This window comes from Limanda limanda, chromosome 8 (assembly GCF_963576545.1).
Source record: "Limanda limanda chromosome 8, fLimLim1.1, whole genome shotgun sequence".
Lineage (NCBI taxonomy): Eukaryota > Metazoa > Chordata > Actinopteri > Pleuronectiformes > Pleuronectidae > Limanda > Limanda limanda.
In genome coordinates this window covers 23,205,111-23,277,199 of record NC_083643.1, presented here as the reverse complement: position 1 = coordinate 23,277,199, position 72,089 = coordinate 23,205,111, and the positions used below count along the sequence as shown (strand labels likewise).

The 72,089-nt window shown below is 41.6% G+C and overlaps 1 protein-coding gene across 1 annotated transcript; it reads left to right on the top strand.

Annotated features, from left to right (window-relative positions):
• The first annotated feature begins 58,203 nt into the window (after positions 1 to 58,203).
• Positions 58,204 to 58,917, top strand: LOC133008619 (uncharacterized). The gene has a single exon (XM_061075856.1). The coding sequence runs from the start codon at positions 58,204 to 58,206 to the stop codon at positions 58,915 to 58,917; it is 714 nt and encodes a 237-aa protein (XP_060931839.1).
• The last annotated feature ends 13,172 nt before the right edge of the window (positions 58,918 to 72,089 follow it).

The window sequence follows — 72,089 nt, the reverse complement described above, 5'->3', positions numbered from 1 at the left end:
GTGGATTGGCATTGTCATCATGTGGGGATAAAGTTGGGGGATATTGAAACTAGGAGAACAGCAGGAAAATCAAAAGTATGGGATGCTGGTTTGATCATTTACATCATATAGAATATATATTGTTTGAAATCGATCTTCTGTGTGTTGTCTGGTCTGATCCGAATAGAACAAACGCACGTCACTTCAGCTTCTGGTGTGAACCCGGTGTAACATTTTAAAATGTTGACTAAATAATCTTTTAAAAGGAGGACCTGCCCTCTGCGGGAGCCAAAACCCGGCCCCCAAAATTTAACAGAACAACAATGATGAGAAACTGTCTAACTATATAATTTAGCATGACACTGGTTCAATCTTTTCACATTTTCAGAAGCATGCATAATGTGTTGAGACACAAATGTCTGGTTTCCCTGTACACAGACTTTAAACATCCCAGGCATTGCCTCTGTCTTGGCTTCAGTGTGACAGTGAACCCGCATGGCATTACAGAAGGCTGAAACTAAAAGTGACTCATTTATTATTTATACTTCTGTCTTTTCTGCTGCGACACATCATAATGTCTTGGGAAGAAGGCCTTTTGTAGTGGTTTGTACTTGTTTGTAAAGGAAAAATCAACCCGACAAATGTCAAAAAACTGAATTAAGCGGTACATTTTTGGGCGGCCTTTATGCATGTGTATAGCAGATGCTAACACTTTCCAGTCTGTACTAGATTCAGTTAGATTTTCTACATGCTATTATTATTATTAAGACTAACACAACTCTATTGTTATACAAATACATTAATTCATCTCTACATTCAACATAATTAAAGCTAGGTTTGCTCAGTCTGGAAAAGCTAGCAAGAGCAAGCTACACTTTGGAAATATGCAACCAATACATCCCATCCCTCTCATCAGCCCTATAATCAGAGTTATTGCCCCAAAACACATGAGGATTCAGTCTGAATGAAATGGTTGAGGTAGGAATGGTTGACTTCTATAATAAAATACAAGGACAGAATAGGACTTTAAAGAAGTCAAGGGGCAGGGTGGGACCGTGATGGGATGGGGGCACTATCAGAAGAAAGAGCAGAATAGCTATTGTGACCTCCTCTCCTAAAGGGTCAGAGAGCTTAGAGAAGACAGAAATGAGGTTGGTGGCCCTCGGTCTTTTCAGTTGAAATGAAGATTGTGGTGACTTTAAGGCTCAATCCCTTTTCACCACTTTTCCCTACCCCTTGTTTCTGCTGGTTGTCTTTCCCCTTGAAACAGAGTCACAAGGCGAAGTGGTTGAAATCTTCCCCTACGAATTAGGACAGCAATTCAAGCAGCCGCTACGCTTCAGCAGTCGTCACAAGAACGGAATGATTTGTCATCAGTAGTCGTTGATGTAAATAGAGGCAACAAATAATAAAATGTAATAACATTGTTGAGATGTTAAATAAACCAATGCTTTGGCTTGTAGTTACTAAACTGACAAACCTATAATATCCCTCCATACTATGGCAACAATTACATTGGCCATCCGCCCAATGGAAATTGAAAAGCTTGGATGCTCTGCATTATTTCACACATAAATCAACAGATCACTGCTTCCGGCTTCAAGCACTGGAGGGGTAGAGAGAAGGGGTGAAATGGGTTTGGACCTACCCCTTCTTTTTTTGCGTTCACGTGGAGGGGTAGGCTGTTCCAATACCTGTTGGGGCCGAGGGGTAGGGCTCTATACCCCTACAGAGGGAGATTTTGATTCAGACCATCACTTCAAAAGGAGGGGTACCCAAAATGCCTTGCGAATTCCTGGCAAGCTGGGAGAGAGACCCACAAATGTAGTATTTTATCCATTAATAAGGATTTGATTTAAAAATTATAATAATGATTGTAATATCTTTGTTTGATTTAATTTCTATGTAATATGGTCCCTTTTTTCAACAACTTTTAAAAAAAGAGACAGGGAGTGCGCTAGCGTTAGCATACTAGCGACCTTATTTGGCATGATAGTCTTGTATTTTTGACTACTGATGACGTAATGGCTTCCTGAAGGCCTGTCCCAATTCGTAGGGGAAGATTTCAACCACTGGCCCTTGTGACTCCATTTCAAGGGGCAAGAGAACCCTCAAAAACAAGGGGTAGGGGATAGGGGTTGGGCCTAAGGCCCATCTTTCCTCAAGTATAAACTGCAGCCAATAATGATTGATATGTTTAAAATCTATTCTTAACTAGACTGTGTGATCTTTTGTCATCCCGAAAACAAGAACACTGGCAGTTCTAAACCACTCTGTGTGAAATTGTCTGTCCTCTTTTCCTCTGTTAAAGCTTCTGAGCTACTTCAGAATCAATCCTTGTCATTAGTGAGTCCTCCTCAAACAGTTATATAATATACTGTCACTTTTTATTGTCTGTGTGCTAAACATTGTGAGCAGAACGTTTTATAAAAGTGTATGGTGCAGAAGTAAGAAACACTGTGTTCATCCTACCTGGTTGCAGTGAAGATTTTTAAGTCTATGTTTTTCGTAAAATGAAACTGAACTTTCTCTATTACTGTTCACGTGGGTGGCTTTTAGGCACAATTGAATGATTTACTGAACTGGTTTTATATTTCAAGCATTGCATGTCGGCAATATCAGAGGTCTGTGAAGCAACTGACACAATCTTTAAACCCCTGTTTACAACTTTTCAAAATAAATTACAACAACAAAACGAAACATGCTTTTAAGACAAATTGCTTATCAGGAAGGGATTCTATGCTTTCACAGAGATCAGCGCCCGCAACACCTGTGAATGTGTCGCTCTGATATGCTGAAATAAAAAGATATGGAGGCAATTTTTACCTGTGGTGTGAAGCTCAAAGACGCACAACATTTGAATAGCACTTTCCCGGGCCATGAAGTATAGACCTATCAAGTGCGATGCAAGGAAGACGAATGGTTTGCGAGAAATGTTGCACATACAGACAGACGTGTGCAGATTCAGTAGGAAGATGAGAAAAACATTTAAATATTGGGACATATAGAGGGCAGTGAACTGTTTGAATGTACTGAGGCAATTGTACAAATCAGTCTGACACCTTCATGATGAATGGACTGTAAAATTATTTATTTGACAACAGCTCACGATAAGCCAACAATAGCCCTTTCACCATCAGAACATGAAAGCTGAAGTAAATACAGGTCAAAAGGAGGCCTAATTAATGTATTGTACTGCTATCAAGCACCAGTGACAGCTCTTGAACCACAAAATGGGCTCTGGGAGCTGCAACAAATCCCTTGGCATGTTTTTATTCTAGCTGGTGTAGGCTGTGAGCAGAGCAGGGGACTTGAGATATGTGTTTTTCCTCAGTTAGTCACAGCCACCTACACAGCCTGGCTAATCAGAATAAAAGATCCGGTCTTAAACATTCAAACCAAAGTAGTTTTTAGTATAAAGTGTAGAATTTGTGTGTTCTAAGATTTATTTTCTTCTCTTAATCTGGTGCGCACAATACATTAACTTGTTCTCACAAGATAATTACCTTGTGGGAACAAGAAAATGTATGTGTAATGATTACTATTTATTACAATCACATGTCTCCATACAAGAGCAGCAAAGAATTTAATTATGACATTCAAAGGTTAAAATAAAACCTGATTAGCTGAGTTTTCTCCCTCACAGCATTATTATCTTGTGTGCACAAGAATAAAAACTGTGACCTGTGGTGACTTTAGGGGCTGTGTACATAGCACTGCAAATAATTGTGTTTATGAAATTATAGGCTTTTCTAGACTTAATTGTTGTAAATAGAATCCATTCAATCTAAAACAATGCCTTTCGCAACAGTGCAAAAAAATTACAAAAAGTACAAAACAGGTCAACAGGTCATGGAGAATCACAGGGGAAGGCTTATTCACAACCGCATTAGAGGCAACAACTCTTTCAGTTCTGTGCAGTACAGCATCACTAACACTTGGGTGCTTACTTTTACTTAAAACCAGGGTAGATCAGGTGTCTATAACAAACCGTGTATGATACCCTTTTTTTTTTAAAAATCAGATCCTCAATGATCCTGCTCATCATCTCCACCCCAAATTCAGAGAGGAGCGGGTCAACTGGCAGAACTCTGTAGCAAGATATTAGAACATCAAGATACAGCAAATCCTTTGTCCCTATATATCAGACGGCTAAATGAGAAATGGATGTGCGCTTATATTATTATGTCTGCTGGGTATTTAGATTGTGAGCTTACTGTAGGCTACTCTTATTGTGTACATGTAGTCTATTCTCTGTACATTGTAAATGAGGCTGTATGAGGTAGACGTTACATAACATTGGATGTGGTATGCTGAGATGAACATTTAGATTGTATAAGGTATATTCTGATTGCACTTTCAGATAGTATATCTTACTGTACGCACTCTTTTTGCACATTTTATATTGTTGGTATGTCTATTGCTTTAGATCTGTGTTTGTGGGTGTGTGCATGTATGGTGTGCCGCTGTGTTTTAACTGAGACGTGTACGACCACATGAATTTTAAGAAGTGCATCTTGACCTTGATTAAATCAATATAACCAACAGCAAATCATTACACGATGGATCAAATTTAAATAAACGTTAGCTTGTCAAGCGAAAAGCTCCAGAAAATAATTAAATATGTGTCGAAACATCTTGTTCCTTTCCCATCTAATTCTAAGGAGGTTTAGAGTACGTGGTGTGTTCACTCTGACAAATATAGAACATGTGTGCATTTAAAAAAACACAAGTGTGATGCTGAACATTAGTTTCTGAGAAGCTGCACACCAATACAGAATCATGCAGAATTAAATCTTTTAAAAAATGACTGTTGGCTGTTTATTGGTGAGGTTTGATTGGCACAATTTGATTGATTGTGATGCTCAAGTGTTGCATCATATAGTACAGAACTTTACTTTTTAAACGTTATACAAAATATATGATAGTATACTGCAACGATTGTATGACAAAATACCATGTGCATGGTGAATGCAGCTATGAAATGGGAACCAGACCACGTGTTTCCCTGTAATTTACCTTAGACACCACCAACTTTTACAAATCACATTGCAAAGTGGCTGAGCAATATTCAAATCTTGAGGGAAGCTATAGCACAACTTCCGAAACTTTCTCCAGCTGAATAAACAACATATCATGTTTCCTCTACCAGATTCTTCAGGGAGAGAGTAAAACTGAAGAGGCATGCGATAAACAAATAGTTATTAGTAAAATTTAATTAGGCCTATGACAAGATCAAGATTAGTTTTGGGCCTCTGATTCCATACCGTTTCCAGCTTGGTGACTTGTTTTCTCCACAGTGCACCGACCATAAATCTGAAACAAAATGGAAATATCAACACGGCTTCCTGAGGACACTTAAAGCTCCTGGCAATCGAGGAGCCGCAAAGCTCAGCGAGAAGCATTCACTGTTCAGACCGATTCTCATATTCTTCTGAGTGGCTCCGAGCAGATGAAAACTCAGAGGACGTGGGGAGAAGCCCCCCTGAGCGTAAACACATTGCATAATGGGCACTTTCTTCAAAATGCTAAAAGCCCCAGAAAAGGTCTTACCATTTAAGAGATTTGATGCATGTAAGAAAGGGTGAAAATCGGAAAAGGGAGCACAGCATTTAATCTACTCTACATATTGACAGAGCTGGCAAGACATGGACGGTAATATCTATATTTGTTTTTCGAGTCTGAAGGGATTTTTAGAAGGCTGCTGAAATTGGTCTGCATGTAGTTGGTACAAGCCGGTATTTTCAAAAATTATACTCTACTATACAAACAAATCATGTTTTTCAAGAAATAACTAATTCTTTGGAGCAGTGTTTTTTAAGTCAGAGTAGATTCCAACCATCTCCTAACTCTAAGAACGTTAATCAAGACGTGTGTTAAACAGTTATTCTTTGCACCTAATTAAAAGCAATTCAAGATACAGATAGTGTGCCTCAGTTGCTTCCTATAGGTTTATCTTCCCATAGACAGAGAATAGACGATCCACACCGTAATGAAATAAGGAGTCAATGCTGCCATGCAGAACCAGGGTGTGACTAACTCGGGTCAATAGTCAGTGTAGCAGTGTATGTGTTGTTTCGTGGTCGCAGAGGCAACTACTTTGTATTTCGAGAAACAAGTAATACTGCCCACGCAAATTATAATTGGACTAGAAATGTGACGTAAAACACATATTTAAGATCTGACATCAAACCAAACACTTTTCACTTCATAGTATGTATATTTGTTGTATCTTAATATATTTATTCATTAAAGTAGAGCCTAGACCCACGCCGTTATCGTCTTGTAGACAAGTACAAGACAGGAAGAAAAATACACTAAATATCACGGTTGTATAGTAATATAAGCTCTCGATACATGTTAGGCGCATCACTTACAATTATAGTGCCCACTCGTTTGTGTGTGCATATTGACGAGGAGATTACAGTGTGCCTACACTGCAACACTGATACTGTCGCACACACACATAGCTGTGCTCTGGGGTCTATGGACACAAATGTGTTTCATGTTTTAAGCAATATTTTCCTGTGTGATCTCAAATTCCATGACACTGATTGTCAGTTATTACAACTCTATTGCTTATTGCAACAAACACTTGGTGTCCACAGATGCTACGCCCACACCACGCTACACCTTGTTACAGGACTGTCAGTAGAGGGACAGAGGTAGAGTGCTACTTCCGGTGTCCCTGGGGGGTCGGCAGTGGTGGCCAAATCACTGCCCATTTTCTCCTCCCAGTTTAGCTCCTCTCTTCTGTTCCATCGCAGCAGGAACGAGATGCCGAGCGCAGCAGTTTCCATAGATCTGTCCATGTGATCTTTCTCTTGGGGAGGTCCCATTTAGTCTAGGCTCCCTGGGATGCTTGCTCCACCTCCAGGTGATGTACCTCCTTCTGGATCATGGCTCTCCTCTGCTTGGTGTCAGCCTTTCCGTACTGTTGGAAATGGAAAGTTCCGAGACCCTGTCTTCCAGTGCATTGCGTTCCAATGATGTCACTTAGAGGCCTACTGAAGTAAAGCTTGGAGGGATTCCCAAACACCTTCGCAGGCACTTGTTGCCATGCTTTGAATTTCCCTGGGAGTCCTGATTTTTGTATCCTCCCTAGTCATTCCTCTGTCTGATTGTGATTGTATTCTACTCTATCAATGGAGTAGCCTCTCCCTGGATTTGCAGCCTAACCCTGTTTGTCACTTTGTCTTTCCTGATCACCATGCTCCTTTATTTCTTTGGCTTGAACTTGATCCTAGCCAACGTGGCCATGTGGTCCAGCACTGTTAGCACCCACCTCGCCTCCACGTGGGTTGTTGTTGTCTCAGTGACATCGTCCATGAAACCTTTTATTGGAGGTTGTGGGATGCATGATTCCATTCTTGGTCCTCTGGCTTTTTTTCCAGCATCTGTTCTGAGGAGGTTCATACTACAACCGGAGGTCGTAAAATAATCTCCCCCTACTCCCGGTGTCAGTGATCTCTAGTCAACCATGACATAGAAACATAATTGGGAGCAGTTTGGGGCTTTTATTTTGCTTCATATGGGCACCCCCATTACATATGCAATCAAAATAATTTTGGTCAATGATCTCACATAAAAATAACAAAAAGCTTTTTCAGCAGCAGGGATCATATGGCAAGAAAGAAGAACATAATGGACATTGACAAACACGAGATTTCTGCGACAGGCACTAGATGGGTCTGTGATTTCTACGATGTGCTTGACCATGCCACTCGCTGATTGAGATCACTGTGAGGTTAAGGAACCAGCATGGGACCTGTGTAATCTCAGGGACACACATGAGTGATGGCATTTTAGGTTATTATGGTTTAATCAGTTTGATTGAGCTTCAGCCCAGCAGCTTGAACTAGCTCCTTGATTGAAGAGTGAGGTGGTGGGGGGGTAGTTGGCTCCCTGCCAGGTGAGGAGGGAATTATGACCTGAATGTTGTGCATTGTGCTTATCCACACATTCTGGCTGGGGTATAGCAACCTAAGGGCATGTCATAGGTGGTCACTGATTCATCTAGATGAATCAGGTATAAAACAATCTTTAGAATTCCATGATATTGAGATTGTCAATTATCTTCATTCCATGGGTGAGGCAAACCAATATCAGCCAAGGGGTCTGCAATTTTTTGTAAAAAAAGAGTTGAGTGCATATTGTGATTGACAGTCGCTCAGTTTCTCCAGCGGCAGGGAAAAGTCTTTTTTCACGACCTTAGAGACAGTTTTCCTGCGCAGAATGTCAAAAGACCCAGTGTGGATAGTAATCCTCATATTACTTGGATGTCTAGAGAGGATAACTGGCAACAGCTCTGTTAGCTCCGTGACTGGTGTGTAAGCCACAGTTAAATTTGCAGTCTTTGCAATTCTTACATGCTCAGTTATAGAATCCACAAGCGGAGTAATGTCTGACTTATTGGCTGTGGAGTGAGGAATGTTTCCACTGGCCGTCGCTATAGCACTCGGACTGCTACATAGGTCTGACTTATTGCTGCTGGTGTGATTGGCCTCCCTGGGTTCAACGTAGTTATTCCTAATATACATTTTATTTTCAAAGTCAGTGGATCGTACATGTTTTGCAACGAGAATTCTTGTAAAAATGTTGTCTTAAGAAAGTCAGAGAAGCTGTGTATTCAGTCTGTGAAGGTTCCATGTCATTAAACTAAACCTCTGTTCTGCAATTCCATGCAACTATTTCCCTAGCAGCAATGTAACCTTTATAAATTTGAAAAATTGTATAAGAGTACAATAAATATGAATTAAAAAACTTAAATTCAACTTTTCTGAATAAACTATGGCATTTCCCCCCCCCCTGTTTTTTTCAACAGCATCAGATATAAAAATATTTGCCACAATTTTATTTGAAGTAAAAAACAATGTATTAGTTGACTAAACTTAATTTGAAACGCTATAAATGATGAATAGATTTCAGAATGTAGGTACAACATCTTTGACTTCATCTTCTGTTGGATTAGCAAGAGGCTGTTGTATTAAATACTTAATTCGTGGTCCATTATAAAGAACCGCCCGTCCCTCTGATGTTCTCCTTCTGTCATCAGGAAACCCAGGGTTTTGGTTGAATGACAGAGACTCAGTATTATCTTCAACTACCAGACTTGTACTGTGTTCCCTGGCTCTTTGTCAAATCCACACAGAGAGCCACTCGTTTCGAGTAATGAGAGTGATGATTGAATATTTAAGCACCTAATTAAATTCTCTTTTCATACTGAAGGGGGGGTAAGCAGGGTTGGGGGTAGTTACGTAGCAACTTGGTGGCACTTGTGCATGAGTAGTGCCAAGTATTTGAGTGCTTATGGTTGGGAAAAGGGATGGTTCTGCTTTCCATAATGAACATGACTTTTAGGATTATGACTGGGTACAAAGAAGGGAAATGGAATTTACAGTTATCTGAAGAAACAAGATTTGATTATTAAAAGCCACAGCCTACATTCAGGATGTTAAGTTGTATATCACCTATAGAGAAAGAGAGAGAACAATTATTTGGTAAAATACACCAACAACAGAAGCATTTTTTAAAAAGTATGTATTCAATGCATATGTGTTTATAAGTCACTTGAAAACATCTATAACACTTATAGATGACATTGAATGTTTTACAGATGTTTTACTCTGCTTGCTATTGTCACGGGTATGGTGAGGACCAAAATGCAGCACAGGCAGACGAGATCTTAATTGGTAATGAACTTTATTTGTCACTGCAGTCTTAAACAGTTCTTAACAGTGGCAGGGTGAAAAGTCTTTGTTCCCAGTGATCTTCAGCGAGATCTGGCAAGGAGTGAGTCTGGTGTTGCTGAGTGGAGGCAAGGTCCACAGCAGGAGGATTACCTAGATGCAGACAGGATCAGTGGTGAGCTGTGTAGCAGGCCGGAGCAGGTAGCAAGCAGGTAGCAAGCAGGTAGCAGGCAGATAGCAGGCAGATAGCAGGTAGCAGGCCGGAGCAGGTAGCAGGCAGGTAGCAGGCAGATAACAGGTAGCAGGCCGGAGCAGGTAGCAGGCAGTAGCAGGCAGATAACAGGTAGCAGGCCGGAGAGAGAAATGCTGGAGGTCAGGCATTTACGCAAGACAATCTGGCACTGAAGCAGAGACAGGAGCAGGCTTATATGCAGCCAGGGCTGTCACAGGTGTGGAGAGTTGGCCTGATGAGGGGGCGTGGCTAACAGGTAGAGTGGAGCAGAGACAGAGTGGAAAAATACCAGCAGACAGGAGATGAGCAGACTGTGACAGAACCCCCCCCTCAAGGGACGGCTCTCGACGTCCCAAGACGAATGGACCAAACCGGGTGGGAGGCGGGGGCCTGGAGGAGGGCTAATACTCGTCCGAGAGCCCAGCGTCCATCTCCAAGACCCTGGTCCCGGGGAGACTGTCGTCGCTGTCGTTTGGGGACTCCGACGGAGGATGTGGTCTGGGAGGTGGCCTGGTTCTGGACGTCTGGGTGGGGTTGCGTCGATGGAAATCCCTGATGATGGTGCGGTCCAAGATGTTCCTCCCAGGAACCCAGAACCTTTCTTCAGGGCCGTAACCCTCCGAGTCCACCAAGTACTGGAATCCCCTCCCACGCCGGCGAGACTGCAGGATACGACGGACAGTGTAGGCGGGACCTCCATCGATGAGGCGAGGAGGCGGTGGAGGTGGTGTGGCAGGAACCAGGGCGCTCTCTTGGACCGGTTTAACCTTGGAGACATGAAACGTGGGATGAACCCGCATGGATCTAGGGAGTTTGAGCCTCACTGCCACTGGGTTGACGATCTCCTGGATCTCGAATGGGCCGATGAAGCGAGGAGCCAGTTTCTTGGATTCCACCCGGAGGGGAAGATCACGGGTGGAAAGCCAAACTTTCTGACCCGGCTGGTAGTCTGGGGCCTTGGAGCGGTGGCGATTGGCGGCCGCGGTGTAGCGGTCAGCGGCCCGGAGTAGAGCCGCCCTGGCTCGGGTCCAAGTCCTGCGACAACGGCGGATGAAGTCCTGGACAGAGGGACAGGATGTTTCTTTCTCAAGTGCCGGAAAAAGTGGTGGTTGGAACCCATAGGTGCACTCAAAGGGGGAGAGACCGGTGGCGGAGCTGGTCAAGGTGTTGTGGGCGTATTCTACCCATAGGAGCTGTTCGGACCAAGAAGTAGGGTCTTGAGACGTCATGCAACGTAGTGCCGTTTCCATCTCCTGATTCTTGCGTTCGGTCTGGCCGTTGGACTGGGGGTGGTACCCCGAGGACAGGCTGACGGTGGCTCCCAGGAGCGAGCAGAACTCCCTCCAGAATACTGAGGCGAACTGGGGACCCCGATCAGAGACCACGTCCACTGGGATGCCATGGAGACGGACGACGTGGAGGAGGAGTAGTTTAGCCGTCTCTTTGGCAGATGGGAGTTTGGGCAGGGGCACGAAATGTGCCATCTTGCTGAACCTATCTACCACCGTCAGGATAGTAGTGTTGCCGCTGGATGGTGGTAGACCGGTGACAAAGTCCAAAGAAATGTGCGACCAGGGACGATGAGGCACAGGCAGAGGATGTAGAAGACCGGCAGGGGCATGATGAGCCGGCTTGTGCTGGTTGCAGGTGGGACAGGCATTGACGAACCCCCGAATGTCCTCATCCAGTGACGTCCACCAGAACCGGCGCCGCACCACGTCCTTGGTCCGTTGGATCCCTGGATGACAGGTAAGTTGAGTGCTGTGGGCCCATTGTAGAACCTCAGACCGGAGGTCAGGCGGGACGAACAGACAGTTGGGAGGGCAAGCACTAGGTCCGGGCTGGTCTTGGGCGGCGACCCTGACCTTCTCCTCTATCTCCCAGGTGAGTGTGGCCACCAGACGGGAAGAAGGCAGGATAGTGTCTGGGTCGGTCCTGTCCCCCTCCTTTACCGAGAACTGACGGGACAGGGCATCGGGCTTGACGTTGCGGGACCCCGGTCGATAGGAGAGGGAAAAGTTGAAGCGGGTCAGGAAGAGTGCCCATCGAGCCTGGCGGGAGTTCAGTCTTTTGGCGGACTGGAGGTACTCAAGGTTTTTATGGTCAGTCCATACCAGAAACGGCAGTTTAGTCCCCTCGAGCCAGTGTCGCCACTCTTCTAAAGCCAACTTGACGGCGAGGAGCTCTCGGTTTCCAATGTCATAATTCCTCTCTGCCGGGGTCAAACGTCGGGAATAGAATGCGCAGGGGTGCAACCTCTGGTCGGAGGCTGCTCTCTGGGACAAGACAGCCCCCACTCCCGAGTCGGAAGCGTCCACCTCGACCACGAACTGCCGTTCAGGGTCCGGTATTTGGAGGATGGGGGCCGAGGTGAATCGTGTCTTCAGGGCCAGAAAAGAGTCATTGGCGGCCGTGGACCAGAGAAACGGAACCTTGGAGGAGGTAAGAGCTGTGAGGGGGGCCGCCACCGAACTGTAGCCCCTGATGAACTTCCGGTAGAAGTTGGCGAAGCCCAGGAAACGTTGCAGCTGCTTGCGGGAATCAGGGGCGGGCCAAGTGGTGACGGCAGAAACCTTGGCTGAGTCCATCTCCACGGTCCCTCTCCCTACGACGTACCCCAGGAAGGAGACAGACGAGACGTGAAACTCACACTTCTCGGCCTTGATGAACAGCGAGTTTTCCAGCAGACGTTGGAGGACCTTCTGGACGTGATGTACATGTTCCTCTCTGGAGCGGGAGAAGATCAGAATGTCATCAAGGTACACGAAGACGACCCTGTTGAGCATGTCTCTGAGCAGGTCGTTGACCAGAGCCTGGAAGACAGCAGGAGCGTTGGTGAGGCCGAAGGGCATCACCAGGTACTCGTAGTGACCAGTGGGGGTATTGAACGCCGTCTTCCACTCGTCCCCCTCGCGGATCCGGACCAGGTGGTAGGCGTTGCGCAGGTCAAGCTTGGTAAATATGGTGGCCCCCTCTAGGAGCTCGAAAGCTGAGGAGATGAGAGGCAGGGGGTACCGGTTCTTGATGGTAATGTCATTCAATCCACGATAATCAATGCAGGGGCGGAGTGTCTTGTCTTTCTTCTCCACGAAGAAGAAACCTGCTCCAGCCGGAGACGAGGAAGGGCGGATGATGCCTGCCGCTAGACCGTCATTGATATATGTCTCCATCGCCCCCCTCTCAGGAACGGACAGGGAATACAGGCGTCCTCTGGGGGGCGTGGCACCGGGCTGGAGGTTGATGGCGCAGTCATAGGGCCGATGTGGGGGCAGGGAGGTTGCCTTGGCCTTACTGAAGACCTCCCTGAAGTCCAGATACTCAGCCGGGACCCCCAGCACATCGGTAGAAGAACTGGTCGTGGCAGAAGGTCGTGGTGTGGCGGCTTGCTTGAGGCAGACCTGGTGACACGATGAACTCCACCCCAGGATCGCCCCTGTGGTCCAATCAAGGTGTGGATTGTGACGTCGGAGCCATGGGAACCCCAGAAGGAGAGGATGACGAGGAGAGTGCAGGATGTGAAACTGGAGTGTTTCATGGTGGTTCCCGGAAATTAACATCTGTATAGGCACTGTCAGGTGGGTCACAGTTCCCAGAAGTCGGCCATCCAGAGCGTTGGTGGAAACTGGAGCTGGCAGGGGAATCTGACCGACACCCAGCTGCAGAGCTAGGTTAGAGTCCATAATGTTGGCATCAGAGCCAGAGTCAATGAGGGTGGCGAGGGTCTGGGATCCCTCAGGCAGTAGCAGGCGGACCTGGCACAGGGATCGTGGGCTGGAGGAGGAGCTAGATGTATGACTCACCAGGAACTCCTTCCTTCCTGATGAGCCCGACCTTTTAGCGGGCACCTGGAAATAAAGTGTCCCGCTTGGCCACAATACAGGCAGAGGCTCCCCTCGCGGCGTCTCCTCCTCTCTTCTGGCGTTAGACTGGCCCCACCCACCTGCATGGGTTCAGGCTCCCCTGAATACCGGCAGCCAGAAAGCATCGATACGTCGGAAGCCGCTGGTGAAGGGGCGGGCTGGCGTCGTCCTGCGAGCCCCTGATGTTTCTCCCGCTGTCTCGCTTGAATGCGACGGTCAATGCGGGACGCCAGCTCGATGATGCCGTCGACAGTGGTGGGAAGGTCGTACGAAATCAGTTCGTCTTTAATGTAGTCAGCGAGCCCCATCAGGAATGCGTCGCACTGGGCAGCCTGGTTCCACTCACTGGAGCTAGCCTGGGTGCGGAAGTGGATGGAGTAATCGGCCACTGAACGAGACCCTTGCTTCAGACCTAGAAGCCCTCCAGAAGCGTCCGGACCTCGGGAAGCTTCTCCGAACACTTTGCGGAGCTCAGCGGCGAAGGCTTGGAAAGTGGAGCACGCTGGAGTGCGACGCTCCCACTCGGCTGTTCCCCACAGCCGAGCGCGCCCCGTCAGATGATTCACGGTGAACGCCACCCTGGCGTCTTCCGAAGCGAAGGTGTGGGGCTGGAGGGCAAACAGGATGGAACAGTTTGTGAGGAACGGGCGGCAGCCCTCCGCGTCCCCGGCGTAGCGTTCAGGAACCCCCACACGAGGCTCCGAGGCGGAAGCAGAGGCAGCCGGGACTGGTAGAGGCTGGACTGGTTCTGGAGGCAGAGGGACAGCTTGAGCAAAAGCTGCGGCGAGTTGTTGGACCTGCGAGGCTAGCAAGGTAACCGCCTGCTCCTGCTTAGTCACCGCCAGTTGAACATCTGCTGAGTTCGAAAGCAGCAGCGCCTCGTGGTGCTGGAGCATCGCCTCTACCTTCTCCAGGCGATCCATCGGCGTGTGCGCTGGGTCCATGTCTGGCCAGATTGTACTGTCACGGGTATGGTGAGGACCCAAATGCAGCACAGGCAGACGAGATCTTAATTGGTAATGAACTTTATTTGTCACTGCAGTCTTAAACAGTTCTTAACAGTGGCAGGGTGAAAAGTCTTTGTTCCCAGTGATCTTCAGCGAGATCTGGCAAGGAGTGAGTCTGGTGTTGCTGAGTGGAGGCAAGGTCCACAGCAGGAGGATTACCTAGATGCAGACAGGATCAGTGGTGAGCTGTGTAGCAGGCCGGAGCAGGTAGCAAGCAGGTAGCAAGCAGGTAGCAGGCAGATAGCAGGCAGATAGCAGGTAGCAGGCCGGAGCAGGTAGCAGGCAGGTAGCAGGCAGATAACAGGTAGCAGGCCGGAGCAGGTAGCAGGCAGTAGCAGGCAGATAACAGGTAGCAGGCCGGAGAGAGAAATGCTGGAGGTCAGGCATTTACGCAAGACAATCTGGCACTGAAGCAGAGACAGGAGCAGGCTTATATGCAGCCAGGGCTGTCACAGGTGTGGAGAGTTGGCCTGATGAGGGGGCGTGGCTAACAGGTAGAGTGGAGCAGAGACAGAGGAGTGGAAAAATACCAGCAGACAGGAGATGAGCAGACTGTGACAGCTATACTGTAAGTGCATGAAACAGGTTAGAGAACAAAGCTACTATTTCACTTTTTCATGTAAACCTTATAATTAATTGTCTGTCAATAAAGATCAATCTACTTAAATCAGAGAAAACAGCACATCTAGAGGCAATGAAAAAAAAAAAAAAAACTTGCATCCCATGTGTTTTCCCAACCAAACACCCATGTGAATACAGCACGAGCCCGGAGCACTTCCAGTAAACAGACATGTCGATTGAAAGGTCAGAGTAGCTGGATACAGTCGGAGGCATAGAATTTCTAAGAGGCACTAAGGTTCTTCAAGGAGTTTGTTGAACATGAACACAGACTCAAAATGGCTTCAATTTGCCTGATCTATCAGAGATGCCCCACGACGCTCCGGAGCCACTGAACTGTCTGTTGATGTTGCTCCCTGGTGAGGTCATTCAATCGAATTTGTAGCAGGGTTCTTATAATTTATCAATTTTGTATTCTTCAGGATTATTTCGATTCCATTTTCACTTTCCTTCAATTTCAGATGAATGCAGTTTACAAAATTACCAATAATACAATTGTCTAAAAATGATTAGGTGCTTTTTGTAATGTAATGTATTTGTCAGGTATTAAATTTAGAAATGTCAAAATGTATTGTGTAACCACAGATCAGCAACATATTGCTTTGTGCTGCTTGGCCTGGATTTAGCTTCACTGTCATGGAGGGTGGCTGAAGGAGCTTTTCAAATGGACTTTCAGATTTGTGTGAAGTGTCCTACATATTTCATCATCTTTCACTACAAAGGACGAGCTCTTTAACTGTGACATATGTTGTCATGGAAATCTGCACACAGACTGACAACACGTTGTGGACACTGAGGTGCTGCTGGGTGTGCGGTGGAGTCAAAACCCTGAAGGATATTTAGATAACATAGATTAGACAAAGGACATTTTTTAAGGTTATGTTGTTTAACACGATATGGTTTTACTTAGTTACTGTATTTTTTGTAAGGTCCCTTTATCAACAAAATGTTTTTTTTCCACCTTGCTTTTAAAGTTTAAGTTAAAAAAAGCTATGGAGTATTTACATCCCTGCCTAGAGTCTGACACTAACCTTCATTTAAACCTCATTTCCTCTTTTTCCTCCTGGCTCACTTATACAGAGTGTTGCAGTAAGCACTCTCCTACTGGAAGTGCTCTTGGGATGGAGATTTCTGCTTATTAAGACTTGTCCAATAAAATACAGAGATAGGCAAATTCTACCCTTGACTTGAGGGGAATCCCACTAAATTTCAGGCATTACTGAAATTTCCCAGTGCTCTGGGTGCTTTTCATCTGTAATATTTAACAATCCCTGCTGACTAACACTGTCAGACCAGGGAAGGAAAGCTGAACTGAATCTGAGAGGTCACTCCCCTGCAGATGCACTGATGGGGAATAGAATAAGCAGGAAAAATTGGCAACATTTTATACATTTAAGCTATTTTCAAATATGCAAAATTCAATACACTGTTAGTAGACTTTACTCATTAGTCCACATTTAGCAGTTTCCTCTCCTGCGTAATAATAGTGAGAGGAATTTCTATGATGAATATTTCCACCAAACTACAAGAGGTTTTAAACTCCAAGGCTGAAGAAATATGTAGGAGCTTGATTTAAACATGTTGCATTTGGACACGATTGTTTCGCTGTATGTTATCCATCGAATAGGAAACGTATGAGAGGAGTGGTGTAATGCCCAAATGCATTCAAGCTCAATATATGTGATACAGTTTGTAGCTTTTCATATTTGATTCATGAGCAATAAGAAGAGTGGACTAACTGAATACGAATATAGGGTTTGTAAATGTATTCATGTGTATTTCAGTTATCTCACCGTTATCTGTTGTTCACTGAATCTGCACAAGAATCTAGATATGCCTGTACAGCGGTTACTTTGACATGTATCCCATTATTTAATGTATTTGCCAGAGCTGTAATTTCAAATATAAAAGGTTAAAAAACATACAACAGCAGTTCATTCACGTCGAATGATTATTCATCTGACATTTCCAACAGCATGTGCTCCAACCCTCCACAACAAGGCTAGAAGGTGTATTCCCCAAATGCTCGTCAGAGAAAATCAAACACAGTGTGACTTTCAATCCTTGAAGGCAGATTATAATGAGGGGAAACCTGAAAAAATAAGTCCACGCCATTATTCTCTTCAGATCCCAGAAGGTTATCTCTCTTAGAAATAATACAAAACAGCGGCGTTTAACAGAGCAGTCAGGTACAGGGCAAAAAGAGCAAGGACGCAACAGATGTAGAGGAAGTGTGTGTGAATATGGTGCTGAATGTTTCTTTTTATTTCAAACTTCAAATATGAAAACCTCTGTCATTATTTCATCTTCATCCATGATATACATTTTTTGGAAGGACTGTAGACTATAAAATACATATTTGTGCCACTTCACATAAAGATATCGCTAAAAGAGAAACCACAGTCTCCTCAGCTTTGAATTGAATAAGTGTACTTTTCACTCACTTGCTTCAAATACTGCAACAAGAAATAGTTTATCCATCCAGAATTATTCAAATGTGGTCCAAACTCCAAATAACAGATAAAAAACCTTTAGGCCCAATCCCATTTCACCCCTTAGCCTTCCCCCTTTGTTTTGTGCGTTCACATGTAGCGGTAGGCTGTCCCAATACCTATTGAGGCCTAGGTGTATAGCTCTATGTCCAAACAGAGATTTTTCAGACCCTCACTTCGAACGGAGGGGTACCCAGAATGCCTTGCTAATCATCGGCAAGATGGGAGAGAGACCCACAAATGTAGTATATTCTCCATTAATAAGGATTTAAAAATTACGGTAATGATTTTAATATCATATGAATTTATTATAATATTTTTTTTCACAACAGCCTTAAAAAAAAAGTACTAAGGCATACTAGCGTTAGCAAGCTAGTGATCTTTTTTTGCATAATAATCCCCTATTTTCACATCGACTACTGATGACATGTCAGGTTTTCGCGAAGGGCTGTCCCAATACGTAGGGGAAGATTTCAACAGCTGCCCCTTGTGACTCCTTCTCAAAGGGTAAGATAACCCTTGAAAATAGGGGTAGGGGTAGGGGTAGGGCCAAGGACTGAAATGGGATTGGGCTTTAGAATGTGTTAATAATCAAATACATTAAATATATGTCTTCCAGAGGTGATCGTGTGAGAAGTGCAACGCTCCTGTGGAATATGCAACCATCAACTTCACCCAATGTTGTAAAAATACAACTAGAACTAAATCTAATATGCATTTATTCTTCAATAAGTATCTACATGTTCTAGACATTTTAACAATGTCTAAAATAATATTTCAGGCTTTTTACTTAATTGAATGTTGATGTATCAAGTCCAATAAAACAGGGTGATACTTCGAGGACAGTTTTAAAGATTATGGCCAGACCTATACACACCTACTGTCAAATAGCATTGTGTGGCTAAAGAATGTAACCCATTTATTATGTAAATGTGGTCATCTTTAAAAAAAGAAAAACATTTATAGTTTTTTTGATCAGTTGGATCGTGTATCATGGTATTAAATACTTTTTTTTATTCATTGTATTTGCAAGCGAAAATAAATCAATAAGCCGTTGGAAAACCATGCCTATCTCTGCCAATGAAAAGGCAAAATACGTGTTTAACATTTCAAAGTAGGTGCAGAGTTTCTTTTGAATGAAAAGTGAATACTAAAATGAGGCAATGACCTTTTTCCCTGGCTTTAAAGATTAGCACCAAATTGGAAAACGTCACTTCACTAATGCCTTCTGGTTGAATGTTTCAATTCAGTTTGACTTCCGAATACACACAGGCTCACTGTTAGGTGCTGTTGCATCTATAAACGTGTGTTCGCACTAAAAAGCAAATCCATGTCGACTCAATAGACAGTGGGTTGAAATGGAAGTGAACCATTGCTAAAAAATTCACACACATCCCAAGGCTTCATGACGACAGTTCATACAGGCTCAAAGACGAGAGGAAACACTAGGGAGATAAAGGCAATAACTGGAGGAGCAAACTGGGGATCCTGGTGACATCTTAGATCCGACTAACACACACACACACACACACACACTCACACACGCGTCTCTCTATAGTTGTGAGGTAGCTCGAGGACATAATGCTTTTACCAGCCCCTAACCTTAACCATCACAACTAAATGCCTCACCCTTACCTTAACCCTTACCATGTAAAGGTCACTTAAGTGCACTTTACATGTACAGGAAATGTGTTAGGGAGGACAGATAAATGTGTGCTTCTTACCTACATGTATTACAACCTGTGCATATCCAAACTGTCAGAATCCTTGAATTAAAAGGATAAGGGAATGGACACTGAGGTGCTGCTCTTTGTATCTATTTGTTTATTGAATGTATTATTGTGTTTATATTAGTTTCTTTACATCCAAATGTTATAAATGGAGGGAAGTGACATCTCGACATGGGTCGTTTTGTGCGGGCCGGTGAGCAACCAGCGACGTTTGAGTTACTGCGGACCTGAGGACCTACAAGGGATTATTTCCAAAGAAACTGGATTATTGCCTGAGTGAAACTTTCAGGGATACCGAGAAAACTGGACTCTTTTTCTGGGCAGTCCGAGGTGGTGAGGACAGCGTGGACTATTTTTGTATTGTTTGCGGCATCTCACCACGCCACACCTGCGTGAACTTTACTTTGGGACATTTTTTTGGGGTTCAGGGTTATTTGGGATAAACTATTTTGTTGGATGAACTGTGGGACTGTATGAACCTGGGGTTTGGGGGGGAATATTGATGTATGGGATTTGTTTTAAGTTGTGTGGTTGTGTTCACTTTCCAGTCTTTGTTTGCAAGCACACGTCCAGGGTCTGCGTGTGTATGATTAGGTTTATTTTCAATACAGATAATTTAATACAACGTTCTGAGTTTATTTAGTTATTATAAATATTATTTAATATGTGGTGGGGCCAGATGACAAGGTTATCGGTCTTATAAAGTCTTATTAGTTTATTGTGAGATGGTCAGGCGGCGGCGCCCGTACACAGCGTGACAGATCCACCCGTGCTCCTTTAAAATAGCGTTGTAATTTTCCCCTTACATCCTAAGCAAGGTGAATTGTTCTAATCCTTATCCTAAAAACCAAGTAGCTCTCAAACAGCCCTTTTTAAATTAGTGAGTAAACAGCCAAAATGTCCTCATGTCGCAATGATGGTGTTGAACCAAAATAGTTCCTTATAACTAAAGACATGCACACACACACACACACACACACGAAGACTCACATACTTGGTGCTGCTATCACCTGTATTGACAGTGCATTGGCTGTTTGGAACAAGTTAACAAATTGTTTCTCTCAAACATATCCCAATAAAACAATGTAATACAATGAAAATAAAACAACGTATCAACCCCACTGAAGTGTGTGTAATGACCACATGCTGAGTTGTGTCATGATTCTGCTCTGATTCTGAACTACTTTTATTTGGATCTTTTAAGAATGTTTTTGGTTGCTTTGTGAATCTTCTTGTTGTGTGAACTTTGTATGTCATGGAGTTTTGAGTGATCTTTGTTTGCATGTAGAGTTTATTATTTCCTGTTTTACTGAAACTTCTTCACTTCCTGTCTTGATTGTCTGCTGTCTTATCCTGCCTCATGTTGTGTATATAATCTTTTTCGCTCCTCACTCTCCTCTGTCAATTCCTCTGGATTTTCATCATGCTTTGTATGCAGCTCTCCAGTTGGGTACTCACCTGATTTCTGCAACAAACCACATCGGGGGAAAACTTGCTACATGAACCACGATTTAGAGATTCCAGATTAAAAATAATCAAATGGTGTTTTTTGTGAAATAATTAAATATTAAAGCTTGCATTAGTATAACTTACTTCAACTCAGCTTGTAACTTCAGTGTCACATGCACATTTTAGAAATGTGTGTCCACCTCTCAGACTTTTACAATCTCAAAATAGTATTCATTACCATCCAATACCATTATCAGACTCCATACTATTTGGGGTAATAAAGGTTTATCTATAATATTTTAGCTATCAAGTCTACAACCTATAATTTAAAATATTTTTGTTTCCTATAGAAACTAAAAGCCACCCACCTGTAACACAACGGATCACACACCATCCCACATCTTGGATATGCAATAATTTTTTTATTCTGCCTCAGAAACTTTTTTGTAAAGGTGAATTATTGACATCTGTGCTCATTCAATCATGATCTATTGCAATCTCCTTTTGAAGGAGGACATTTTAAAGATTGTGAGAAAAAGTGCTCAATTATCAATAATTAAAGACTGTCACACAAAACATTAGCAGCAGTGACATCTTACTCTCTGCTTCACCCCATAAAACTTTCAAAAGCCTTTATCTCATGGTATTTTTATGGCTAATGCAGTACAAGTAAATTATACCGCTCCTCATAATGTCAGTCTGACCTTCAGTTGCTTCAAGCTATATGTCCCTTTTATTTATTGCACTCCGTTTGTTTCCAGAATATCTACATCACTCATGGATCACTTCAGTTGCGACGATGCCCAAGTTCATTTACTGACTGATTTAACGTTTTATGTTTTAAGATGGCAGCGTTTGTGCTTCATGATGTGAGACGGAGCCACAAGGTTCCAAGTTCCAGCTGCGACGTGGCCCCCTGAAAGGCTTAGCATCAATCAAGCAGCCTTTTTTAAAAATGCCGGTGAAGGAATTAATTACTGCTATCATTATTGGTTTGGAGGAGATATGGGGAAGTTACGCACGCTAAAGAATCAAGTGATATATGTATTTAAGCTGCTTTCAATGAGCAGTTGATAATAGCATTATGTGTTATATAACGCAGCTAGCGTTATATATTTGAGTGGAAAATTGAAAGGTGAGTTTTGAAACAAAGGTAGAATCCACAGCAAAACACATTCACACTTTACTCAAGTTATTTTGATGCTTGGCTCCAAGTTGCAAGTACATTTCATAATGTTTTATAACCCAAATCAATATGTTTAAAAATAAAATAATAAATGATAAAAATTTCCCAAACCTGCAACTGCCTCTGACAAACCTTTTATGAACACAGAATTTCACTCGGTAGAACACATACCTCCACCGAGACCTAACTCTCCCCTTTAATTCAATCAAGCTGCACCAAATTTCACACACTGATAGATATTAGTTCCCTGAAAGGTATTGATTTTTTTTTTTCCCATCAAGATCTATGAATTATTCCCTAGAAAACCTTGAAACCCTTTGAAAAACGTCCAATCTTGCAATGTTAAAGAAACTGGATTTAAAAAAAACCTTGTTCCATATCCTGATCTAGATCAGCACCATTGGATTTTTTTCCCTGAATACGTTTTCTAGAAATCTGTTCATTGGTTTTTGTGTAATCTTGCCTATAAATAAACACACAAATCAAACAACAAACAAACGGACAGAGGACAAGACATATTACACCCAATTAACAAATGACTGTGATCCAGCTCTGTGATGGATTTAATGCTTCCTCAAACATGTGAATTAGTCTGATAATGATGTAAATCATATGCTGTGGGCTTATGTCTGTCAATGTTGTCTCTTGAAATCAAGTGTATCTACAACCACTTTAGAATAACACTCTGTAGAGCAAATACATCCACCAAGTTTCAACAGTCCCCTTATGAAACTACATTTAAATTATATCATGAGGCTAGTGTAAATATCAGTCCCCTAAACACGTCTGTTTTTTTAAATCAAAATCCACGAATTATCTGAGAGAGGGGAATGTTAAAAAACATCACATCCTGCAAGGTTGCAAAGAAAGCAAATAACTTTGTGGATCTGACCCCTGATTTGAATCTTCACCAACATTTAGTGGGTTCTTTCCTGACCCAAACCGCTGTACCAGTTTTGTGCTAACTAACAAACAAACTAATAGAGATAAAAACAAAACCCTTTGGTGGAAGGTAACTAATTTGCAATAGCGTAATATTTTTTTTCTCGAAGAATCATAGTTTTGGTTGAATTCCGTATTCAGTGTTTATTAACACTCAAACAAATCCCTAGTCTTTTCTCAACCTTAACCAACATTGTCCATCACTCAAATCAACTTTATTAAGATAAATGTTTCAAGCTCCAGAGACAGTTTCATTTGCTCTGTCGGTTTTATCTTTATTTTGTCATCCATCTGTATTTGCCATGCATTATCCATATATCTGTCCTCAGGACATACATACATACTGTTGAGTGCTAGATACAAGGCTGAAGTGTTGAATCCAAGCCAGATACTCGAAAGCCTCTCACTTGAGATTTACATTACATAGTATTATTCTTTCTGACAGGGAGTAGCATGGATTACATCCAATAACGCCTGAAGCACCTTCAACAGATGAGAGGAAAGATAACATCTCAGCTCTACTTTGTATATGTGGTAATATCTCTAACTGGCAAACCCTGTATCACCTGACAACCTGGGATTGTATTCCCTAATCACACGCTCATGGTCTATCTCCGTGGTAACATCAGGGAGGCCGATGGTCGTCAGGACAGTGGTGGTGGTGGTGATGGTGGGGAAAGTGGTGGGATCCATTACGACCAGGGCAAATTAATTAATTATTATCCCCAACTGCTTGGAGTAGCGAGTTATTACTCAGTTCAACATGCACCACTTGTTCATCAGATAAGCATGAGGCTGGGGTCCGCTTCATAAAGTGCACTCACAGCGTTAGCATGATTGTCCGCTGCTGATCGTGCTGACGGGAATCTGATGGCATGTTAAGTATCAGATGGGACATTGGAACGCAATTGGACGCCACACTGCAGAACGTCTGCCTCAGCTTATATATGAACGTTGTAACATTTTAACTGTAACGCATAGTGCTGCTGTTGGGATTTCACATGTTGGATTTTGAATAAGTTGTGGACAGGGAGTGTAGGGGCATTTTAACACAATCTTAATTTACACCATGTTGCGCTCCCGGCATCTTAACAACAAAGTTTGCAAAAATCCCTCTCCTGTTCCAACATGTCAAAGCGCAAGGGAATTGGTTCCTGAGATTGTTGTGAGAGAACGTGACCAGCCAGCACAGAGCCCTCAACAACACCTCTGAGATGAATTGGAATGCCAACTGCGAGTCGGGCCTCATCACCCAACTTCCCAACCCTTACTAATGCTCTTGTAGTCACAAGTCACACGAATGGGAAGAAAAAACCCTGCAGCGTTAGGAAAGTGTTATAAAATGGCTCTTTTGTATCAAGGTGTTCAGTATATATTAGTACAAAGTGTAGAAAATATGTCATATCGTCTCTCACCTGATATGAGAATGTTTAAAACTGGACACACCAGTTGTGTATGAAAATTAACAAAATGTTTTAAAAAATTAGCGTGTCTTCAGTTTATTTCAAGAAGAATGTATCAAAAGGTTGAAAGCTGATTTCTGACTTTTCTAATTCTTTGAAGCTTAAACGTTGAAGATATGTTTGATTTAGAGATATTACTGTTTGAAGCCACCTAATTCTATACAGATACTGTATTGTAACTCTTTTAATAATTGTCATGTTCATTGAAGCTGTGAATATGTCCCTCTTTCAAAGGGGGCTCTATTGCAAACTTATAAAAGGAAACCAGTATAATGGTAATAAATACTCTCCTTATACCATAATGTATAACTGTGTTGTATGCCTTCACCAACGAGTCCAATTTCAGTTTAAATACATTGTTTTTTTCGGCGCCATATATAAGCTCACCCTGAGCTTTGGCCACCTAAATCTAAATCTGGGAAATGAAAATTTGTACCATTTTGAAGACATTTCTCACAGTGCTCCTAAGATCCTGTGTTCACAAACCAATAAAATATCTTCACAGCTACCTTGACCTTTGACCTTTAATCACCAAAATCTGATCACTTCATATGTGAGTCCAGGTGAACAACCCAAAAATTGAATAAAATACAAAACTAATTTAAACATGGATTCCAAGCATGTCATATGGAACAATTAACCTTTTCAAGTAACATTAATCAGATAATCTGATAAATTCACATTTATATTGAATTGTTAAATTGAATATTAATTTGGTTGAATCACTGTATTACGATCAAATTAGATCGGGAAACGACAGCATCAACATAAGGTGCAATAACGACGAAAACATAAATTCTATTTCAAAGTGAATAATAGATGCCTTCACACATCATTTACCTTTAATGGGAGAAAAACATTAATAAATTACCACAGTACTTTATAATTCCATTAAGTATTTTTCTGACAATCCATATCTCATGTCTGCACTCAAGGAAGCTGGAGAGATTTCTTGGAAACCCAAAGTGTGGGAGTCTTACTTAAATGACAAATATCTGTCTGTGTCTTCTGTCATGTGAGAAAGTAAGGGTTTGCCCCGGAGCGCACAGGAAGCAGTGAGTGGGAAGCTGCTCTCACGACGGGACTGATTCCCCGTAGGACTCGACTTCTGAAGAACAGGATTAAGTAGCTTGAGCTACTTTCAATCCGAAACAAATAAAACGGTCCACTTAAGCAGCGTGTGATACAGACCAAACTCATGTGATGTCCTTTGTGGTACAGCGAAACGTAGCACGTTGATCAATTCACGGGATGAACAGTATGCCTACCGGATCTGATGAATCTCTATCCTCAAGCTGTCAAAAACATAATGAAGCGATTGCATCCAGTGATTCAGCTGCTCCAGGGGTCAGCCTGGTCTGCCCCCGCGCTGCACGTATGAAAAGATGGAAGATATAACAAAGCAAACCCAGCATGGCTGAGCTGGGACGGAGCAGTGTTCTGTAAGGAGAAGGGCAACAAGGCGTTTATTCTATGTGTGCCCTGCAGGTCATCCACACAAATAGGATTTTCCGTAGCATTTAGCAAGTGATTGATTGATATCGCATCGTCCTCACTATTATCACAGTCTGTCAATCACATCAAATCTAGTTCACTCTCTGGAGACAAGAGTAAAAAAAGCTCTCTGTGAATTTGCTGCATGTGTGAGCTATGGCCAGATTTCATAAATCCAATCCAAATCCAAAATCCTAATATTTTTCATAATAATGTAAACATACAAAATTATAATTCTGTTTTAAATGAATAGTAATTTCTTAGTGATATTGTATTATATGTAATCCAGTTTACCCTCAGCCTACAGTACATATGTTCCTATATCCACGGTGTGTGTTGCCATTCATGACATATCACACATTCTCATACAGTCAGTGAAGGGCCTGGAAGTGAGACAACAAACTGTATTGGACCCAAGTCCCAGATATTCATCCTGATGTTGAGTGAGGCATCTGCAGGCGGGAAGATAGAAGACAGAATTGGGTATAGATCCAAAATTCTCCACAGAAGGATGAGCCCCGACGCCGGCTCTCGACAGCGGATAGCTCAACACCGATGAGCCTTTCTTCCGACAGAGTTTTGAGCCCAACCCTATAATCCCCTCCATCCCAAAAGTTCAAGCCTTCGTCAGTCTGTAAAACACTTCAGAGTTTGAATGTGTTGTGCCGGCGCTGCTGTATGCTGATGCCTTTCTGATAATCCACAGAAGGCAGATAACAGACCCACAGCACTAAATTGTAAAAATAATCATCTTATTATCTTTACCCTGCTCTTTGTCCACAATACAAACTTTAACAGCTCATAAAATACACATGATAAAGATTAAAAGCAGTTGTAAAATATTACAAGTTCAGACTTTGTGATTGGATGTAGTGGCCCTCCTTTGGTTTAACAAAATGTAAATGCCATCTTCATAATTGAAACTATTCAAATATTCCATCGAAACCACTTTTTATATTTCCTTTTATTCACCTTAGCTGTTTGTCCCCAACAAAGTTAACTGTCGTTGTTTGAAAAGTTTTCTTTGACCTTTTTTGATTTGATTCTAGCAACAACTCACAAAAGTTAAGCCAAATTTATGGTTGCACATTTTAAAAACGGCTCCTCTGCACAATACTCATATTCCCACTTGCAGGAGGAAGGAGACGGAAGTTTGTATCGGCTGAAGGATGCTCCAACTCTAGTGCAGACTACATTTTTCAAGGCCAGGTCAGAGCTAGCTTAACATCACAGCAACGACATGTACTTAACTTAGAACTGAAAACTAACCAGCATGGTCGGCTGCTTTGGCTGAGTGGTAGAGCGGTTGTCCTCCAACCAGAAGGTTGGCAGTTTGGTCATGGTCTTTCCCATATGTATGCCAGCGTGTCCTTGGGCAATATGCTGAGCCCAGAATTGCCCCTCATAGGAAAAGCTGCTAATAGATGCACTGTATTAATGTGTGTGTGAATGGCAAACTTTACTGAAAAGCATTTTGAGTGATCATCAAGACTAGAAAAGCATAAAAATAAAGTATAAATACAAACCATTTACCATTAGTTGCAAGATAAAAGTCTGTAACAGACATGAACTCCAGAGAAAATGTCCAGACATTATCCGGAGTTTGTATTTTCTCTGGTGGGACACACAGCACGCACATGCAGGAGTTATCATATTAATTTAGCTGCTGTGATCACATATTTTTTTTTGCAGCACATCAACACCTGCATCGTACCCTTATAACCAAAAGCTCTCTTGACATCGTCGGTGTCTTGGTGTATGGCACCACTTTTTCCTCCCTGAGATGTTTGTATTCATTTAGCTTTTTTCAGTTTAAAGTCTGTTGCCTGTTAGAAACATCAACAACGCATCCACTCACTCACTCACACTAAATCCTACAGAGGATCTGCTTCTGGATTCTCATTATCCAGAGTTTGTTCCACCGTGCTGGTCAGAGAGACCATTATCCAGAGTTCAGTGCATGTCTGAAAGCAGCTATACAATACAAAATAACACAGGGTACATATAATATAAGTGCACTTATTAGAATATATAGTAACTTACATGTTCTCTCTCTGCTACTTACCACTTAATGACAAATGGGTTTCATTATGGAATTACATTAGTTAATTAGCAACTAAGTTTTCACAGGACTTGCATATTTATCTTCTATTACAATTGCCAATCAACTCATTGATTAAACAGCGAATCCTTTTAGATGTTATCTAATTGAATCAAGTCAATAACTGGACCTGATTAGTAGGAGTGTTAAAGGTTTGGTTAGGAAGGAGCTGAAAGAATAATTAATTTTCTGCTTATCTAAGCTCCTCTGAAAAAGATGTCCTCAAATGCTTGTAAACATGAAGGAGACCTGATCTCACCACAACCAGCCGCCCAGCTCTTTCATCCCTCTCTGACTAAATCTTTTAAATCCACTTCACTGAAGGTGGGATGCAGATAAAGACAAGAGCCTGATAGATTTTTCAAGCCTGGAAATAATTGAGACACCACTTACATTAGAAACATTGATCCTCATTATTCGAGGGAGCAGTGACGAGGATGCCTTTACCAGCTTTGGAGCAGATGCTGTTCATCCCTGATAGAATGTGTTTGGCTTCTATAAGAGATCAAAACGTGACCCTGCTCCCACAAAGTCTCTAAAAACCAAATAAATTGAATTATTCTCAGATATTTGGAAAGGATGTTAGTTAAATTCATCAGCCGTCAAATTGCAGGTAATGATTTATTTCCCCTGAAATGGATATGTTGCAATTTGGAAGCTAACTCTACAATTACAGACTAGCAGCCAGTAAGTGCCTTTCTGAGGATATAATTCAGAATGAGGGAGAGATATGTGAAATTCTATTATGAGCCTTACTACCATCTGCACAGCCATTCACTTTTCGCCAGACCTGGGTGACAGCCATTATAGATGGGGGAACCAATTACTCCTTCCACACCATGCAATATTTATGAAACACTTAGCCAACGGTCTGGAGGTTAATATTTCATTCGAAGATAAGATAGAAACTTACATCCAGAATAGAACTTCAAAGAGAATTGCTTTAAGTACCTCATACTGCAGGCGGCATATCCTGGGATGTTTCAATGTCACCAAACCCCCCACATGCTAATGGTTTTGATTAATGAAGACCCTGTTCAGCACATGTTCAACGTGCTGGGTGGAGTCTATTGCATACTGTATGTGTGGTTAAAAGACCCAGCCCGCGGATGAGACATTGATCTAGTCCTTCCTCCTCTGGCCTCAGGCAAGAAGGAGTGGTGCAGATTAGTCGCTCAATAAACAATCTGCCAAGGCCGGGGTCATTTTCAACGGCAATTAGGCTTTGTTAGTGTTGGATTGACAGATATTGATAAATTGGTATTGTACAGCAGACGTCAAGCTCCTCCACTGTACACTAATTATAATTCTTATCTTTCACTTTCACTTGGTGTGTTTCACAATGGTCCTGCTCAGCAATTGAGAGCTATTAAAATACTTGTGATCCATTGTGAAGTTTTAATGACCTCCATCCTGACGTTACCATTCATGATGTTTGAGTATGAAGTCATTATGGCACAATACCAACCAGCCTCTACTGTGTGTTCTCCACAAGAGCTATTAAGTGTCGATAAGAAATTCTCTATTTCACACCACATCCTGAAACCTATGCAAAGACAGAAAAGTTAATATATTCCCATGAGCCCTACATGACCCTCTGCTTTCTTTTCTGCCTATAAAGCAATACTTGGCATTAGGGATGGTAATGCTGGTTAGTCTGTTGGTCCCTATGCTCCGGACTGAAATATTTCTACAATTATTGAATGGACTGTCACAGACCCAGTACAGACTTACATGGCCCCCACACTATGAATCTTACAGACCTTGGCGATTCCCTGATGATTCCTCCAGCACTGACATGAGGTTGTTATTCCACTGCACAGGCATAGCTGCACAAGCAGGGTACACCTGTGTGTGTGTGTGTGTGTGTGTGTGTGTGTGTGTGTGTGTGTGTGTGTGTGTGTGTGTGTGTGTGTGTGTGTGTGTGTGTGTGTGTGTGTGTGTGTGTGTGTGTGTGTGTGTGTGTGTGTGTGTGTGTGTGTGTGTGTGTGTGTGTGTGTGTGTGTGTGTGTGTGTACAAATGAACATAAACAGATTTACACTGAACTTGTTGGGATATCTCCTGATGATTAGCTTTTGTAGATGATAAACAAACAAGATAAACAAAACTATTGTCCATAAAAAGATATCTCTCATTAGATGGACATTCTAAAGCTGATTTCATGAAGAAGACAGATTTACAATGACGTCATAGATGGGTCAAAAAAAGAGTTTCTGTGGTATATCTGCATCCTATAGGAAAGAACCCTAAAGTTTCCCGGATTGGGGAATAGAAAGCATGCACACAGGGTATGCATCACCCCTCTGATGCTTTTGAATTGTAGTAAATCAGTCATTGAATGGATTATGATGAAATTTGAGTTGAGCCCATCTGAGCTTTTTAAGAAAGAAATGTATACATACAGTGGGTATTACTTTCTTTTAATTTTAATCATTTTCTTATACACTGTCAGGGTGTAAAACAGAGTTCCTTCACAGCTGGCCCACTTGTAAACAAACAGCCCTGAGTGAAAACATCTGCAATTAATCAGACGACCAATCACTTATCATACCCACACCTCAATATTTAGCAGCAGCTGATGTGGTTTTATCTGTTGATGTTCACTCTAGGCTATCATTTGTAGTTGCTGTGCAGCCAATGTGAAGTAACCTGTTAAATATGACACTCCACTATGCTTATCACCATCAGATTTCATCATGATTGCAATTTGAAGAGATCAGCTGACAATAATATGTTCAGTCGAAACACACACGGGGAGGTGAAAACCACTGTGATGGTTTACAACTATCGCTGCGCTCAATTTTAATGTATGAATATTTCCTATAATTAACTCAATTTTGATCTGCCTTTTTTATGCAAGAGGTAATTACACAGTAGTGCAGCTCTGTAATTTGGGAGGAGAGAGGGTCTCAGTCAAACGGGATGAGTCACCACAGGATGGGGGGGGGTGGTAGGGGATTACAGTGATTAAACTGCACTCAGACACAAAGTCAAGTCAGGAGCATTGATGGCCGTTTGCTCGAGTCAGGCCCACCAGCACTGTCACACAAAAAAACGCGAAATGCTCGCGGCAAATTACATTCATAGGAACTCTTACCACACAGCGGTGATATTCAGGTTATTAATGGTCCAAAATCACATGGTCATTATTATTAAAATACTTGTAAATGGTCATGACCGTTGGCTCAAACAACGTTAACCTCCTGGAATGGTTTCTCTGTATGAATACATTTGAGATATTAAAAAAATGAGGAGGGCTCTTTTCCAAGCTACAAAAATAATAAAAAAAAATATTCCCACGCTGCCCCCTCCCTTTGCTGACACTGCAAAGCTTCTTACATCAAAAAAGATGTGACCGCATATCTCATTCTGGCCAAACACTTCTCTCTTCTTTAAATCCCAGAGACAAAGACGAAAATAAATACATCAAGAGTTACGTCCTGGTGTCTCCCATCTTTCCTTGCATGGCAGTGCAATTGTTTACTCAGCCTACTGTCATCTCCATCTGTGCACAATGAAAAATTAATGGTCTGTCTTTTAATGCGCAGCAAGCAAATTTATGGTATTTTTTACTTCGGCAGGGCTAACAGTGCAGATTAAAAATAATAGTAATGTAAAGTACTGTAAAAGAGTCACAGCTCCATATTTTGTAATGTTTTCTATGATATAACATTTCCTCATGTACCCTCTCCTCTGTCTCCTCACACAATAGTTGGCTTTTTTGCCATTGTTTCTGAATGGGTTCTAATGGGAACAAACACAGACAATCAGTCTTTCTTGGGGATATTAACAGCCATTACCCCCCTTTATGTAAACCACAGTGCTAAGTGGCATCCCAGTTAGCAGATTCCACGGTAATGTTACTGTGAGAAAACAAACTGCCCAGTGGTTTCATAAGCACATTAAAATGTGAAATCCATTTTTACCCCCGGACCTACTTCAGCCTACAAGGACGAGCATAATCCAGCTTGTAAATACAGTTAAAAAGATTTACTGGATACTCTTCATCATCCTGAGAACTATTATAATAAAGATACATTCATGAAGTTATTTGTTGCTACAATGTCCTTCAGCAATACTAGCTTGTACAGACACTGTGCAACTAGAGAAACAGATGTTCTGAAAGCAATTAATTTGATACAACTTGGTATAATATATATTTTTAATCTGTGTTAAAAGGGACAAGATCTGGTGTAGTTTGACCAAAAACGACAGGCTGGGGTTGCACGCATGTAAATAGTCTGTTTGTGGGGAGAACAAAAGAGGTGGAACACATTGACAGGAATGCATCACAATTAAATGTATTGTTTAATTTATCTGTTGTCCCACATAGCTGTTAATAGATCAACCTTCATGTGGTCTGGACCTACAACACATAAGTATTACTGTTTGTGTGTTGCGTTGATAAAAGTTGCCAAAGGGTGTATGGAAGATGGAGTCTTGTCCTGGATATCAGCTGACAACACTGGAAGCCCCAAAACATTGGTATTTGCTTTAGAGGCTAATTCCTCATTACACAATAAGAGAAACACCAATGGGCTCCATTTTATTTTTATTTTATTTATTTTTGAAATACTCAGTTTGTAGTCCCTAACTAAGACTTCATGGTCGTAAAGTTCCGCCCCCTCCCCAAGAAATGAATGTGTCCTATCCATCTCCAAAGATGAGGAACTTTTCTGCCAATTTATTATTCATTGCATCTTAGGCCAATGGAAAATTAATTCCTAACATGAAGATATTTGCAAAGGCATGAAAGCACTCACTTTCCTTAATCTCAATAGCAGGCAGGCAAGAAAGAAAACCAGCCTTACATCAAAGGGCTGCGTTTGTTTGTTGGCCATTTGCAGTCACTTTGATTGGGTCCACATCAAGCCCTGGTGCAAACTCTGATCTTAATTTGTATGATCCTGACATTTCTTTGCTTCACTCAAAGATTCAGTTTTCCAGAGCTGTGGGCACAATTCTTTTTAATACTGATCTATTTGCCTGCAACGAAAATATGATTAAAGATGAATTATTTTAAATAATTTGAAGTAATAATTGTAAAAAAAATCATAATTGTCATTTTTATTATTAGAATTTAAAATAGAATGCGTGTACTAGAGATACAAGTTCTATTGTGGCTGTATTTTAATGTTCTTTGAGATTACAAGGTTTTTTTCTCATGCTTTACCTTCAAATTACAGTCAACGCTAAAGTGACCACTTTCTAGAAGGCTAGGCAATCAGGTTGCATGGAAGCACTTGGAAAAAACACAAAGAAAAGTAATTCTAAGCCTCACTAATGAGCTCTAATGCGTATTACCAGAAAACCAAATTGCCCCGAGGCCAGCAGCAGACGAAAGGCCATGTTCTTACCTAAACAAAGGAAGTTGATTTTCTGTACAGTGGCAATTTTTCCGACATCTTACTGAACTTATCAGACTCAGATCTTCATTGTGATGAAGCTGCAGTATTGAACAAATGGAACTTTGACCTGCTAATATAATATGGCTCAAAGTGCAGATCATAGATCGCAGATAGATAAATACCCAATTCCATGGCAAATTCATCCGACAGCTGTCGACATATTCTATTCAGCATTAAAGTAAATTAAAAAAATGATACTTTCTATACTACTCTTATAACTTTATTTGTATTGCACTTAATCTAAACAAGGTTACAGAGTGCTCACACCAACAAAGAAAATAAGGAAGAAAAAACTATTAGTAGTGAAACGATATTTGATACAGATCATTAAAAGGTGAATGTTAATTGCTGGCTTGTGTTATTGTATTTAACCAAATGTAGCTCTCATCTATTACTAATCTACTATTTCCAGAAATCTCTGTTTTTGGAGGCATCATGTCACCTCTTACACATTGAGACCAGAAACATTATTAAGTCTTCACAACCCCATGATCTCATGCAGGACTTTATTTAAAAAATAAATAATGAAATATAATATGAAATAAAATATCATAAAACATGAAGCAAGAGAAGCAGTGAGCTCAAAGCACAAGATGGTGAATAAATATTTAAATGCACAAAATGAAAGTAACGCCACGGTTGGATTAACCATTTCCAGAGTCATAAATCCTGTTAAAAACTCATTCTTAATCTAACTATTGATTTACGATGATGATACATTGTGCAGTAAATTCTTGACAAAATAGCCTTTGAATTGCATTTTGCAATTTAACATGAATTTCAATCATCGCTTTCGCATCGAGTCACTAAAGCGTATTCATCACTAATAGTGTAATAATGTTCCATCCACAATTTAAATAGTGACAGAATAACTCCCCTCAAATATTTATTATGCTGCATTATTAAATTATGCAGAGCAGTTATGGCTTTGTTGTCTTTCCCTTTTTTTCCATTCTCATTGCGGTCTGAGATACACTGTAGCATAAAATACCATTAACGTTAGTCCCTTGATGGCAGCTGTCTGTCTTTCTGTCTAATAGCATATATCTAACTGCTGTGTTTAAGCCAAATCACCCATCTCTCTCTCTCTCTCTCTCTCTCTCAGTCACATAGAGAGGGAGAGAGAGAGAGACATTCCCTCTGGTTCACACACAGGCACAGGGCTCCCACATCCCATCTTTTACAGAGAATGGATAATTATATAAACAGCTTTTAGCGATGCAGGGACTGGGTCTGAGAGAAAGCGCGGCTGTCTAATGCTGACACGTTACTATCACATACTGAAAAATGGGCTCATGAGTAAGCCATGGAAAAGCAGCGGCCAGGAAGAACACGGAGAAGAGAAGAGGGTGTTGGTATGGTGCACAAAACAATTTGGTTCCCAATATGCTGCCCGAGCCGCCGCAGATTACTTGATTAGTCATAATGATCCCGCTGTGGGTTGACAGCACTTGACCTTACATTTAACAAATGCAGAAATTATGGTGTCCAGGTGTGTGTGAGTTTAAATGTCCACAAATTACAGGTGTCTGTTCAAAGCAAAGTGTACGTGCCTGACAAAATTGTCCCTGCACCTGTTGGTTCCTGTTAACCTGTGCTTCAGTGCATCCGTGTGCGTAATCTGATATTCACGGTTAGAATCATACTTTTAACATCTTGCATACTGAACATAGGCGGATGTGCATAAAACAGCTTGAAGTTTTCTGCGCAATATCTGGTAATACTTGCAGACAGAGCTGGGGGAAATTACAGATATATTCAGATCTCTCGTGTTTCAGAGCAACCACCCACCGGTTCTCTGTGCCCTTTGTGGCAGAGAGAGGATCTGATCCACACAGAAATACTTCACAGGTATTAAGAAATCCCTGCACGGATTTTAGAAGTTAGGCTGTATCCACACCCATCTAAACAAAAAAATAAAGACGGGAAGAAAATGGAGAAAGGGGAGGGCAAGGAAGGTCATAAATGGAAAGAGATATCTTTACGAAGGACCGAGACACCTGCAGGGACAATTTTCCAGTTGGCGGGCCTTCTCTTCGGGGGTATATCCTGAGATTGTACAAGGAAGAACGAAATGCCAAGCTCTGTCTCATTGCAACCCGAGCACAGCATCCGGTGTCAAATGGAATGTTCCCTGGACAACGATGAACACGCCATCTGTCAATTGTACATCGGAGGTACAGCGGATCTTGGCACAAACCCAGCGAAGCAAATATGGTCTTGAAGGGAAGACTAATCGAATATAAGGGAGTCATTAAAGGTTTAGATGGAAACACTTAGCTGTGGCCCTGTGTGATTGACTGGCCAATACAGAACTTCAATACTTAACCTGATTTGGCTTTATAAAGCATTAGGCATCTTACTGCAAATATGCATGAAAAATATATTACAGTAAAGCACATGCAAAAACACTGCATATTATAATACATTAAATGTCAGCATTAAACTTATACCTGACCATACTGAGGCTTCAAGGAACCTGTTGTAGTCCAGATGTTCGTTCGAGGGGGGCACAGTGGTCTGTTGCCTCAGAGTATGAAGGTTCCCAGTTTGAATCGTGTCTTGTTTTTTTTCTGTGTGGAGATAGCATGTTTTCTCCTTGTCTGTGTGTTTTTTTTTCCTAATAAGCCATTTCCCTCCCATAGTCAACAGACATTCAAATTTGTCGGCATCTACGACATGTATCGCTGCTCTTCTTTTTCATCCTGAGATTTTGTTTTACCACTGTCTTGTGCTGTTTTTCTCATTAGGTCTCACTCTGACATTATCCGATTTACTAGGAGGCAGGCAGGACAAGCTCTGCAGAATGTCCTCAGCAACTGACTCGGACATTTGCATGTACAGGAGTTCAATGCAAGACTGAAGGCAAGTTAAGTTGGCCCTGCATTACAATAGTGTACCCTGCCTCTCGCAGCTGGGATTGACTCCAGCAAACCTGATGGAGATGGAGAGGCAGAAACTTGGACTATGGGCAGAAAAGGTCACTGGTTTGACTCCACGGAGAAACAACAAAAAGACGAACCTGGATTGATCTGTCCAAAAATCCAAGAGGATTCTCCCTACCCTGTCTAGTGCCCCTGAGCAAGGCACCTTACTCCCCCAACATCTGCTCCCCGGGCGCCGTACATGGCTGCCCACTGCTCTGTGTGTCCTGCACCAGATGGGTTAAAAGCAGAGGTTAAATTTTCCTCCTTGCATGAGTGTGCTTGTGCATGTGTTTGGGACAAATAAATGTATCTTAATCTTAAAGAATAAGCGTTATAGATAATGGATTGATGATTTTTTGATATTCAGTGAATATATGAATTGTTTTGCCAAATTCTAGAGAACATCAATGTTGCAACTTTGTCCATCGCATATGAAGCTGTATGATGGTGTGAAAACAGCTTCTCCTCCACCTCTACAGCTCACCTTACAGCTTATCTTAGATGTGCATCAAAGCCAAAGTGTAGAAATAACATGTTGCAGTGGTATGAGGAGTTGTGAGCGAGACTTTTTCTTGGCGGGGAGCAGCTCTTGTCACTGTGGGGTTGCTAGGGAGCCAGCAGAGAACCCAGGGAACAAAGTGAAGACGCAGTGTTCCAGTGTCAAACTATTCCTTAAAGTACAACATTAAAACGTAATGCTACCCAGCGGACGGAGGAGTTATGTTAACTTATAATATGATCATCCTCTGCCTGTGTTTCATGAGATATCCCCTTGTTTTTGGCGAGGGCAGAGTGACTTTGCCTTTAGTCACTTTTTTGTCTCAGTTTTGCAGATGTGATTCCTCCATCTTGAATAAATCCTCGTGGCCCACTAAAGCCCTTGCTGTCGGCCACCGTTTTTCTTAATCACAGGCTATTACGCTAACAGTGGGTGCTCCACAGAATGAACACAACGTACAGTTGACAGAAAGTTGTCCAGCATAGCTACAGTACCTAATGCTTTCTGACAACACACGGATCTATCTGGACAGCATGTGCTCTTCGGGGAAGCATTATAATCCCCATTGAAATGTTACACAGTCGGCGATCATTTCAATTACTGAAGATGCCATAAAGATCTATAGCTTTAAGATCAATGTCAAATGCGGCTGTTTAGATGAAGCCTGTGTAACATGCAGACAGCGATAAAAACTGCAGCTGGCCCATCAAAATGCTAAATCACGAGCCGTAATGAGATATATATGACAGTTTGATGGCCACATCTTTAAGTCAGAGTTGCGTCACAGCGAGCCACAGCAGTAACTGCAGATACAATCTTTCTATTAGATACAATGCCAGTCCTCTCGCTGCTGTTCATGAAAGCCTGTGTCAACGGCTAATCCACCATTATAGACATAATTTGAGGCCTGATAAGTTGTCACAAGCAATTCCACACTTGTGTGTGCGAGGGATCCTAAAGGACAATCTGATAGTCCACCAATCAGAGGTCCAGGAAATACAAAGGTTGTCTGGAGGAGTCCACAAGACATTTGGTGGGAAAAACAAGGCACAGAAGCAGGCAAATCTAATTCCTATTCTCTTCCCTTGGCACTTCTTCAATTAAATTGTCAACTACCATCTCAGCTGCACGGACAGACAACTGCAGTAAGACAGAAAGCAAATTAGGGATAGATTTACAGTTGAGGACCTCAGCCATCCAGTGTTATTTTGCCCCAGAGCCAACCTTGGTGATATCCAAGCGTGATGCCGCCTCATGGATGGCTACCAACTGTCTCCTGCTATTTTTCTCATCCTCTCTTTAGTTTGTTGTTTGTTGTATGCTCAGACTCGCAGAAACTAAAGCAGGATGTTCGACAAATGTTCAAGCAAAGTCCATATTAATAACAAGACGGGTAATTTTCCCTAGGTGTCAAGTTGAGTTTCAAACATCTTTAATTTTGATAAATACAATACATAAACAAATCACAGGCCGTTTGTGTATCCCCCCCGCTTCCTTTGCATTCTGTATCAGCAGTAGAGGAAAAAAATCGAAATAAGTGAGCATCACTTGTTACCCAAAGAACCATTGGAATGATCAGATGAATTGAATTTCGAAATGACTGGGTCAAAGATAAATGATAGTACTGCTGTCATGTACCAGGTCATAACTAAAGGAAAACCAAACGTTAGAGGGATGTGGAAAAGTGTTGATAGGTCTCTGATCTGTTTTGTTGTGTATAATTGAGATGAGGCTCTTACAAAAAATATATTTTTTAAATGTATTGTCATCTTCTACCCTATAGTTTAAACAGTTTGTGGCGTTTTCTGTCAAGACACAGTTTATTGTTATAAATACAGAAGGGACTGAGATATCATATTAACTAGGTCAACTCTGTATTTTTATTCAGAATTGTGTCACAAAGACAGATTGCTGTTAATTTATTTGTCTGGGGCAGCGTGTGGTTGTTGTTTCAGTAAAGCATACGTTCTTCTAGCAGTATAGGTGTCTACTTTACCACATAAATAGGAATGAGGGATTTCTCTTTGACAGGTACCAAGTGAGACTAAGACCATGAGTATCAAAAACAGATTACCTTACTCTTTGGAGACATCAAATATGGATCGATGGATTCTCTCCAATTCAAGGCAGCAAACTGGAAATAACTGAGATAACCACTTGTAGTACACATAACTGCCTCACTGCAATGCTTTCCCTCACCTCAAATATTGAATGATTTTCCCTACTGCCAATCCGCCAACACTGAATATCTCTGTATGATACTGAATGCTTTATATTTCAGGATGGTATTTTTCATAATATACAAAGCAGCAGGGCATGAAAAGACTATATCACTACTTACTTAGACAGAACCAGTCATTTCAGACTTCAGGGGCTGTTGAACTATCACTCAGACTTTCCAGAGCTGGGTCAACAGGCATCTGGCCTGCTGAAGTGTCCTTGAGCGACATTCAAACTTCCAGCCAGCTCCAGGTAGTCTGTTCGGAAGCCAAACCTGACCTCTGACCCCCACCCCCTCCCCCATGATGACTGTAGCAACAGAATTGAGATTTTGTGGGTTCAGTTGAGCAATGAAAACAGCCTGGGGGAACGCTCTGAACCAGAAGAATAGCGAATGATGAAGTGGCTTTAACAGTCTTTGCAATCTACTGGAGTTGTAGATATCAGTCTGGGAGTTATGGATGACATGGCACAGGTAAACTCAATTGCATTCACTTTCATAATGCCAGCTGCTGGTGCAGGTGCTCTCTGTGCTTATCAAATCACTCTTTCTTCTCTTAGGACAACTAACCCCCCCCACACACACACAGTATACACATGAGACAGACAGTATGTATGCCAATTTGCATATGTTAATTAGAGTAGAAAACATGCTCATATTTACTTTCACGAGGGAGGTTGTTCATGTTCTTGGCACAGTGTTGCATAGCCAAATGATAACGGACCCTAAACACACAACCAGAAGCAAGTCCATACATTAAAGCACACAATAAAACAGCTGTCATGCAGAATAGTAAAGTGAATTTGAGTTGGTGCTCCTGTCAGTGTCAGAGTGTCTGTGTGAAAAACTTTGGTCAAATCTGAGTTCATGGAAGCACTGTCTCCTGCAACACAATGCACTCATCAAGTCTGTAGAGTGGTTAGCAGCTAGTTAGTATATCTGCTGAATATCAACAGCAAAGTGTGTAGCCTATAGCTTATCTATTTAATTTTTACACACACTTTGGTAAACAGTATCTGCTAAACTTCCATTTCTCTGCTTTGTCCACAGTTGCCACAGTGCTCTTTTTAAGTAAATAGTTGCCTTATACCCACAAGCGTGTTTATAATAGTAAGCAACAAATCTTGAAATGTTGCAATATTTTGTGAACTTCTGTGTGAGATGAACCAGCCCCCCTCAGTCTCTGAAGCGAGGGAACCTGCAGGCAGTGAATCACAGCAGCAGCAGAGGGAGAACAGAGGACAGGAGGAAGGCTTGATTCTGACTGATGTCTGTCTTCTTCATTCTCTCTACACTTCACTCACTATTTTGATGAAGGGAATAGAATTTTTTTCACGGACAAAATTCTGATGAATTTAAGATGTTGAGTGTAGATTTGCTGCTGTAAACTTTATTGTTGCTGCTCTATAAACATTGTTTTAGGTTTTCTGTGTACATTCTAATCTTGTTTTCAATGTCTTCTTCTATTCAAAAAGTGCATTTATCAAGATGCATTGATCATTTTTATTAATTATATTTCAGCTCCTCAAATCAGCATTAAATTGTGAGGTGCTGAGAGTCAAACACCGAGAAAACAAGAATGCCTTTAGATTAGACTACAAGATTTCATCACTTTCCACCAAAGAGAGTAATTACACATGTTGGCCAGCAGCTCAATCTGTGTGTCGCTCTAACTTACACATGGCCTAATGGGGAATTAATTAAAACTTTAATTAAGTCTACACACGAGGCATTATGAACGGGCTGCTGAGAATAGCACAGTGTTGGTTGGCTGGGCCCAGAAGTAGAGCATCAGCATTTGTGCAACACTACAAAAACAAAACAAATGACATGTCACAGGGAATGAAGCTGGCTTTCGTTTAAAAAGGGCTGCGCATATAATCCAGCTGACATAGCGCTTGCAACTAAAAAAGGGAGAATGAGAGATGAGAGGGAAAGAGGGAGATGGAGACAAGGAGAGAGAGAGTGGGGGAGCAGACACAAACACCAAAACAAGAATGGAACGGGCCATGGACTATTAATGTCATTTTCCCTTGAGTCACAAACGAGTCATGACTTTGAGTTTAGGACGAGACTCAAAAGAGGATGTCGAGAGAAATTTTCCCTCGAGGGTATGAAATTTAATTATCTTTAAGGGATTAACCTGTAGTGACAGAAATAAAACTGTTGGTATGGTTGCACATGACTTCTGCCTTCAGTGCCAAAACAACTTGTTAAAAACAGTACACTGCTCATTAATAACTGCTGGGGAAGCTCCAGTAAGCTGCACTGAAGGAGCAGCAGAAGTAGTGGGAGTTTGCATGTGTTCATAAGTCTGCATTGAGGGGTTACAACAGAGCTATGAAGTCTGCACAAGCCACCTTTGCTATACCAATGCTGACACACCTAAATAAATTATGGTTATTAAAGCATCCAGCTTCTTGTCCGGCATTTGTTAGAAATGTTAACTAAATGCCACAACTCAGACATTTTCCAGACATTTTTACTAGAAGAGCTGGTGGGAAATGTTCTTCAAAATGTCTAGTGCAACTGACTAGTGCATTTACATTATCATATACAACTCTTCTGGAAAAGGTCCAAACTTCAGTAAATGCCTGGATAATGAATTTACTTTGGATGCCAGACTATTATTGATCTTTTATATTTAGGGCCTGAGCACTGATAGGCACTGACAGGTGAGGCCCTATTAAAATTGAAAGGATTATTATTATTATTATTCAGGCAAATTAATTGGCTTTTTGAGGGCTTTAACATGCTCACATTCTTACCAAATTTGCAGAAAATTTAGAAAGTGGTGAAAATTTACGTATTCTGAAGGAATTTTCAATGGGCGTTGCAAAATGGCTCAACGGTGCCCCCCGAGACCCCCGGAACGTGTTCACATTGACCGATCTTCACAAAAATCGATACACAGATGTATCATGACCAGAAAAACAAGAAAGTCCTGAGGTGCAATGGGAAAAACGCAACAGGAAGCCTGCTATTTTGCATTTAGTGGTCATTTTGGCCATATTCCACATTTTTACTTTGAGGAACTTGTACCAGGGCTTTCATCAGATCAACTTCAAATTGAGATGAGTGTCATCACAACAAGATGGAGATACAAAGTTATCAATGGATTGATTTTTCGAAACACAGTGTGACCGTGGCGTCAAAGTTTGATGGCACGCCATTAAAACACGATGTTCTGTAACGCGGACATACATCGACTATGATCCTTTGATGCTGAGCTGTAAACAAACAACTCCACTCCTGCAGTGTTAGTGGTCAAATATCAAAGGAATCTTTATGTCTCGCAAAGGTGACGTTCTCAGAATTGGGACATTTCCTCAAACCGTGTAAACATTGAGGTACGGCGAAGGTTCATCCTTAGCCAAAGGAGACAATGTTGTCATAACTCTACTGTGCATTGTCCTATCACTACCAAACTTCTGTCTCATGATCAGAGTACAAGCCTGAACAGCTCCATGTGTCAATATTTCCTCAGTCATTATTTATTTTTTTCATACAAAACGCTTGCAACGCTTCAAAATGCATGTGCTCGGGCCCGCCCAGTGCTGCTTTGCAGATTTTACAAAATTGTATTTAAGTAAAGTAATCTATTATTTGCTTTACTGGTGCAATGGCCGTTGTAGATGGGTTGTTTGCTTGGTGGTAATGCTGGTTATAATCGAAATACATATGACGCATACTTTTGCGTTGATCTATCATTTATTTACATTCTCATCATCTTTCAGACATTGAATATTATCTCGTAGTCCTATGTAATATATTGTTGAAAACCCAATAAATACACTGGGGGGATAAGGTTCTTAATATTACACTGAATTAATAAAATCGTTATTATAATTATTATAATCATCATTATCACCATTATTATTGATGACTCCCTCTGGTACTTTATTTGTTTCCTTATTGTGCATTAATTTGTACTTTGTGTTCAAAAGTGCTGTATAAATAAAATTTTTGATTTTATTTGTACTATTATTCTTTGTATCATTATTTCACGTTGAATGACAGAATTTAAACGCAGTGACTTCACATCAGCAGCCCCTGATTCACTGAGACAAGGACAACCACATTCACTCTTTAGCAAAGTAAATGAAAGAATACCAACACAGTAGGGGGGGTCTCTCTGTCATGTTATGAAACCAACAATCCAGATTCCACTCCTGCGTTATAATGTGACTGGTCAGCTTGGGTGGAGGTGTTTTCCATCCCTCTGTTTGTTTTTCTGTTTGGTCTCAGCAACCTGGTGGTTCTCCATGAAAAGCAGCAGAGCCCCGAGCCTCTCCAGCAGGGCAGCAGGCAGCTGGGGTGAGCCACTAAAAAGAATTAGCCAACACTTGCCCTTGTGGAGCCCCCATGAGCCGTGATCCAAATCCAAACTGACATCTCATAAACAGGTTGTCAAAAGACTTTACCTTGATTTTGTCTGTCATTTTGTCCATCTGTCTTGGTCTCCTCCAGACCACAGTCAATAAATTAATTACATCCACTCAGTGAAGTCGGTTGATTGCTGGTCCTGCACATGGCCTCTCTCAAAACCATTTTCTGTTCCTGAGACATGTCCTTTTACAGATGTGGACACATTGGGGTCCATTATAAAGAACAAGACAAAAGGGGGTTTTGGACCAAGTTAATGTGATGGATGAGAGAAGCTATATAGCATTTCTTGCAGTCTTACATGTAATTAATCGACTCCTAGACTCAAAGAGAGGTAAAGGCAATAAGGCCGCATAGTTATTTACGTGTCAATCGTATACACAACTGAATGAATCTTGTCTTCTGTTATAATTTGTTGATTTGGATGATAGGGCGGAACAGTTAATAGCTATTTTCCTTTAGGTCTTTGCTTAACTAAGTACATTTCAATTACACATTAAAATGCAAATTGCTTCATTAATTGAACACAAGGGTGTGTTAACTGCTGAACACAGCTATTGTGGTTGCAAAGGTAAATACAGAAACACCAGTTAGTGAATACAGTGCACACATCATTAAATTGTTGGGTTAAATGGTTTACTCCTCTTTTACTTTTGAAATAAACTACAAATAAAATATGAATACAAAGTATGTGATACAATCAAGCATCTTCTGACCCGTGTTGCATTTTATACAACTGCAATATTGCAATTTTGAAGGACCACAACATTGCTGAAAATTATTCAAGATAAGTTTTTACTTTATGACAATTGCTTACCATGACTGTTTGAACCATTCATCAAATGCGGTCCTGACACATTCAGAGATGGCTAAATACTTTTCTTTCTGTTTGCCTGTCCATTCTTGTGGTGTCACAACCCTACAGGGTATTGTCACAAACCTTTACAGGTGTCAAAGTCAAAATCTATAAATAAAAACACAGGTAGATGTTGTCTGACCCATAAGTACAATAGGTCAGGACATTAACATGATGATGGGCAGCGCACCTTGTGTGAAGATCATTTAAAGTGAGATATTCTAGTTTGTAATTGTGTCATGCTGGCACCGTGCTGCGTGCAGTCACAATATGATAGGATTTGGTTTGTGAAGTGTAGAAAGTGATCCACTACAGTGGCAGGAGGAAAATTGTATAAAACAATTATATAAAAGTTATAAATCAGGTTTTTATGGTTTAACGTCTCCCAAATAAAACCTCTTGAAACTCCACTGCTTTTTAAAGTTATTATAGGAATCTAAATGAAGTATCAGAAGGTTCATTGACTGTTTTATCACTCATGATAAACCTACAGATAATTCAAATCTGCTGCTCTACTGTGCTTTTAGCCTCCTTTAACTCTCTGTTTCAGTTTTATAGCCCAACAAAGTGCTAAAAATAATCTGCAGTGCATTACCAACTTGTCTATCTATTTGTTGTTTGATGTATTTAAAGGCTACAAAGCCAAATGTTTTCCTTCCTTTGGGGGTTGAGACCAAAAACAGAGCTAGAAGATGAGAGAATCTTTAACTATGGCACAAACATTTATTTGAAGGCCAGAATCACAATTGCACTATGATGTCTTATGTATTTCAGGTGCTAGAGGTGGGGACATTTTTCCCTTCTTAGATTTATCACAATGCTGTATGTCACGATTGACTCTGCAGATCAATGGGAGAGAGAACACAATTAATATTTTTCTCTACGTTATTTTTGCGGTGTCCCGCCGCTCCTTCAGGTTCAGGACAGAAGCACTTTTCATTTCACCCCTTCTCCCTACGCTTTGTTTTTCGAGGGTTATCTTGCTCCTTGAAACTGAGATACTAGGGGTAGTGGTTGAAATGTTCCCTAACGTATTGGCACAGCACTTCAAGAAGCAGTTATGTCATCAGCAGTCATCCCAATGTAAATAGATGCAACAAAATGTTTTGCTTGGGATTTCATTGCAATAACATTGCTGAGATCTTTGTTGAGACCAATGCTATTGCTTAGCAGTTACTAAAGTGACAAACCTATAATATCCTTATAACAGCTATGTTAATGCAGGTGAATCAATGACATTTGCCATTCATCCAATGGAAATTTAAAAGCTTGGATTCTCTGCATTATTTCCCGTAGAAACCACAGCTCAGTGCTCCAGGCTACGAGCTGTGGTCTGAAGGCAACCCTGCAAGGATGCATTGTTATTAAAGCAGCAGTTAAGTTCAGTAGCATCACTGCTATACCCTGGTTAAATCAAGTGCTTTATTTTAATTACTCTTTTCTTTGTGGACATTTTGCTTGTGTTTTTTGACGACTACCTATGTTTCCCTTGTGTTCAGCTGTTTTTGCCCCTGGGTTCCGTGTTTCCTGTTTTATTTTGAAACTTTGCTCCCTGTGTGTCTGTAGCTTTATTTACTGCCTTTGTCCTGTTTCCCGCTCCTGTTATCGTCTGCACCTGTTCCTCATGTGTTTCACCTGTGTTCAATGATCCCTGCCTCCCCTCCTGTGTATATATTTCTCTGTGCTTCCCTTTGTCCTTGTCAGTTTGTCGTTGTCATTCTCCTCCACACATCTTCTTTGTTCCTTGTCTTTCCTTTTGATCTTGCCACCTTGTTCTTTTCGGGTTCTCAGGGGTTTTCTGTTTGTGTCTTTGGACTTTGTTTTATGTAAGTATCCTTTGCTTCTCATTAAAGGACACTTTTTGTTTTGCATCTGAAATTTGTTTCTTCATTTGTCGGTCCACCTGCTCTCTACACTGTGACATCATGTATCATTAAAGAGGGGGGATGCGAGATGAAATTATGTAAAATACAGGATAATTATGCAATAGCGATGTAAAGTAAACTAAAGTAATGCTAGTGTTGGCTATTTAAACGTGTGCACCACGCTGAGGGGGACTAAGCAGGGCAACCCTGATACAGTAAAGGCTAAAGATGCAGCATACAGTTAACTGAATGAATGTCAAATCATTGGGGAGAGCTATTATAAACCGACTGTTGCGGTCTGATTTTTGAATTGAAAACCTTACTTAGCAATTTACAGCGCACTTGTAATAAAAGTCTATAATACTTTTTTAAAGCACAAATCATGAGGCTAGTTTAGATGGACACCTTGTAGTCGCAGTGATAAATTGATCATGTGCTTCTCTATGCGTCGATAAACGTTTTATCATCAAATCGTAGCCCTCTTAATTGGAATGGAATCGCGAGGTACCTAGAGATACCCAGCCCTACAGTTTACTCTGGTGTTTATCCTGCCCCTAGTGGTCTCACCAATCTATTACAGGTAAATGATTTTTAAAAGTGTATGACTGGCTATAAAAAGATTAATTAAGAGTCGAAGATAAATAACATGAGAAAGACAAAGTGTGTGGTCCCACTTTGAGAAACCACCATGGGAACAGATTCGTTGTCAGGTGTTCCAGGGAGAAAAACATCACAGCCTTAACCTTTGCTGTCATTATCATAATTTCCCTCGATGATCGTTGCAAGATCCTTAAGGTAGATAAGGGATTTCTGTAATGAATGCTTATAATTTTTAGTGAGTATAAATAATCTCCATCTATAACTGGCCACACGTGTTTCTAAACTGCTCCCCTAGCAAATCATAATGGACCCTTGAAGAATCCACACTCTCAGTTTTAAGATCTCTGCTCATTCTTATGGAAAGGAATACTTAAGAGAGGTTATTGAAGAATTTGGTAGAAATCCTAATTCCAAAAATGATCTTGTCCTACTTTTACTCTGATGAAAAGAATCATCCATGATGTTTACAGAATAACACCCTTTTCATGATAAGCCTTTTACACTTTCAAATCACACAAATCTGTTGTCTATATGTTTGAATGTGAATTTATACATACCTCTGAAATGACTGATCAAGGCCTCCAATCTCTGTATATATGAACTTTCATGTTTCACTGCAGTCATGTAGGTAGAGGAAATATAATATAATAATATATTTCTCAAAAGGAAACCGTATAGTATTCATGTCAAGTAACCTGGTAAATACAGTTTATCCTGGCTCTGATCTAACAGCAGCAATCAGGAGCTGAAATGTGAACAGGATAATTGGCTGACCACAATCATATTTTACATATGAAGTGAATAGTGAGTCATGAACAATAGTTTCTGCTCCAAACTGTAAAGATTATTTTGATTTTGTTGAACTTTTCCTTGGGACTTATATGAATTTGACGTCTCCCCTCCTGACTCCCAAAACTTCCTCTCTGAGCAGATTCAACAGACCTTGGTAAAAGTTTGCGCTCAACTGGGTATTTCTTCATCCAAATGCCAATATGCACACATAAATTATTCATTCCAACAAAAGAAAAAGATAAGAGCTGTGTGTAATGATCCTCTTTAAAAACCTTTTTAGGCCAACAAAGATTCCTTGAAACAAAAGGCTTTAACTGATTTCACAACACTTAACCAAGTTTGTTTGAAAGTGGAACCCATTTGGATCATGATAACATGTTTGTGATTACACAATACAACAATAAATTCCCCATACTTGTCCTAGCTATTATGAACGTGGTCATCCCTTCCAGAATAAGCCCCTCTGCACACAAGAAGGTTTCCCTAATGTTCCTGTGGGCCTTTTTTTAGAACAGATGCTGATGCAGTCCATACCACAAATTGCGGGTGGGGTAACACCAGCTTTTTTAAAAATGGGATTTGAAAGGGACTTCTGGGATTACCTGTGTAAGAAGGCAGAGTAATAAAGTGAACCACAGCGTTACACCAGCCTGAGCAGAATGAGAAGCAGGCAGGAGGCAGCCATTGAGGACTCTGAGCTCTCTATCAAATCAGAGTCGTATTTGAGAGGAGAGGGTAGAGTGATGGAGGTGATGTAAGCAATGCATAGCATGGGGCTTTGGAGTCTGCCACTATCTTGCTCCCCAGCTTGGTATCAAAGCCGTCAGAGCTGTCATCACATATGAATTGTACGGACGCTTCCAAGTTGTCATACTTTATTCGAGGGGTGATGATGGAGACATTATAAAGCTATTAGTGATTGTGCTGGTAAAACTCAAGCTCACCAGCTGATCACAAGCAGTCATGACCTGAAGCATCATGTCATGTAGATCATAGTGGCAGCTGCCTCAAATGAGCAATAGGTCAGTTTATCTTCATTTCACAGGCACGATTTATCTTCATGGACAGTTTATCAGAGATGGATCAACTCATTGACTTCCTTGCAATTGGTAAAGTAACTGAGTCTAATGTTTGCTTTAGTTTTTCAGTAGAAGGGTTGCTCTTTCCTGCTTGAAGAATCTGATTGATTGGTATCGGTTGTTACAGCAAATAAAACTTAAACCTTTTATGTGACATTTCAGGAAAAATTCTTTGAAAATGATACCTCTATAGGTAAATTTAACTGTCAAATCCCATTGTTTATACTTGAGACACTAAGCCTCCTACAAAGATGTGTCTTTCATTTATGTGATATATTCAGTTAGATTTTCAACTCCATATGGCAGCACTACAAATAAGTCAGCATTCGATAATAAGAGGCAGCATCTTCCTTTCCTTCAGAAGTCAGGAGCTCGGTGTGTCTGCTATAAGAACTATAACTCAGCCGTTTCCTTCCATGTCTAAGTATTGTGGTGACAGTTTAGCACTTCCTCTGGGACGCCCGTGTTTGGATAATGGCATCCCATAAAAGTCTGCTGTAGAATTAGTAAGGGGTGAGTGTGCTGACTAAATGATCTCAATGCATTATTGTCTCGACACCTGTGCAGCCCCGGCTCCTGGTTTATGTCCCATCCCCCGACATGGAGAAGGCAGTCCTTATGACCTGCACCGCAGTCAGCCACCAAATGCTTTGGCTTCACTTTTGGGGAGTTCTTGTGTCATCAATCTTTGTTAATAGTCTATGGATGAACCTAACGCTGAAGTTCCAACTTGACATATTACCATTTTCTTAAAATGGATAATACAATAATATGCTGTAGCCTATATGTACTTTAAATCTGATCTGTGGTATGTTTATTTTAAAATGTATTTTTGTATTGTTAGAAAACCTGGGCTTTTTCTGGGTCTTTAAATGCATGTGATTAAAAAGATATTTCAACTCTTTACTTTGCAGGTGTTGTTCAATAGTACCAACTGTAATTAAATTTCAAAGGACCAAATGCAGTAAACACCAGGAGCTTATGACACACATCAATACACCTGTTCCAATGGTTTTCCATATACACACCAGAGGCATCAAAACACGTCAGCATGTCATGAATCATCACTGTGCCCTTTCTTCCTCAGTGTTCTGACAAAAAACCAAAATCCTGCATTACATAAGTCGAAACCTTTCTTATCCTGTTTTTTTAGTGAATGTTGCTCTAGAAAAAAAGCATATTTTTATTTGCAGATCAGGTCATGTTGGGTGCTCTGGTGCTGTAGTATTTATGTGACTAGAACAGTGCCTGCGGGTTGGACTCAAAATAAACTACAATGGCCGTGTTCGTGGTGATGAAGAAACACGCCACTCGGTAGCAAAAACCGGCACGTCCACTGATCAGAAGGTTGTCGGTTCGATCCTCGTCTGCTCCAGTCTGCATGTCACAAGTTTCCTTTAACAGGTCAAATTGCCCCTGACTGCTGTGTCATCAGTGTGTGAAGGATGTAGGGAAAATAGATGTGCTGTGTACAGAAGCTCTGTATGCTGGTGTGTGCGTATGAAACATAGTTTTAAGACGATGCTAAAAAACAGTATTTACCAGTGCATGGCAACAGTGTGGATACTTGTTGGGCTCTTTGGAGAGTATAACACACAGAAGAAAATATATTCATATATATTTAAACTGTTAAATAGTTATAAGGCAATGTTTGCATGCAGAATGAATTAATTCATATTATTTACATGAACTGTGTAAATAATCAGGGCAATTAGGGCAAACTAATGAGTTGGACCATGGCAACAGAAACCCTGCATGGACCTTTTTAATTCTCCAGTGAGCTTGTGCGTGTTGTGCAGTGTGTAGTTCACCTGCAAAGGCTATGAAATATGACAGGAAAGACAGGCCCTGCCATGACCCATGAATCATGCCCTCGCTCTCTTCCTACTCCTCGAGCTTGATTTCCCCTCTCTCTCTCTCGAAGGTGAATTATTCATCAACAACAACAACAACAAGGGGAGGAGGGGGAGCAGGCGGAAAGGTAGATTAGACAAGTTTCCTAAAATGAATGCTGAGGACTGGACTGTAGATCACAACATGCCAGCGCCCTACCGATCTTTATGGACGCACCTGCAGCAGCGGAGTAGCCAAGGCCTGCGTCTTGTGAATTTACGACAGCACAGGCAGAGCAACCGCCCACCAGGGACAATATTAACTGCTGATCTGATGAAACAGGTGCTGATTAGCAGCCCATATCTTTACTAGGATTAAGTGAGCAGAGCCGTGCCATCACCTGTGTAGGTGTGGGACTGATTTACACAGCTATACACGTGTGTGTGTGTGTGTGTGTGTGTGCGTGTGGCCATACGCAGGGTTTTAGAAATACAAAAGGTTTAAAAGCTGAGCTTGCTAGTGGGAGATGAAAAGAGAATTTCATTTCCCTGATCTACACACGTTTGTTTTAAAAGCGTTTGTGGGAAAATTAGATAACAATAGCTTTAAAAGTGTGGGCAGTAGCATTAATTCTGTCAAGCAGGAATGCATGAGAATAAGGTAAATGTGGTAATGAATGATGATGATCCACACCATCTGGAAACACAGAAAACACCTCATGCATGTTTGTGTTAATGTTTGCATAATTTTGAATTTGAATTGTAAGAGCAAATTGTGCCTTATAAAACAGTGATATGTTTATACAATAATATTATATAAACCAGATTTGTGTCATTAATTCGAATGAATAGGTTCCACAGTAATTACCAAAAACATTTAACTCTGTGATAATTCATGTTGTGCTGAACAGCACAGACAGTCTTATCTAATATTATGGAGGATAGAGGGCAGCACCTTCTCTCATCCCCATCACCTTCTTTTCCTCTCCTTTTAATGGTGTCCAGTTTATCATCCCTCCTCAAAGCTGAGCTTTGATACATTCAGTATTTACATTGTATGTATCAGTGAAGAAAGTACCACAAGCTCGACAGGACTGGTAATTACATGTAAATGTTACAAGCATTTTACTAGGATAATCCTATCGTGAAAATACAGCTAATTTTAATGCATGCTTCAGCACTTTTCACAAACTGAACTGAAAGAAGAGTATTTTTACTTTCTTTGAAGGTGCATCAGTCAAGCATCGAATGGATAGAATTAATCTTTGCTAGTTGGTTGTGACACTGAGGTGAAACCAACTATCCAATATCGTGATTGGTATGTAGTAAGTAAACTGCACAGGAGTTATAAAGCGTAAATCGGTTTGGTTCAGAAGGTACATTCCATTCTTCTTTGACGTTTCAAAAAAATCTTTGCAGGTTGAGCAGCAACCAGAAGAATCAAGACCATAAAATAATTAATTTTGACCAAAAAAAGTTGGGACTGTTTATTCCAAGAGTGAAGGAACTCACATCCCATAGACCCTTGTAAATGATCCCTTTCTAATGACTTCTAATGAAAGATTTATTACTATAGTGTTGCAATATATTGTAGTTTGTATCTTATGATTGTATAAAGTGTGTCATATAGTGTATCGAATAGTAACGCTGAATGACCCCAACATGATTTCCGCTGTGCTAAACATTTTCATGGTAACCGTAAGGTGTTGTGCGTCTGCTCTCTTGGGTTTTTAAAGTGATCTCTCTCCGTGTGTGACGTTTGCCTGTTATACCTGTTCTGCAATTTTTGCCTGCTCCTTGCTTGTTGTTGATCTTCTTTTGGACTGAAAGTCAATGTATATCTGTTTATTTAACTTCTCCTGTTCTCTTGGCGATTCTCTGCATCACTCTGCTATTGTCACAACTAGTCAGATGATGTCTTGGGATGAAAAGCACTGAACTACTGCAGACTGATGGATAAGTCCTCATTATTGGTATCACACTTCAGCAGATTCTGCTACCTGTTGAGTCAAATCAAAGAACCACCATCTTGAGCAACGATCATGTAGTAATGACAAGATCGTTCACTCCACCAGCTTTCCCACCCACACCCAAACAATGATGCTGGTGATCAAAGGAGAAAGTCAGTTACTTTGTCGATGAATGAAATCATTGCAGCATCACAGCAAAGGATTATTCCACAGCTTTTATTTTAACACTTGGAAAAAAGAGTTCTGAACCCCATCCAGAAATGTTGGAAAATCCCATAATCTTATTTCATTTTATTCTCACTATTTTCCTGTATAGTCACTATTTGACTTTAAAAAATAAAAAAACCCAAACAAGCTAATCATTCAGAATCTCTCTTGTATTAGGTTGCACTCTTTCACTCTTTTACATATATATGTTGGTTCAATAATGAGTCAATCCAGTGGGACTTTGATGACTGAAATTCTTCACAGTGTGTTTGTTCATACTAACACTGGAGGGCACCAAAGTCAGAAGTTTTTATAACTCGACACACACTTTTTTAAGATTTTGATTTGCCAGTCGAGTCCCTCTTCTGATATAATGTGTTTTTAGGCATCAATGTTTCCCCGAGGCTGTCAGAGCTAGTCATGCTCCACTTTACACTGCCACTCAAAACCATACATAAGGATCTGCAGCGCTGGATGAGGCTCTTCTCTGGTCAGACTTGTAATAATTGTCCTGTCTTGTATTCATTGTTTTGGTTTCCCCTTGTTCCTCTGTCAATATTTTGTGTCATGTCTTTGATTGCTTTGTTGTTGAATCAGACAACCCACAATCAAACCCACAAAGGAGCAATGCCAGAGAAGAATGCGTTCAAAGAAATGTAATTGTCATGAGAGCAGAGTGTTTTCTTGTCTACAAGTAAATAATACTTATGATGTTTGTGTGTCTGTTTGTCAGCAAGATTACACAAATTGTCTGGACTATTGGTCGGTAATTGACCAAGAGAGATCTCATAAAGTTATGAAATAGATTAAGGGGGTGGAACAAGGATTTTTTTCACTTTCTTTAACATTGAAAGATGAGGTGTCTTTCAAAATTTTTGTGAATTTCTCAAGAAATAATGCATAGACCTTCATGAAAAAACAGGCATAACCTCTAATATCAATGTCAAGGTGAACTCTGGTGCAGATCTGGATAATGATGTGGATTTATTTGATGCTTATCAGCCTTGGCAGAAGAATGACTTCTCCGATTATCCTTCTAGGTTTACCACAGTGCTCTCATTTGAAGAAGACAATCAGTGTCAGTGGTTGTCTTTGCATGTGTGTATTAGATAAAACATGCATCAAACCGCACTAGCCATCAATTTGATAATCACCAAAAAAATAGATTCAGAAAAGGAGAAACAAATCTTTAACATTAATTAATCAGCATCATATATATATATATATATATATATATATATATATATATATAGGGCATAAAATCGAGCTCTGGAGGAAAAACTAAAAAGAACAGTACACTCCTAATCGAGTTTGGGAGGAAGTGAAATGACAAGATGGTCACAAGGAATTAGGATCTTGTTGTTTCACCTTATTTATGTTTCTTTGTTGTAGCTTTCTTTTTTCAATACAGGCACAGATTATACAACGCTGTTAGAAGAGTGAAGGAGAGACTTGAACAGGGTGCTCAAAAAAGAGTCAGTATTTGTGACCGCATTATTCAGTAAAGCTAGAGTGAATTAGGGACAATTTTCTGCAGTAGTCCTACTACTGTTGCTTTAAAGCTCATTACTGATAAAACCAAGCTCAGTGGCAATAATGACTGCAAAGAAAATGAGTCAGCTATTTTCTAGGATTCTTGAACCTGAAAAGTGATCTCTAATTATCTGACTAAACTTGTCTTTAACAGATTAAGGATTACGGTTTAGAGATTTTTGTCTTAAGGGTGCTTGTGGTTTTCCAGCCCCAAACATTTCTTTTGAGGAAATCCAATTATTCCAATATGATTATGTGGATGTGGCTACTTCGCCAGCATTTTATTTCCATCCGGCTCCAAATAGTGGATCTCTCCTTCCTGTCCCTCATTTAAGACTCTCTCAGCAGACCTCTCACCCTTGATAATGGCTAAATTCATAAGCAGGGACTGGCGAGGTCATGAGGGTGAGGCAGATTGGACGGAGCCATCCTCTCCTGCCGTTTTTCTCCTCATTTCTTGTGGAAACCAGCAGCTATCTGTCTCCTCACAGTAACTGTCTGGCATTCCAGCAGACAGCTGCTGTGTGAGGAAAAAATCCTCCTAAGACTCTGTAAAGGTCAAACCCTACAGCTCTCTGGACGTAAAACCCATAATCCTTCCGCTATGCCTTTTTAATGTATACGGTAATCAAGTTCACATTCACAAGAAATATGCTTGTTTCAAACCTTTGACAAAATTAATAGGGTTTATCATGATCTGGTTCATGACTCTACTTTAATGCAAGCCTTTGGTATGGACAATGGATTGGATTTTCAACCAAATAACTCTCAAAAACATCTGATCTGTGGTTGTCAAAACATCTCATCATCCAGCTGACTAAAATTATTCTCGATAAATTAGGACACTTGGAGAGTACACACCTCCATCACGACTAATCTTCTTTGCCATGTTAAAGATGGGAAAAACATAATCCTGGATCTGCCCGGTTATCTGCATCTGCTCAAAATTGTATTGGGTTAGTCCTGGGGTCATGCCCCAACCCTCCAACAAATGTCATGGAAATATGTTCAGTAGTGTGAGTCATCCTTGAAACCTAAAGGAAGACATCCTGTGTCATTTAGGTAAATGATGAGGTGCATGAGCCTAAATGCAGCCAGTGTATACACATGTATATGTTACGTGGTGATGTGAAGAAAATTGCTGAAAATTGCCGGATGTAGACAGTGTCAATTCAGCTGTTTTCACTCAACTGCAAACTGAAGATTTATGTTTTGAATTCACATTGGACATTTATTGTATCCTGTCAACTAATTTGTTTTACTTCAGTGAATTAACTAGCTAACATAAATGTAATACAATGTTAAAGTGATTAAATAAATAGAAAAGTTAAAAATACTTTTTTTGAATTCATTTTGATGTGAGTTAGACCTTTATAGTTATTTTTGAATGGAGATGTATCCTAGCAGAGGTTGAGTTTACTTTGTTCATTGACAAACCCAACTGAAAAGACGCAAACATTTAATGCTCACCTGCTCAGCCATATTGTGGCATTACATTGTTATGTCAAATAATTTATTTGCCATTTTTCTCTTAAAAATTACTTACACTTGTTAAATATCTGGGGAAAAAACTGGCTAGGTGTATTAATGAGTTTTACCGAAGGAATGTCTCTAAGCTGTTGTTTTATTTCCATACCTACTGTATGTAAATGTGGAATAATCTATTTAAGATTAGTTTTCATGCACTGTACGGTGAGTGAGAAATAAAAGATTATGTTAATGTTGCTGGTGTTAGGTGATTTATCAAAACATTGTTAACAAAGGTTGAGACATGAGTTGTGTTATTTAAGGTCTCATTTAAATGCATGAAATACAATGCAGGGGAGGAGAGAGGCCCCACAAACAGTGAAACAAGGTCCCCAAATACCATTGATGTGTAAGCAGATAAAATACTGCTGGTTTACTTTGACATCTCTATATTTTGTACAACAACACATTTTCAATCGTTATTTGTAAACACGGGTCTTATTGTCAAGACTTTGCCTGGAGGCTCTGCTTTTGTTCTGCTGCTCACAATATTCTCAACCCTGTCTCATCTCAAAATGTGTAATAGCTCCGTTTGTCCACAGGGCAAAACATCTTCGAAAAACAAATAACAACGGCAGACATTCCTCGTATTTTCAGATATTGTAAATGGATTGAAATGTCATGACAATTTTATAAATAAAGTTCACCAACATCTTTTAGAATTTGGTCATTTCCTTTTAACCTTTAGGAAGATTTCCAAGATTGACCTACGTATTACTTGTTTAACACCCTAGTAATAATACAAGAATTATTCACATCTCTGTATCTGGATGTGTTCGCTATCTAAATGTCACCACAACAAACCCTGATTCAACATACTACTGGGAGGCTGCATGTCAGGACTGGTGGAGGGTTTGTTGAGAGTAGTAGTGGTCAGTTGGATGGTGGGTGGCTGGTTTGCAGGGATGATGGAGGGTTGGTTGATAAGAGTAGTGGTTGGTTAGATGGTGGGCGGCTGATTTCCCTGGATAATGGAGGGGTTTGTTGAGAGGAGTGGTGGTCAGTTGGCGGGGGTTGGTTTGGAGGGATGATGGAGGGTTGGTGAGTGGAGGGTTGCTGGAACTCCACCCTCAATGGAACAAAAACAAATAACTATCAGAGATGTTTTGTAGCAAATTCATAATTTCCAATATATATTATTAAAAACATCCATATATTTATTTAAAATATGCTTTAAGTTGGGTGTTTCTGAGTTTATGCAGTAGACTGAGCTATATGTTGAGATTTCAAATTATCTTAAATTGGACATACCAAGGATGAGCACCTCATATAGTGCCTTCATCCTATTTTTCAGCCTGAACCAGGCAGCAGGCTTTCACCCTGGTTTCAGGTGGAATATAATAGCCCTGTGTACCAATGTGTGCAACCTTTCAAGGTACAAACAATCTGTCCATTCAAAAAGTCACACAGAAACATCACAAACCATAAATTTGTGAACTTCAACTATAGACATTAAACCATTACCAAAACAGATGCCTCATCAATAAGGTGAGGTTTTCAGGCAAATGAATTGGCTTTTTGATTTGTGTAACAAATCAGGATCTTATTCTCCTTCATTTGGTTTGTTGGCGGTTGGCATCCATCGTCCAGGTGAATTACCATATTTTACGTGTTACATGTTGTCCCTAGTAGTCTAAGCACATTCACATCTCAACCCTCTGTCCAATTTGTTTCCACTTTCCCTTTTGACCCCGCCATTGTATCATAAAGACAGACACCATATTAATAAGTTCATAATTTATGTATTGGCATCACAAACATTATTCATTCATTTATTCAATTCAAAGCTTCACAGACTAAAGCCATGGTGCCATTATAATCATTCTTCCTGTTTTACATTTATTGTCCACTTGGTGGCGCAGTAGAGCACATGAAGCACCATGAAGCTTCGGCCCATGGGTGAACCAATTGGATGGAAAGCTTCAATGGTACCGCCACCTACTGTTTAAATCATACAATTTATTTAAAAACATTAAAGACGGCTTTGATGTTTTTGATATAAAATGTGACAAATATGACAAATAGAGAAATATAGATTAAAGTCACAGTGAGAGGTATATAAACACAAGTAAAACTTCATCATTTCAGTCACGTAAACCTATTGTGAAGAGCACTTGGGGAAAATCTTCAGAGATTAAAACTTTGTTTTGAAGAGATTTTAACTTCTTGCCTTAACAAACTTTACGTGCCCTAAATCAACCTCCATTTCCATTGTTCCAACCTTTCCACTCTTAGATTCCAAACAAGAACCAGTGGTGATGGCAGCGTTAGTAACAGGCCTCATCCCCATCCTGCGGACAGCGGTGAATGCCACCACCAACTACACGGGCCGCTCGCTGTGGTTTGGCTTCCTGTGCATCCGCGTGGTCATCCTCTTCCTGGCTGAGCTGCCCTTGCTGCCCAAAATGGGCTCGGACTTTACCTGCAATGGCACCAGGGACAGCATCTGCACCAATGCCTGCTTCAACAGACTTTTCCACAAACCCATGGTGTCGGCCTGGAACTTCATGTTTGTCCTGGTCATCCTCTCCGTCATGATCATGGAGCTGTTCATCTCTCACCTGCGCTCCCGGCCCCAGAAGAGGAGCTGCCAGGTAAAGACAGACATGGTGTTGGAGGGCCAGGGAACCGAGGAGGCTCAGGTTGGGACCAAAGACTCCACAGGGAAGATGGTGATTGATCTCTTTAGAGACAGAGGCACAGTGGGCTTCTACCTGTTCAGCATCACCCTGCGTATTCTGATTGAATCCTGGTTTATCTATGTTCTGTTGGTTTGGAACCTGACGGCTCTGGATAATGGTCCGTACAAATGTTCCACGGACATTTGCTCTGAGTTACGTGTTTGTGTTGTGAGGGCCGCTCCAGAGAAACGCATGTCAATCTATGCTTTAGCTTCTATTTCAGGCATGATTGTTGTTTGTTCAGCATTATTTTGCATCTATGCCATTGTTCACTATCTTTGCCACTTTTAAACACCTACACAGCATTTTGCCCTTGTAACATTATGACAACAACAACTCTCTTTCTTAAGTTATTACTGATTAAATTCCATCTCCCACTTCAAGTTTCACAATGTGAAATAAACGTTTATTTAGTGTACCCATACAAGATGACCAATGTAACACCAAAAATATCCAGTCTAATACAAATATTGTTATGACTCTATGCCGGCAATAGCCAGTGTCCGCAGGCATTATGTATTCGGGTTGTCTGCCCGTCCCATCCTGTTAATGCAATTTCTCAAGAATGACTTTACAGAATTTTCTAAAATTTGGTACAAATATTAATTTGTACCCAAGGATGAACTAATTTGATTTTAGTAGCTAAAGGTCAAGGTCACAGTGGCCTCACAAAGTATGTTCATGTTTTTGCTGAACATGATATCGTAAGATCAGCTTGAAGGAATGTCTTCAAATCTGGTAGAAATGTTCACTGACAGGTCACAATGACCTCAGGTTACAGTGACCTTTTATATGAAGAAATGTGTACACAGAAACTGCACTGTTTGGCGATTATCTACAACCACAGTGTGGTAATTCTAGTTTATTTTTTTATAAATGGGTTACCTATTTTGACTTTCTATAAATGGTAATTAAAATATTTTGTCACAGCATGTTACAGAAAGACATACGTATTAATGGTGGGATCTTGTTTTCTCACCAGTCTGATGATACAGCTGAAATATTTGCTTCTTAATGCTCAAATAGTCCTTCAATGGTCTTTTGACTGGTTGGTTGGAAGAGGAGAATAAAATAAATGTAATGCCAATATCAGTTTACAATCAAACCTTTTGTGTAGACCTTGTATAAACAGAATCAACGGACATTGTGCAAGAATGAGAATTTGTTTCCACAGTACCTGTCATCCACTGCTGAACATCTAACACCCATTACTGAACTGTGTCTTCCTGTAGAGACAACTCAGTGGTTATGTTCTCAAGGTCCTTTGTTGCTTCTGTAATCCTTTGCAGAGTCTGATAAAACAAAATCAAAGTTACAAAATGTGGACAAAATGCCAACGTCTGTCAAGATATTCTGATGCCTACATTTCTCTCTATGGACCAACGTATTTTACACATTTTGAGATCAGACTGGCTTGCTATTCACCATTTAAAACTCTGTTCTCTTATTACTGCTCCCTCCTCTGATTTTCTGCAAAGGGTAAAGCTGAATTAAAAAAGAAAAAGTATAAAAGTCACATTCACATTTAAAAGGTAGTGGTTGTGGTGCAATTGAAGTGTTTAACTCATTAAGATTTGATACATCCTTGTTTCCAAAGATAATGCAGTATAACATGAAGGCCTATTTATCTCCTTGTCTTCGTTCACAGGCTTAGTCCGATGTCACACTTTTTTTTTTACATCTTTCTGCCATTCCGGCTCTTCATCTGGTTTTAGTTGACATTCCCTAGCTGCAGTCTTTTCAGTTTGCTCCCCATCAACTCTCATTTCTCCAGCCAAAGTTAGAACAGTCGCTTCTTTATGACAGTGCCCTAAACCCAGACCTCATCTTGCAATCCTGTCCATGACATTTAAACAGGTCGCTGGGGAGGGAGCATACAAACAAAGAAGACAGGAGACGAAGAGCTGTAAGATGTGGACCCTCATTTGAAAAGGGTTCAAGAGTTCGGCAGGGTCCAGATGTAAAGCCACATGGCCAGTGGCCTCTGCTCCATGCTCTGTGCGGGTGCTTGTGATAACCATGGTCGCATGATATTTCAGTTCTGGCTGACCACGTGAACTATGGGAACCACTTAGTGTCCAGTGACCCCAAAAGGCTTTAATTAAATTTCAGTGAAGAAAATAGAGCCTTTGCTTGAAAAGATCAATGGAGGCTAGGATTTGCTGGTTTTCAGGCAATGACCTTTAAATGTATTCCTAAATGTAAAAGAACTTCCTTGATCCATGATCTTCTGGTTGACGAAAAGTTCTTAAATATTTATGTTTATTGGGTTTTCAGCTATAACGTTTCTCCGTAAATTACTTTTTTAAGTAATTAAAAAGGATGAAAATGCTGGTTAAGGGAATCTGGAGTTAGACAAAAACAGCCATGCCAGAAGAATGTATGAACATATGGGTAAAGTTGACACTGCTCACATCTTCACTCCTCTTTTTACAGAACAATTCATTTCATTATCATTTAAATGTAAATGTGTGCTCCTGTAATCCTAAAACTGGAAACATGTCCATAACAACATTCAAAAATATCAACATAATGTACTAAAACTATGAATCCCATTCTCATCCTCTCGAGCGTAAAATCTTTTGTGCTGATATGGAGTCATAATTAAGAAAAACCCTCAAGTTTCCTAAAGGAACATAAAAACCTTGATTAATGGTTTTAGCAGTTGCACTACCTTGGGACACCCATGTCATGTATTGAGATCACAATGTGGACGGCTGGCCGCAGGTTAGCTCAGCCCCTAGAGAGGTCATTTAGAAAGTCCTTCAACAGTTCTGTAATTAGAAGCCTAGTTAATGTTCTGTGATTGTCTGGTGATTAACACAAATGGGAACTTTACATGCAATTTAATGTTCTTTTGCATCTAATCAGCTTATTGATGGGGTAAGAATTTTCCCTTCCACATAATGGAAATTTAATACAGTTAACTGGTCTCACGTACAAAAAGAGACCTCTTCCTCTTATTTTGTTATCTGACCATCTTTGTTCTATGTGCAGGAGTCAAAGAGAAGAAATTGATTGTAACAATTGAAACATTGTCTATCTCAGAAATAGAGTGCATTGGCTCCAATTTTAGATGCAGTAGTAGTAAATTTGGAAAAGGAACAGGTGTAACACATTCACCATCTGCAAGTTGACAGGCATGACTTTCCATTAGGATTTTGTCATGGAGCCAAAAACCTTATCAGTTTCTTTGAACAAGCCCTGAATTCTGAATTTGGCTTTTTGTTCAGCTGTGTGACAAGCTGTACCTTTCACAATCTGCCACATCTCTGGAGATGTCGATGCACAACAGATGCTGCTATTTCTTTTTTTAAACACTCTCTCACCGTAATGAACACAAAGTTGTAAAGCGTAATAAAATATTTTTTGCATGCAGAATTACAATATTATGACAGATATCCCTTATAAAAAGTGCAGAAACTTCCTCTGATCTGATGTGGTGGCTTTGTTTGTTAGAAAAATTTACTTGCCACCACAACTAATATGGAAAGATTGTATCGCTATAGGAATTCAAATTATAGATGAATCTATTCCATTTATTTTACCATGTACTTTACATTTGGAAGTTTTTGTAGACCAGCGGTCTTGGCCTGACATTTACGTTTGGGATTAGTCTGACAGGGCTGGCTACATAGGTACAGTGACTGGCTAGTGAGTACAGTCCTGGAACACACATGCGGCGCGCTGTCATGTGCGTGTTCAACGATTGCCAAATAGAGTCGGCCAGAATGGAGACAGACAGGGTTGGTAAAAACGATTGATTTTTTGATGGTTCACCGGACACTCAATGCAGCTGCCCACCAGTATTGTGTCAGTGTTCTCCTTGACCAGCTCAACTCTGGTGTACAGAGCAGAATGGACCATGTCTTGGTGCTAGTTGTTACAGCCAATCAAAAATCTAAACAAGACTGTCATCACAAAGCATTGTTTATCTACATATACTACGCAGAACATAAACAATTTTCCCTCAATAGGAAGCATAACTGTCCCAGCACTTCACTGTCCTTGACTTCTGTCTGTGGATTGCTAAAGTGGGTGGAACATGGAATCAGAACCACTTGAAGTGATCAGGCCAAGAGGTCAAACTAATTTTCCCTCTGTCTTTCTATACAAACAACAAGCAGCACTCCAAATGTACATGCTGTGATTATCAGCAATTTTAATGCCATGATAAATCCTGGAGTCAAGCTACCATTTAAGCCCTTGACCAGGGTCAGTGATCTCTCATCTAGAGGAAAAGGATCCAGTGTGGCAGGACAAGGAAAGGCAGAGACGCAGGTACTGCTTACTGTTGTTTAATCAGTAGTCAGGAAGAACAGGCACATGTTCCCCATACGGGAAGTATATATAGCTACAGACTTTACATTTCCCATCGACCCACTGGGTGAGAGGACACACCCATGAGTGCACGCCACACAGCCCCCCCCCGAACACCCAGAGGGAAAAATACAAAATGGGACAAAAGTCAGTACCTCTCAGGGGGTTTAACGAGGCGACCATAACGGCTACGCCGATCCCCGTCCGCAAACGCAGGGGTGGAACAAGCAGAAGGGACATCATTTACAACAGACACAGGATCAGGAGGCACAACTGGAGAAAACAACACAGGGGTCTTAGAAGGGGGGCGACCACGACGGGGAACCCGGGCCGGTAGCACCTCTTCGCCGGCCAACAGATGAGCTGGCTTAAGTCTGTCTAACGAAACACGCTCCCTGCGCCCGCCCATGTCCAGAATGAAACTTTTAGAACCCGCCTCTAACACCCTAAACGGGCCGTCATACGGGGGCTGGAGGGGAAACCGGTGAGCATCGTGACGCACGAAAACAAACCGAGCGGTCGCGAGATCCGTTGGCACGAAAGACCGAGGAGAAAAATGATGCACGGGCACCGGTGCACAAGCGGACTGTGACGCAGGACGCGGAAAGGGGGCCGAGCTGTGAGGCAGAAACTCCCCTGGGATGCGGAGCGGCTGACCGAGCACCAACTCTGCAGGCGAGGCATCCAGGTCAGCCTTAGGAGCCGAGCGCAACCCGAGCATCACCCACGGCAACCGATCCAACCAGTTTGCATCTGAGAGCGCAGCCCGCAATGACGCCTTAAGCGACCGGTGAAAACGTTCACACAAACCGTTAGCCTGGGGGTGGTAGGCAGTGGTACGGTGAACCTGTGTGCCCAAAGACTTTGCTAGCGCCGACCAGAGCTCCGAAATGAACTGCGGGCCTCTGTCAGAGGTGATATCAGACGGTGCACCAAAACGAGAGACCCAAGCTGAAAGAAAAGCGCGTGCCACGTCCGCAGATGTCGTGGAAGACAGAGGAACCGCCTCTGGCCACCTAGTGGTCCGATCTACCATGGTAAGGAGATGTGTAAAACCCTGGGAAGGGGGAAGAGGCCCCACAAGGTCGATATGCACATGATCAAAACGCCTGGCTGGAATCAAAAATGGCTCGAGGGGCGCCCTAGTGTGCTGGTGAACTTTAGCTTGCTGACACGCCACACATGTGGCCGCCCACTCCTTGACCTCTTTGCGAAGGCCAGGCCACACAAACTTCGAAGACACCAACTTCACCGACGCCCGGACACCCGGATGAGAAAGAGAGTGCACCATATCAAAGACCCGACGGCGCCAAGCAACCGGCACCACCGGGCGGGGGCGGCCCGTGGAGACGTCGCAAAGGAGGGCAGGCCCACCATTTTGCACCACTGCCTCCTCCAGCTTCAGACCGGTACTCGCAGCTCTCAGTGCAACGATACCCGGGTCCCCAGGTTGATCGGCAGCCAGAGCGGAAAAATCAACCCCAAGATGCACAGGGCACACCAACACCCGCGACAGGCAGTCTGCAACCGGGTTCGCTTTACCCGCCACATGTTGGATGTCCGTTGTGAATTCGGAGATCGCCGCTAGATGGCGCTGCTGGCGAGCAGACCATGGCTCTGTCACCTTTGCCATAGCAAACGTCAATGGTTTGTGGTCAACAAAGGCTGTGAAAGGGCGGCCTTCCAGCAGGAAACGGAAATGACGCGTAGCCAGGTACAACGCTAAAAGTTCCCGGTCAAACACACTGTATTTTCGCTCACTGTCTCGCAAACCGCGGCTAAAAAATGCAAGGGGCTGCCACGCACCCGCAACCCGCTGTTCAACAACTGCACCAACAGCCACATCTGAAGCATCGGTCGTGAGGGCGATGGGCGCCCGAGACGCGGGGTGCGCCAGAAGCGCCGCGTTAGCCAGGGCAGCCTTAGCCCCCTCAAAAGCCTGGATCCTCACAGGGGTCCAATCAACCTGGTCCTTGGCTTTCTTAAGCTTCAAAGCACCATACAATGGTTGCAGGAGTTGGGCCGCACGCGGCAAGAAACGATTGTAAAAGTTTACCATGCCCAAAAACTCCTGTAGCGACCTGACCGAGACCGGACGGGGAAAATCCGCAACTGCACGCACCTACGATAACATCAAACATTCAAAGGAACCGCACCCTGCGACGAAATGCGATGGCCCAAAAAGTCTATGACAGACAGCCCAAACTGGCACTTGGCTGTGTTGACAATGAGACCATGCCCATCAAGGCGCTGGAAAACCTGCCTAAGGTGCGACAAATGTTCATCAGCCGACGAGCTGGCCACCAAGATGTCGTCCAAATAGACGAAAACAAACGCGAGGTCACGTAGCACCGAGTCCATCAATCGCTGAAACGTCTGCGCTGCGCCTTTAAGGCCGAACGGCATCCGCAGGAACTCGAAAAGCCCAAACGGCGTAATGACAGCAGTCTTGGGCACGTCCTCTGCCCGCACAGGCACCTGATGATAACCTCGCACCAAATCGATTTTAGAAAAAATTGTCATGCCCGCCAGACGAATCGAAAAATCCTGAACATGCGGAATTGGGTAACGGTCATGGGCCGTAATGTTATTTAAACGGCGGAAGTCGCCGCACGGCCGCCAAGAACCATCTGCCTTGGGCACCATGTGGAGCGGTGAAGCCCACGGGCTGTTGGACCGCCTAACGATCCCCAAACGCTCCATGGTAGCAAACTCCTCCTTCGCGGTGGCTAACTTCACGGTGTCGAGGCGACGCGAACGTGCGAAAACGGGCGTACCCGCAGTGGGAATGAAATGTTCCACGCCGTGTTTAGTAACCGCGGCAGAAAATGCGGGCGTTGTCAGCGAAGGAAATTCCGCCAGTAAGCGCTGGAAGACATCCTTTGACGCCGCAAAATTAGCGTGTGTTAACGGCCCGGGTCCCCCTGACTGACACGGAAAAGACGCAAAAGACACAGCATCAATGAGCCTGCGATTAGTTACATCCACTAACAACCCATTAGTGCACAGAAAATCTGCTCCGATAATAGGAACCGTAATGGAGGCTACAACAAAATCACACAGAAATTTGCGTCCATTGAAACACACAGTCACAGACTTGGTACCAAACGTCTCTATAGCCGAGCCGTTAGCCGCTGTCAGACGCGGACCACTGCCACGGGCCGAGAGGTCCGTAGCTGCAGGAGGGAGAAGGCTCTTCTGCGAGCCGGAGTCCACCAAGAACTGATTACCTGATATGGAGTCATGAACGAACAGCAGCTCCTCTTGATCACCAGCGCCCACGGCTGCTACCGAGCGCCGGCTCTTCCGTTTCCCGGTGCCTGGAACGCGCACGGAGGAACGCAGCGGCGCGCCTTGCTGCCGAAGCGCTGATGGAAGAAACACAGCTGGCCGCGCTGTGTGCGGGTGGAGACTGCAGCCGTCACTGCCGGAACCTCGTTCTCCAACGTCGACTGCGAGGACTCCACGGCCACACTCTGCACGGAGACGTTCCTCGAAGTCAGCAGGATCCGGTCCGCCTCCTCAGCTAATCCACGGAAGTCGCCGGCCGCCAAACAGGAAGAGTTGGCGAGGGCTGCGCGCACCTGCAGCGGGAGCTGGCGCAGAAAGATGTGCGGGAACAGGAAACCCTCATCCTCGGAGCCCAGCAACGACAGCATCTCGTCCATCAGGTCCACTGCCGAACCATCACCCAAACCGGGAAGCGACAGTAGCTTGTCCGCTCTCTCCGCGGCTGACAAGCTGTAGCGCCGGAGGAGAAGCTGCTTGATGGCGGTGTACTTTCCCCGCAGCGGCGGGGCTCGCAGGAGCTGCATCACGCGCCGGGTGGATTGCTGGTCCAAAGCCGCGACCACCAAAAAATACCTGGAGTCGTCTGCCGTTACTCCTCGCAGATGGAAGAGAGCCTCGATGTGCTGAAACCACGGCGCGGGGTCGTTCTGCCAAAACTCCGGGAGCTTAACGTGCTCCGCGGAGCTGTTCGATCCTGGAAGCTGCTGCGCCATGGTCGTCGTGGAGACACGGTCCACGGGAGCCGGGGAAGAAAAAACGTCTTCCCCCGATGAGGAAGGGACACTATCCTCCTTCACCTCGAACATGTTCAAAAAAACGGGGTCACCAATGTGGCAGGACAAGGAAAGGCAGAGACGCAGGTACTGCTTACTGTTGTTTAATCAGTAGTCAGGAAGAACAGGCACATGTTCCCCATACGGGAAGTATATATAGCTACAGACTTTACATTTCCCATCGACCCACTGGGTGAGAGGACACACCCATGAGTGCACGCCACACCAGCACAATTTAATCCCTGGCCTTGTCTCATCATATCACAGTGGCATCAAGTCATTAAATCTTACATATATATGATCTGTAGGGAATCGACCAACCACTTATTAAATAGCTTTATTTTTGAAGACTCATTTATTTAAGCCGAAAGAAAATGTGGATAGTCCGGTGTATAGTGCATCCTATATGTATGCAAACTTTGCAAGCCATCACAGGAAATAAACCCGAACCCTTGGTTTTGTCATAAATCAATAAATCTCTCAAACTTGAAATTGGTTGTCTTCATCACACAGTTGCTATCAGCCAAAACAAATCTAATTGAAAATATGTCCCTGAATTTTGTTTTGTCTTTTTGATTTGGAGACAGGGTGGAGGTTTTAGAGACCAAATAAAGGTTTATTATTCTGCCTTGTCCAAACCTGTAAAATGAATAATATGATTTAGATCTATAATGTATTATTTTATAATATCTATATATATGTAATTATAAAACAGTGTCTGCAGTTAAGCTACTACGAAACTTAAAATTCTGAGTTTTTTTGAGGTCATACCACATGATATCCAAATGTGGCAACTACATACAAGCTGTGAAAGGGTTATTTTTTTCCAAATTTGAGAGGGAGTTACAAACCTGTTCCTGCTTCCATGGGTCCTTAACAAAATGGTATAAACATCAAAGTCTCCAATTGGTCATTTCTTGATGTTCGCGCCACATGATATTTCATAAAATGGACACCCTCCGATTAAGGTATTTTGTATACTATGATGGAAATATAAGAACGAATGCTTTGCAATTTTGTACAGGACTACACAACACTTTGTAGTTGATTGATTGAAAAATCCTGAAAAAAATATTTGAATAAATTTTGAGTAATCATGGCCAGACGATCACACCACATTATTCACAATGTAGCTCAATGAAGATGTTGCTTTGATAAATTCCTTGCATAACACTCTTCACAAAAAAATTGAAGAACTAAGAAAAAAAAAACCTGTTCCAAATTGAATGTTATCAGGTTTCATCACATTTATCAGTGCTATGACATAGTGTTTGGTCAGCTACTTAAACTTTTGTGTTTGCACTTTCTGTGTGAAAAAATGTGCTTTTCTCCGAATCAAAGGCTGTTTGTGCTGGTGAGGAGACCTGGCCAATAATCAGGGATCAGCACTCTTTCAAGAGATGATAAGTCTGGCCAGGACCTCCCTGCTTCCATCTTAATTCCGTCTGAACTATCTGAAATAGATCCCTCAATATTCCGTCTGAGCCAAGTCTGCAGTCTTCATTACGACATCCATCTTTTAAGTTGTTGAAAGTCTTCTATCAGGGTGCATGCCTGGGGGACAGCTCACTGCACGGCTGGATGACCCACATATTCAATGTTGCCATCTTTATTCACTTTGGTCCCCTGCTCTCTCTCTTTCCATTTACCAGGGCCTATCTGCTCATTTACAGGCTGCTGTCTCACAGCCCATCCATCATTGTGTTTAGTGCCATACACTGGTTTTAATGTATTTTCTCAGGGCTCTCCAACTGTGTTCCCTTCCCGGGGAAGACTATCAGTCTTAGAGAGCTGGGAATTCAGAGAACAGGAAAAACAACCAGGTTCACTGCAAAGTCAATACAGTAATGTGTCGTTTTAGTATGATGTTTTTATTTTTTATAGTTTATCTTTTCATATTAGAGTTTTAGGCAAGGCATTAATTTAGTCCTAAGAAGGAAAACTTCTACAAATAACTTTAACTAAAAATATACTGCTATGGAACTATGTGCAACAGCAAATATGTATTTAGATTCATTTTTTAAATTACATTTTATATCCGCATATTTAGTGAGCATTGTTGACTGATGTATTCGTCAAGTAAATAAATGTTGATAAGGAAAGAATGAGGATTAAGGATTCAAAGTGTTTTGCCTGCAACATACTATTTTCAAGAAAATATTTACTGAAGCATTATGAACCTGTTTGTGCTTATATTCAAAAAACCACACCACAGGGCTGACCTGGTTAGAATTCATAAGATTTAGGTTGTTAAATATTGAAAAAGTCACAAAGCTTAAACGAAAGACAACATGGTTATGGTTACAGTTAATTTTAACCAAAATTATTTGGTTGCTTAAAACAAACAAGATAAACAAAATCTCAGAATGCAAACTCCTGTCCTCATGGTCAAAGTTGCTGTATTTGCTTCGTACTACCATTGACAAGCATCTCTATCCAACTAATATACTCTGAGTAAATATTATGTCTAGGGTACAAGGTGGAAAATATTTTGTCATATTAAGAAAAAAAAATCACTTCATATTAGGAATGCTCTTTCAAAGAACTGAGGATTCACAGTCAATACAAAAAGTACACTGAGTCAATATTATTTAATTCAGTGCCCTGAATCTTATATCTTCAATAAGTAATTTCCCTCTCTGACACTTACCAATTTCTGAATGTCAGGGGTAATAAAAGAGGAAAGGAAACTTCGAGGCACCCTTAATTTTATCTGCGCAGCCAACACAGAGAAATATCACTTTAAAATCCGTTTGACATTGTGAATTACTACACAAACAATGATGACATTTAGCATAGCCTCTCTTGTAAAGGATCTTGTCAGAGTGTTTTAACAGTGCAGTCACAGAACCACCGAGGTCATGTCTGGCTGTCTTTCTCCGAGACCCGTTTGACACTGCAACCTGTCTCTCTGTGTCCGGCCAGCATGCACACTGGTCCGTCTGTATGTGATAGACACAGGCATCTGTCACTTCAAAATACTGAATCAAAGTGAATCATGGCAACAAGCCCACAGCATTTGTATCACATGTCTCCCTGTCTGTCTGTCTCTGCAGGACTTTCACCCTCATGACTTTGCACGTGTTTCGCTCTCAAGCAGACAGAAAAACTAGAAATTATGTCTAAAGATTTGGACACGGATGCAATCTTAAATGTCTCAGACTCCAACATGCATTAGACTCACCTTAACTGTCCTGAACAGGCAGTTTTAAAGCAGGGTTAGCAAATCCCTCCGTACAAAACTTCCGACATGAACAAGTACAAGAAACACATCCTAAAAGACCGCCTGAGATGTGATTATTATAGGCCTTAGACACAGCACCTGAGCCAAATGAACCGTAAAAAAACCAGCCTGATGTTCTGTATCATGTTTATCCTTTATGGACGGGCTGCAGCCTCTCACAAACACACACATACAGGTAACAGTGGAGACCAGTGAGAAGTGAGCGTTTTACTCAAATCGACACCGATTGCTCTTGTAGCACTGTGTTATCAAAACCCTAAAAAACCTGCAAGAGTCCTTTATCACAACCTCAGTTCAACAAGCGCTTGAAGATGTAGTTGAGTGAATTTCCATCTGCTCCCATCCACCGCAGTATGTTTTACACAACCACAGGGTGCTTGTAAGATGTACTGTACTGATAAGATAAATAAAAAACGGCTACACCCTGATGAGAGGACCCCTACAGCCTTACCTCTGCAACCTCGACATTAAACCTCCTTAAACTTAAGAAAAACCTTTTTTTTAGTTTTAGTACAGCTTGCTTATATCTGTATCAGTGAGAAAGATGTGCTGAAACACATGCAAATATTATAAACTATGGCCCAAAACTAGATGATTATACATATTCAAGACTTATTACACTTTTTATAACGTGTTTAGGACTTTTTAATCATTACATTAATCATTCAATTTTAGACTTTTTTGTGGGGGGGGGGGGATTTAGACAACATTGTATTTGGTTATGTCTTTCTTGATTAAGTACCAATAGTATACCAATACATCAATGAAAGCATATATCTCATTGGACACAGGTCATTGTCAGAAGTCTCCTGGAGCTCATTTACAGAAGATACTGCTATTAAACATGTTGAGGCCTCATTAAATTGTGCTGCTTACAAGCTACAATGATGAGTACACAGCAGCTCAATGACCCAACTATCATGGCACACTTCAGTCTACATGGGCTACATGCACTGGATTATCAATCATGTGGAAACATCTAAAATGTGACAGTACAGGCAAATGGTTGCTGTTCACCATCTGTGCTTTGGAGCTTAGGTAATCTGTAACGACTCGCCATTGAACACTATCCGTCAATCTTCTGTGTAACTGTTATCTCCCTTCTGTGCCTGTGGCGGATGAGAAAGAAAGTGTGTACTGTTTGACGAGGGCGATTCATGGTTAAGGATGTGTTGTTGGCTTTTCAGGTATGTGCATGTCTGTGCATCACCTAAAAGCTACATAATGGTGAGCTGTGACATATTAAAACTGTCAAGATGTTCGTGTTTCACAGAAATGCACCAACTTTCCATTGGAGTAAATAAAAGGTGACAGTACGAACTCCAATATACGCCTGAGTGTCTGTGCCGCTGACTCACAGCTTCCAAGACAAAAAGTAAAAATACCCCATCTCATTGATCTCGTCCAGGGGACACGTAAAAGATGGAGTGATGACGGCAGGATCATGTTAATTAATCTCTGTTGCTGCCATGATGTTTAATAAATTGCTGTGAAGGTCAAAAGAACTTTCCTTTATTTTTTCTTCTTATTCACTTTCTGATGCATATAACATGAAATTGCATTGCCCATTTAGAACAGTCATCTATATTTTACAGCAAACCCAACAGAGGTTTCCATTGGATATTTACAGGACAAGACCATTCATTACCAAAGCAGTGTCTTCTCATAAATTATAAATCTGACTCTACACCGACAACAGACGATTTAGTCTTGTATGATGTCTTGGTTTGGTAACCTCTGCTTGCTCCCAGCAAACCATGCAAGTCCCACTTCAGTTTAATTGTATTTGTAAATATAAACAGACAAAACAGAACAATGGTCAAATTAGACCGTAG

Coding starts and splice junctions, on each gene's coding strand:
- LOC133008619 (XM_061075856.1), top strand. CDS start 58,204: ATGGCAGCGTTAGTAACAGGCCTCATCCCCATCCTGCGGACAGCGGTG.